General features: G+C 40.3%; 1 protein-coding gene and 1 non-coding gene across 4 annotated transcripts; one reads left to right on the top strand and one right to left on the bottom strand.

Annotated features, from left to right (window-relative positions):
- Positions 1 to 15,955: 15,955 nt before the first annotated feature.
- Positions 15,956 to 45,259, bottom strand: RNF138 (ring finger protein 138). Of its 3 annotated transcripts, XM_036245674.1 has the most exons (8): positions 45,235 to 45,259; positions 44,539 to 44,712; positions 27,716 to 27,881; positions 26,435 to 26,550; positions 20,538 to 20,594; positions 19,594 to 19,705; positions 17,962 to 18,069; positions 15,956 to 16,141 (listed from the first exon to the last, which is right to left on the bottom strand). In XM_036245674.1, exons 2-8 carry the CDS (start codon positions 44,646 to 44,648, stop codon positions 16,073 to 16,075), a joined length of 738 nt encoding a protein of 245 aa, XP_036101567.1. In that variant the 5' UTR covers positions 44,649 to 44,712; positions 45,235 to 45,259; the 3' UTR covers positions 15,956 to 16,072. The 3 variants fall into 3 exon arrangements, with proteins under 3 accessions (XP_036101567.1, XP_036101566.1, XP_036101568.1); XM_036245673.1 differs by lacking the exon at positions 45,235 to 45,259 and having other exon boundaries at positions 44,539 to 44,730; XM_036245675.1 differs by lacking the exons at positions 44,539 to 44,712; positions 45,235 to 45,259 and adding an exon at positions 43,753 to 43,900.
- Positions 45,260 to 65,900: 20,641 nt separating this feature from the next.
- On the top strand, positions 65,901 to 66,004 carry LOC118619430. Its single transcript, XR_004957207.1, has one exon. It is a non-coding gene; the product is annotated as a U6 spliceosomal RNA (small nuclear RNA).
- The last annotated feature ends 6,085 nt before the right edge of the window (positions 66,005 to 72,089 follow it).

The following is a 72,089-nucleotide window of genomic DNA, read 5'->3' as shown; positions in this document are numbered from 1 at the left end:
ATTAAAAAAATTTTTTTAAAAAAACAACATACAAGTTCTAAGATTGTCAAATATTTATCTTTATGGGTCTCCTTTCCTATAAACAAGATCACTATCTGCTTCCCTTTCTATAGTGAAAGTTCATGAGGTTAATCTTCCTGTTCAAAACCCCACTAATAATTTAACCAAAGAAGTAACCTGGCAGGTGCCTGGCTTTCATTATAGCAGCACATGATAAAGATTCAGCTAGAGATTTGATATTAGAAGATGGTGATAATATACAACATTGTAGGAAATAAGTATCTTCTAAAATAAAGCAGGTTATTAAATTATTAAGATACAGCTGAAAATAATTCGGAATTAAATGTCTTAATAGATTAGAAAAAAATCTTTGTAAGAAAATTTCCCTTGGAGGAAGACTCATAAATTAGTAGGAGAAAATCATATTTCAACAAGTTCAGATGAAGTCTCTGGACCAGAGACTTTTAAAAAATGTTACTAGAAAGGATATTCTAACAATGTTATCATAAACTGATCCCAATGAGAAAGGAAAGGGGGAATATTTAATAAAATCAAAGTAACTGCATGTTCAAATGACATCAAATTTTTAAAAATAGTATCAGTCTTATAAATGGGACATATATACAAGGCTGAAAAGCACTGGCTGGTGGCTCAGTTGGTTGGAGAATCTGCTGTACTCCAAAAGGTTGCAGGTTCGATCCCCAGTTGGGACGCATAAGGGAGGTAATTGATTAATATTTCTTTCTCTCTCTCTCCCTTCTTCTCTCTCTAAAATCAATCAAAATATATTTTTGGGTGAGGATTTTTTTAAAAAAAAAGATAGATAGCCATGATGGCCTAAATCTATTAAAAATCATTTCAAGAAGTAAAATGCCCAAAATATCTAAGACTCTTGGAAAATTCTGAAGGTTTTATTTTCTAACTTTTTAGAGATATATTTAGAACAAGAGGAAAAAGAGATAGGCTTTCTGTTTGGGGAAGAGGGATGATTTATTCCAGTGATTCTTAAACTTTGGGGTGCATCAGACTCACCTTGAGGCCTTGTTAAAACACAAATTACTGAATCCACCCCCCCAAATCCCCCACCCCCCAGATTTTCTGTATCAGAGGTCTGGAGCAGGGCTTAAGAATTTGTTTTTCTAACAGATTTCCAAGCTGATTTTGCTAGTCCGGGCACCACACTCAGAGACACAAGCTGAGATTTGTTGTATGTCTTGTTTGGGCTCCACAGGAAGTAGACCCTGAGACAAGGATTCGGATGTAAGTGGTTTATAAAGGAGGTACAGAAAACACCTGTAGGGGAGGCAGGAATGAGTGCTCTGGGAACATATAAGCAAGACCTGAGCAGTACGAGGTCATCAGGACTGTCTTGATCAAATGGGGTGAGCAGTGAGCTTTCAGACGAGTAGATCATACATAGCTGGATGGGGAAGGGCATGAGAGTGAGGGTGTCCTATGTTGAGGAAATAGCATGTGTGAAAACTCTGGTGGGAATGTGTATGACAATTTTGGTTTTTGTTTGTTTGTTTGTTTTATCTTCACCCAAGGATATTTTTTTTTTTTCATTTATCATCAGCTAAAGTGGGAGAGAGGGAGGGAGAGGGAGAGAGAGAGAGAAACATCGATGCAAGAGAGACACATCAACTGGTTGCCTCCCACACGACCCAACCAGGGCCGGGAACAAACCACAACTGAGGTATGTGCTCAACCAGAATCAAACCCATGACTCATTGGTCCGCAGGCCGACACTCTAACTGCTAAGCCAGACTGGCCAGGGCTGTGTGGCAATTTTGAAAGAATGGAATCTATGGCTATGATGCCTGGGTCTCTAGTAAGAGCAGTGGTGATAGATGAGGCTGGAAAGGTTAAGCAAGAAGCAAGCCATGTAGGTTTAGACCAACTTAAGAACTTTTGTTTCTTTTTTCATGAGAACAAAAAAAGTGATTGGATGATTTTAACCAGAAAATGATGATAAATTTGAGGATATATACTAAGAGGAGCAAAAGCAGATTCAGGAAGACTAAGAGCAGTCCCCAAAGGGGTGGTGGAATGACATAGTGGAATGACAGTGAACAGGAAGAAAAGCAAAAAGATTTAAGAGATACTTAAGAGATAAAATAAGCAAGTCTTGATAATGAATTAGATAAGTGGGGTAAGGCAAAGAAAAGTACCAAGGATGACTCCCTGGCTTTTTGGTCTTAAGCAAATGCTGGAAGGAACTATGATTCCAAGTTTTGGAACATGGAAAACTAGGTGTGAGGAAAAGATAAGTTTGGTCTTAGCTATCATGAGTTTGAGATGCCTGCAAGACAATGAGATGCTGAGCAAATAGTCGGATATACCGGTCTGGTGCTCAGAGGAGAGGTGCAGATGAAAACCTGGGATTGGTTAGCATAATGAGGGTACTTGAAGCCTGTATGAATATGGTCACTGGTGTGCAATGAAGGGTGAGAATCCTCGATAGGAGTAAAAGAGGAGGGGCAGGACTGAGCCCTGAAGAACTCTTAACATTTAAATGCCTGCTGGAAGAAAGTGAACCAGCAACGGAAGAGTAGGAGAGGAACCTAAGGAGAACCTAGAGTACCACATATGCCAAAAGAAGACAGTATTTCCACACAATAAAATAAAGCAAGTACTAGGTAGCTATGAGCCCTCCGTCGAGGAAATAAGGGACTTTTCAGCACTAAGGCTCTCAGGATACAAACCATAACTTCCATTTTTTCCCTCAAGATAACAATACTTAACTAGAAGGAGTGGCATAGACATAGTAAATACAGAATTGAAGCTCGAGATACAAGGAAAAAAGTAAAGAACTGCTTCAGGTGAGTTACTATCGCTAGGTTCAGATAAATTGCATCTCACTATGATAAGGATGAGTGACAACCCACGATAATTATGACGATGACACCTGTTTGCTGAGAGCCTCCCACAATCAAGCGTCACATTCATTCTGCAGGTAGCATGGAAAGAATGAAAGGGATGCCTGTGTCCCAGGGATCCACCTCTGCTAAGGTTTGCCTGAACTAAACTCATACTTAGTGTCTTTCCCTGCTCGGTGTCTACTTGTGATGACCAGCATCTCCATCCCCCAACCAGTTCACTGTAGTTCATCTCTTCCCTTGTGTCTCAGAGCTTTGAACTGGTCACACATTAACTGACCTCTGGATTCACCTTGGGATTTTGTTTTTGGATCTGGGCTCATAGATAACTCATGTCATTACCCTGCCCTGTCATATTCTCAAGGTGGGTTGAATATCAATCCATGAATTATGACAATAATCATTTTGGGGATGTTATCAAAGAACTAGTGCAGAGCCCAGCCAGTGTAGCTCAGTGGTTGGGCATCGAACCATGCACCAAGAGGTCACCAGTTTGATTCCACCAGTCAGGGCACATGCCCAGGTTGTGCCCAATCCCCAGTGGGGGCATGCAGGAGGCGGCCAGTCGATGTTCTCTCTCATCGATGTTTCTATCTCTTTGTTCCTCTACCTTTCTCTCTCTCTAAAAATTAATAAAGAAAAAAATAAAAATAAATGTCATGAAGACAATGTTATGAATCCCAGTATCCTATCTATACCTGGAATTTTGTATAGCTCAAATTTAGAAGGCATATGAAGAGGCAGTTAGCAAGGGAATATAGAGAATTAGTAGATTTTGAAGGGAAATTTATAGTTCTACAACTGAGTAAAATAGAATTGTCATAGGATTAGAAGTAAAATACTGTGTTCACTTTCTGCTTCTGCTAACTCACTGGCTATTGTGACCATGAGCAATTCATCTAAATTCTCTTTGAGCCTTTATAAACAAAAAGACTATGAACCACATGGGTCAGTGACTGTAACGCTACCTTTAAATGTCTTCTCCCCAATTTGACAAAATTCTTTCCTGGGCACACAGGTGCTCTCAGGAAGACATTAGAAATATATATATTTAAAATATAGGCAGCAAAGTCTCAGACATCACATGTAACAGAATTTTCACTAATACATGTCCTAGGGCAAGAGAAACAAAGGAAAAAAATAACAAATGGGACTACATCAAACTAAAAACTCTGCATGACAAAAGGAACCACCATCAAAATGAAAAGGGAACCCACTGTATGGGAGAACATATTTGCCAATGATAGATCAGATAAGTTGTTAATTTCCAAAATATATAAAGTACTCATACAGCTCAACAAAAAAAAGACAAGCAATCCATTTAAAAAATGGGCAAAGGACATGAATAGACACTTCTCCAATCAGGACATAGAAATGGCCAGGAGACAAAAGAAAAAATGCTCAACTTCACTGATCATCAGAGAGATGCAAATCAAAACGACTATGAAGTAACACCTCATACCTGCCAGATTGGCTGCCATCAACAAATCATCAAACAACAAGGACTGGTGAGGATATGGAGAAAAGGGTACTCAAGTACACTGCTGGTGGGAATTCAGACTGGTGCAGCCACAATGGGAAACAATATAGTGTTTCCTCAAAAATTTAAAATGGAACTGCCATTTGACCCAGTGATCCCACTTTTCGGAATATATGCTAAGAATCCTGAAACACCAATCAGAAAGAATATATGCACCTCTATGTTCATGGCAGTGCTATTTACAACAGCTAAAATCTGGAAACAGCCCAGTGCTCATCAGTAGATGAGTGGATAAAAAGCTGTGGTACATTTATTACTGTGCAGCTGTAAGGAAGAAAGATCTCTTACCCTTTGAGACAACATGGAGGGCCCTGGAGAGTATTATGCTGAGCAAAATAAGCCAGTCAGAGAAAGACAAGTATCACATGATCTCACTTATTTATGGAATATACTGAACAAAATAAGCTGACAATCAGATCCAGAAACATAGAAGTAGGGAACAGACTGACAAACCTCAGAGGGAAGGAGGATGGAAGTGGGTGGAAAGAGATAAACCAAAGAACTTATATGTATATATACATAACCAATAGACACAGACAATAGTGTGAGAAAGGCAGGAGGGGAGTGGGAACAAGGAGGAGGGGGTCAATGAAAGTAAAAGAGAGAACATCTGTAATACTTTCAACAGTAAAGATAAAAAAAATACTCTGGAAATGATAATAGGAAACTATAAAGAATGACAAAGCAAATTTGAAAAAGAAGCACATAATTTCTAGAAATAGAAAATATAATACCTGAAATTCAAAATTCAAAGGTCAGTTTAAAGAGATTAGTCTTTCATACTAATTCCTGATAGAGAATTCAGTAACGAAAGTCAAAGTAATAGAACAGAGAGGGTGAGAAATGTGTGTGTGTGTGTGTGTGTGTGTGTATCTTTATCAAGAGTTTAGGCTTCTTGGTCATTTAAATCAAGAGTTTAACCTTCTTGGTCTTGGGCTGGCGTCTCCCATTTAAAAGACCTAAAGGGATCATGAGAAAGATTTTCTAAAGTACACTTCAGGAGCTAAAGTAAAATTCTTTAGAGGAAAATGGTAGGTCCCTGTGAAGTTCATTGGGTTATAAGCCAAGAGAGTCATTCACTGAATACAAAACATAATTAGAAGAGATAATAATTGAATACAAAAGACATTAATCAAGTTTTCCTTTGAATTAAATTGTCATTAATTGCTTTAATATTTGGGAGGAGTGTCCTCCGCTTCCTCTACTCTGCTATTTAGACCTTCCAATGTGTTCTTTATTTCTGATATGTCATTCTTCATTTCTTCTTAGTGGTTTTTAATTTCCAACTGATTGATTTTCAACATTTCTATGTCTTTACTCATGGTGCTCATGTCCTTACACATGCTGTTGAGTTTCCTCAAGATCATGGCTCTGAATTCTAGTTCTGTTAACTTGCTTAACTGCCCCTCATTTATCTCATCTTCGGTAGAGATCTCTTGTTCTTTCATTTGGGATTTGTTTATTTGTTTCACCATTTTGGCTATCTCAGTGGGCTTTGGAGTCTGCCAAATTTTCCCTGTGGGTGTTGGTGTTCTGCTGTTTGTGGCTCCCTCTCCTGGGTTTGGATGAGCGTGGAAGGACCCACATTAAACACCACTCTCAAGTCTTACCTTCCTGGGCAGGGTTGCAAGCCGAGGAATGGTTTGGTTATTCTCTAGCTTTTTGCCTGGAGGCTATCAGTAGTGGTTACTTGAAGAGCCTTGGCTTCTCAGTTGAATAAAAAACTCCCTCAGGTGTTCAGTAGAAGGGGATTTCCTGAGGGTGGGGCAGATGCTGGTTGTTAATGGGCCTCAATTTGCATTTCAATGGCCACTGGGTGGGGTTGAGTCTCCGAGGGAGAGGCCTCCTCCTCTCCCCAGGGCCCTGTCAAGGAATAACATGACCACTGTCCTGCGTGGCCGCAACTCAGCAAAATCCCTGAGCGCCCTCCAAATCCTGAGTGTCCCCACACATTTCCAGTTCTCCCATTCCACACATTCCTCCAGTCCACACATTCCTTGCCCTCCCTCTGCCGGAGCCCAAGGTGAGTGGCTGTGGCTATTTTAGCATCTTTCCTGGCTTTGCACTGTAGAGCCGCTTGGGAGTTTAACCTGAGGGTGCTGCTCACAGCTAAGGCCGCTGCTGTCTGTGGGCTCCCAGCCCCCATCTCACGCATTCGCAGTCCTACCAGGATTGAGTCAGTGTCCCTAGTTATACGGTCCTCCAGGCTGCTTTTCTGTTGCTTTTTCCTGACGATTTGTCTTTATTTTCGTTGTAATTCCAGTTTGGTCCTGGGAGATGGTCTGTGTAGCTTCCATTCACTCTGCTGCCATTTTCCCATCTCTGTTTGGAGATTTTTCCATGGCACCACCATTTTTGCTTGAAAGAGCAACTGGTGAAGGTAACAGTGTTTATTCGGACTTGGGTATGTAAAGGAAATGAACCCATCACTTCAAGGAAACTACCATTTGTTGCAATGATACAATTTAAGGTTTGTTAAGCAAAAATTCGAATTTTGATAAAGCTGCGATCCTCTCAAGTTCCCTTTTTTTTTTAAAGTGTGATGAGATCAATGGTGACGTTTACAAAAATAATTTGATACAATATTTTTAGGTATCAACATTGGAATATCTATATAACTCAACTATCATCTTCCAACTGACTTTTATATGTTACAAAATCATACATGGGTAAAAAATTCATTCAAAGTGGAAGATAGACAATTGGATTTTACTGTTACCAATATACAGTTTGTTGTGGTTTCAGATAGCAACTAATTTTTAAGAAGTTATCATCTGTTGAGTTTTAGCATAGTATCAAAGAATTTCCACAGCCATCTAAAAAGAAAGATTATTAAAATATTCCTTTTTTCAACTGCATTATCTGTGTAAGACTAGATTGCCTTCATATCCTTTAACCAGAACGAACAACACAACAGATCCATGAAGATGTAGCTATAAAAATCCATCTGTCTTACATTAGCCAGATATTAGAGATCTGTAAAAATTCCAAACAACGCCACTATTGTCCCTGAAACATTTTTGAAGTTAATTCCCATTTAAAAGTGTTTAATGTAATAAATGTATTATCCTATCTAGAAATAAAAAAATAAAGTTGGTGTAATGTAATATTTTCAAAAGTCATAAACTTTCCAAAAGGGTCAGAGGAACTATTTTAAATCTAAAAGTTGTTAAAGAGACTATTGAATAATCTAGATAATCATAGCTATTCAAGTTATTTGCTAATCTTGAAAATATGGCAAGTTTTCTCCTAAACAGTGGTATCATCAGATTAATTGTTGGCTAAAGAAACAGTATTTAAAAAATAAAAGTGGAAGAGAGTGTCAATAAGGGAAAAGGAAGAAACATTTGTAACAAAAATTAATTAATTAAAAAATAAATAGCCCACAACCACATTAAAATTACAACTAAACTACAAAATAAACATTCTTCAGAACAGCCTGAAATCAAGCTGAATGGAAGCCCTACAACTACAAAATTAAAAGAAGCCACATCGAGACTGGTAGGAGGGGCAGAGGCGTGGACTGGCTGATCCCACACCCATGTGTGGCAGATAAAAATCAGGAGGGAGCCCTAGCCGCTTTGGCTCAGCAGTTAGAGCGCTGGCCCGCAGACTGGACAGTCCCGGGTTTGTTCCCCCTGAGGGCATGTACCTCGGTTGCGGTTTATCCCCGGCCCCAGTTGGGGTCATGTGGGTGGCAGCCACTCTATGTGTCCCTCTCACATCAATGTTTCTCTCTCTCCCTTCTTCCCTCTCTTCTTCCCATTCTATCTGAAGATAAATGCAAAAATGTCCTCGGGTGAGGATAAAAAAAAAAAAATCAAGAGGGATACCTCAGCTGGGAAAGTCTTCCCTGAGGAGTGAGGGGTCCCTGTCCCACAACAGGCACCCAGTTCAGGGTTCTAGTGCCAGGAAGAGACTCCCCATAACTTCTGGCTATAAAACCAGCAGGAATTGAGGCTGAGGAAGGCTGAGGCTGCTGGAGACCCAGGTAGTCCCTCTTAAAGGGCCTGCCCACAGGTTTACTCAGATCCCTTGCTTCTGAGCTCCAGTGTGGAGGAGAGGCAGCTTGAAAGTCACCAGAAACATTCGAGGAAGAACTGAGTTGTTTGGCATCGGGGCGAGAGCTGCAGGGGCAGTTTTCTCATGGACAGACATGCTGGTGGAAGCCGTTGTCCTTTGGGGAGCCCTTCCCCCACAGGGCAGGCAGACAGGGATGCCGTATCTGGGACTCCAGCAACCTGGCTCACATTGTTTGCTCCACCCTGGTGATTCTCTGAAGCCCTGCCCACCCAACTTTTTGGCCCACCCAAGCTGTTTTCAGTGGCTTTCCTATAGGATTGACCTGTTTTGGATCCTGCTTCAGATTTTCCTATTTTCTCTCAAACAAGCTGCATCTGGCCACAGCCAGCCCCATACCTCTCGCTAAGTGACCCCAGGCTTGGCACTAGAAGCAGCTAGCCTTGGTTCACAGCCTGGCTTTTCCTGGGAACCTACAAGCCTAGCACAAGAAGAAGACATTGGCAGATCACTTTGTAGCTTATGCCTGGTGGCCCTGGGTAGAACACAGGCAGTGACTGACCTTGCCCCAGAGCCAGCACACCCAGTGGACAGCTTATGACCATGTCAAAGCACCACCACACAACCACCTCCACAAGTGACACACTCAAGGAATGGACTCAGTTGGTACCAGAGACCTGCTGAAGTAAGTCTTGCTCTGTGTAGTGGACCCCTGCACAGCTGATCCTCCAAGGTAAGTCAGAGGTCAGTGGTTAGTGGGCACAGCCAGTCCTTGCAGCTGATTAGCCCAAGTAAAACCCTCCCATTGATGTGCCAACAGCAATCGAGACTCAATTACAACAGAAGGGTGTACAGTCCATACACAGGGTGCACCTTGAGGGCCCAGCTGGGTGACCAGGGAGTCTGTGCCACTGGACTCCACAGGGAGGCAGCCAAAATGAGGAGACAAAGGAACATGTCCCAAAGAAAAGAATAAAATCCCAGGAAAAGAACTAAACAAAATGGAGATAAGCAATCTAACAAATGCAGAGTTCAAAACACTGGTTATAAGGATGCTCAAGGAACTTAGTGAGAATGTCAAGGAACTTAGTGAGGACCTCAAGAGCATAATAAAGGACCAGTAAGAAATAAAGGATGCACTAACTGAAATAAAAATAATTTACAGGGAATCAGTAGTAGAGTAGGTGAAGCCAAGAAGCAAACAATCAATTTGAAATATAAGGAAGCAAAAAAACACACAATCAGAACAGCATAAAGAAAAAGGAATAAAAACAAATGAGGATAGTATAAGGAGCCTATGGGACAACTTCAAGCATATCAACATTCATATCATGGGGGTGCCAGAAGAAGAGAGCAAGAAATCAAAAACCTATTTGAAAACATAATGGCAGAAAACTTCCCTAACTTGGTGAAGGAAACAGACATACAAGTCCAGGAAGCACAGAGAGTCCCAAACAAGATGAACCCCAAGAGATCCACAACAAGACACATCATCATCAAAATTTAAAAGGTTCCGGACAAAGAAGGAATCTTAAAAGCAGCAAGAGAAAAGCAATTACCTACAATGGAGCTCCCATAAGGATGTCGGCTGATTTCTCAAAGAAACTATGCAGGCCAGAAGGCAGTGGCAAAAAGTAGTTTAAGTGATGAAAAGCAAGGGCCTACAACCAAAATTACTCTATCCTGCAAAGCTATCATTTAGAGTCAGTGACCATAATAAAGAGTTTCATAAACAAGAAAAAGCTAAAGGAGTTCATCACCACCAAACCAGCATTATATGAAATGTTGACGGATCTTCTTGAAGAAAATAAAAGAATATGAATAAAATGGCAGTAAATACATATCTATCATCAATTGAATTTAAAAACAAAAGGAGCAAGCAGAACAGAAACAGACTCATAGATACAGAGAACATTTTGTTGGTTGCCAGATGCGAGGGGGTTTGGGTGAAAAAGATAAAGGGATTAAGAAGTGCAAATTAGTTGTTAGATTGATGAACCTCAAAGGGGGAGGTGAGGCAGGAAGAAAGAAACCAAAGAATTTATATGCATAACAAATAGACACAGACAATAGTGTGGGGAAGGCAGGAGGGGAGTGGGAGTGGGGAGGACAGGACCAAGGAGGGGGTCATCTGTAATACATTCAATAATAAAGTAAGTTTAAAAAGAAAAAATAAGCAAATGAAATAAAAGTGGGTCATAATGTACATGACTATCATGAACAGTGCTGTATGGTATATTTCAAAGTCGGTCAGAGAGTACATCTTAACAGTTCTCATCAAAGGGGAAAATATTTTTTCCTTTTTTTTTTGTATCTGTATGAGACAGATAACTACACTTACTGTGGCAATCAATTCACAACATGTGTAAGTCAAATCATTATGCTATACACTTTAACGGTAGAGTGCAGTATATCAATTATATCTCAATAAAACTAAAAAAGGTGGGTCATTAAATAAATTTCTCATCATAAATCTTGGGCATACATTTGTTTAAGAAATATGATCACCAACTGATTGTTCTTTTTAGGGATTTTTCTTAATGTTCTTTATAAGAATTTTTCTAGAAGATATATTTTTCAGAATTTCTCATTGTCTGGAGTATTTGTACTTCTTGGAGACAAAGGCAATGACTCAGATCTTCCTACAAAAGTTGAGGCTAGCAAAGACTAATAACACTTTAGGTTCTATATTCTAAAAGAAAAAAAAAAAAAATTCCAGACTTCCTTGCAAGATTTATGAAGAGACTGGAGACCTGCCAGATATAAACATAATTAGTAGATTTGTAATGTATACACAGTAATAGTAAAGATAACAAGCTCTGTTTCAAGCACTTCCTGTATTAACTCAGTCAATCCTCATAATCCGAAGAGATGAGTGGCAGCATAATTTTTCCAAATCCACACAAGTGTCAACCTACAGAATCATCAAAATCAGGTCATTTGGCCAAAGGAATTAGGCTTAGTTGTCTCAAGTGATTTCAGTATTGCAGCAAAGATCCATTTACCCCCTTCTTTTGTATCTATTGCAACCTTTTTAGTTTCTATCAGTAAGCAGCTTATCACTCTCTTCCCAGGATATATCATCCTTACATACTTATTAAAATATTGTGCCTACAAAATGCCCTGAAGAGAGAACATCCTCTCCATAGCTTACAAGGTCAGGTGAGAGCAGTGGAAGGCCATTAGATTATACTCTTCACCTGTCTTTCCTTAATTATGAGAGGAAAACCACACAGTTTTCAATTTTTACCAAGATTTGGCAGCCCCCAGGTGCCAATATACATGAAAGAACCACTAGCAATACACTTAGCATAACTTTCACAAATAGTAAAAAGTAGCTTTAGCCCTGGCCTATGGGTCAAGGGTTCCATTCTTGGTCAAGGGTTGCAGGTTTGATACCAACAAGGTGGGGTCTCCATTGGGGCCCTGCAGGAGGCAACCAGTCAATGTGAGACACATCGATGTTTCTCTCTTCCTCTCCCTTCCTTCCACTCTATCTAAAAAGCAATGAAACACAATCAGAACAGCAAAGAGAAAAAGGAATCAAAACAAATGAAGATAGTATAAGGAACTTCGGGTGAGGATTAACAACAAAAAAGTAGCTTTAGAAGTTACTTTCTAGCTTTTTTGTTCTGAACAAAAGACACGTTTCTCTAGGTAAGTTGACTAAATTAAAATCTGACATAAGTCCGGCCAGTGTAGCTCAGTGGTTGAGCATTGACCCATGCACCAAGAGGTTACCGGTTTGATTCCAGGTTGGGACACATGCCTGGATTGTGGGCCAGATCGCCAGTGGAAGGCATGCAGGAGGCGGCCAATCGATGTTCTCTCTCATCAATGTTTTTAAAATCTCAAAACAATGTTGAGCAAAAGTCATCAGATATAATTTTTATTGGATGCTTCCATTTTATAAAGTATAAAAGCAGGCAAAAATCTGTGGTATTAGAAGTTAGTGGTGGCAACTTATGACTGGAAGTAGGAACAAGGGGACTTAAGAAATTCTGGTAATGTTTTTTCCTGATCTCAGCTGATTATAAAGGCTATTGCTATTGTTCACTTGGTGCACGTTCGGTATCAAGTACCAGTAATTTGCCCATTTAGATAAATATGAATTTTCCTCCCTCACATCTCAAGTATTTTATTCTCCATAATCTCCTCAGAATGGTTCTAATTCTCCTGATTATCAATTTCCTCAATATTTGCCCTGCTCATCTTAAATTCTGCAACAAGATCTCCTTCACCATCACACTCTGTTAAGAATCCTATTACAGCTCTGGCTGGTTTGGCTCAGTGATTAGAGCAGGTACCCTGGGTTGTAGGTTTGATCCCTGGGCCCAGTAGGGGTCATTTGGGAGGCAGCCAATTGGTGTCTCTCACATCAATGTTTCTTTCTCTCTCTCTCTCTCCCCCTTCCTTCTTCCCTCCACTTTATCTAAAAATCAATGGAAAAATATCAAGTGAGGATTAACAAAAATAAATTATTTTAAAAAAAGAATCCTATTATATAGGAAATTGTATGGTACAGTTTAATGCAAGTTTTTCAATCTGGTACATAATGGAATACATATTTATCTTCCTCATTTCAGGAAATGAGCAGCAATTGTCACCTCTCTCAGCCCCAGGATGAGATTCATTGCTGTTGGAGTGGGTAGATGCAGGCTGTAACATCCATTTTCTTGAGGTCCCCCTGTGTTCTTTTAACTTATTAATGTAACTCATTCCCATTTCTCATCTTTTTTTCAACTTTTACTGCATAATAAAATTACACTGCACACTAAGTTGTATCATGGAATGAGTATTTCATACTCCTGAGTTTTAAACTACACGTAATTACATGTTTTCCAGGTTACAACTGTTTTACAAAGGCTAAAATGTCACCACCTCCACAAAGGGTTTATTCTTCGAGTAGCAGCCCTAAGGAGTTGCTATAAAGATTATATGATTCACTAAAGAGCTTATTTATTGAGCAGCCCAACAAGTATATGACATTGTATTCGGTAATATATTCTTATAGCCCTGATATCTTCCTTAAGGGAAACTTCTCCATATAAAAGTATTCATTATTAACCAGTTAACTATCTGCCTGGTTGCTAACAGGGTTTGAAAATCTTGCTGCATGAATACTTAATAAAATAAAATACTTATAAGTTGATTAACATTTGAAATGAAGATAAAATAGGTTTATTAAGTTAAATCTAACATATAGCATCAGCATGTGGTAGTTTTCTCCTATCCACTTCTTAAGTGCAAAATAATAGGTTATCTCCTACATCTCCCAGAGTGAATTATGAGAATTAAATGTTATCATGTTTGCCTCTAGACAAAATTTTAATTAGACACACAAGTAGGAGAAAACCACTTTTAATTGAAAAATAAAGCAATACATCTCAAATAAAACTCTGTTTAACACAAACTGTAATTTGTTGAGGAAAATTACTTTCCTAAGTGGTATTGTGAAATTTAGGTCTCAGAGTATCAATACAGTTTCCCTCCTTTATCCTAACTCAGTTAAAAGCATATTAAAAATAAGGATTTTTTTCCATGAATTTAAACAGTAAATCTGTAAAGCCTATCCTTATTTCTAATACACTGACCAGAGGAGCAGAGATTTTAAACAAACATCTCCATACTGAGGAGTTCCCAAATAGCAAATAAAGTCAGTATTTTCTTTATGAAAAAGTTTATATATGAAGGACACAGAAGACTATTAATGATATTGAACTAATCCACAAAATTTCAAAACACAATTTTCATTAAGATGATCTCTACCACAATTTTCCTTTGAAGAGGTTCTCACATCCCAAAATGATTTAACTTGACAAACTGGGAAGTATTAAACTTTTGAAAGAAAGTACTAAATTATTGCTTTAAGTTGGAAAATCTATGGTCAGAAGTCTCTTTTTAAAGAGTTAAAACAGCTATTCTTACAATTACATTCATGTAACTGCTGAGAAAATATTCAAGCACATAGTAAACATCATTCTTTTGAATGCTAGAACAAAGGCATTAGTTCATTAAGATGTATGGCTTTTTGGTGACTGTTATTACTACCCATAAATAAAGTCATTACTGTTTGACTGAAAAAGGTTTTTACAAAATTCCACTTCCAAAATTAACATTTTTATTAAACCAAGGTAAAAAAATGTTCACTGTAGAAAAGTCAACGAGGGTTTTAACAAAACCAAAATATACCTCTTTATACAATATATGTATATATTAGCAGCAACTACTTCTGAAATTTTATGTTCTTTTAGTTATTTATTTTAAAGAAAGCATAAACAATGTATATTAGTATGGAATGTCAACTAATCCACTCTGCATCTTTTATTCTGTGATTTGGGACTTCTAGTACAAATTATTTTATGAGTCTCATTAATGAATAATTAAAACAAACAAACCCAGTCTGACTAAAAAGTCATGAAACACAGTGGCTGGCAAAATGTGTCTCACTACTTCATAGTCATGCATTATCTTTAAGAACAAATGAGCACCATTTAAACAGGTAACTGAGTGTGTGTATAAACTCAATTTTTAAGGTGTAATAGCAGCCAACTAGACCACTCAGCACTTAACTGTTACTTTTTAAAAATTTTGTGAAATACAAAATGTTAAATCAGATAAACACTTAAATTCCATATTGCTTGTCTATTTTAAAAATCTTAATAGAAATTCTGTATATAACCTGATAAACTGCATGCACATATGTGTGTATATTATACATATACATCTTTAGCTTTGCTTGAATTTCTCAACTGAGATAAATAAAGCCAAACTTCTCACTTAAATATATATGTACAACATACAACTGAATCACCAACAGATAGTTTCATCTTAGCTAATGAGAAATACTGGTTATTGAAAATTCTGAAGCCAAAGTGCTGTAATTCAAGTCAATACACTTTAGGCTTATAAATCAGTCAGCCAAACAAACAAGATTTGAAATTAGCAACAGCTCACCAAAGAAATAAATTTTTCTCTTGATAGTTCCTTCTAATGAGAAAAAAAAAAGGAAGTATCTTTATATTGAGCTTTCACTCTTTAAACAGTTAAAATTATTAAAGAAATCTCACTAGTTTTCAAAAATACTAAATGTTATGTAAATGTCATGGTCTTATAGTTGAATTCTTCAGCTAGAATCTGTATTAAAATTTTTTTCCTTTGGATTGTTTCATTTAGCACTTCAAGTCTCCATTTTGCAACTCTGATAACTGGCTCAGATTTGTTAGGTTTATATCAATCACATCTTTCAGCATTTGCTACTATGTGTTACCTGTGTACAATAACATCAATAGGAGAAACTGCACCAAATTTCAAAAGCAACATAAGGAAAATTCAAGAATATGTAATCCAAAAAAGATAAAGTACAATAAGAATTCCCTTCTCGCCATTACATTAATGAAATATAATCCTTTTAATGCTTTTCAAGATAATGTTCTAACATTCACTTTTAACTTATTAATAAGAGAATGAAAATTTTAGATGGCCCACCTTTATTTTTCAATTAAAAACTAAAACAATAGACTGAATTACTTTTATTAATATACACATCAAGTTATTGAAATGGTGACTGCATGTAGTTTTCTCCTTAAAGATGGCACCTGCAGATACAAAGATGCACAGATGTCTACGGCCTTCAGATGTTTACTTGAAACGACTCTTCAACAGCAGTTTGATACTGGGTTTCCTCATCTAGCTGAAGATTCTAAAAACAAACAAACAAAAAACATTAACATATCAATACAAAAACATATTCCATTATTCAATACTTTGCCCAATATACTACACATCTTGGCAGTTTACAAGTGAAACAGTTTACATTACAACATATATCCTTTAAAATATAAGATTTAAAAATAGGAACTTCAATAAAAATTAAGTTTAATTGTAATTATTTAGGAATAATTGATAAACAACAGAGAGGCTCAGCAGAGAAAGTTGAGAGTTAAAAGTGCGTTATGATAAGTTATTAATTCAAAGTATAGTTAAGAGTAACCTATAATCATAAATATTGTGTGATCTCTAGAAAAGAAAAACAATGTCTGAAGGTAAATTCATTTTAAAGAAAATAGGCATTTATTGAATCAAAAGAGTTAAATAACAGTTTCTTAACCATCACATGAAACTAAAAACTATAGCTTAATCTTAGTTATACTACTACTATTCTTTAACTTTAAAAATTCTATTTGCTATCAATTATGGCCTACAGGTTTACTTTAGAATAAGCTTCCATTCGACAACCTCAAATCATTAAAATTACATATTTTTCTGTGCAAAGGTAAAATAATCTGCCAATTAGGTCAAAAGTGGTTTACCAAATATGTTTTTATTTTTCCAAATACAAAGTTCTTCAGACACCATAACCTTTCTTACCATGAGAATTTAAGAATAATCTACAATTACTTCATAAAATGCTAAAATTGTAAGAGTACACCTGAATTTTATATTATACATTTGAATTATTTTGAAACAATATGATTAAAATGCAAATTCCACAACACAAACATTTATCAAGAATAACTTATTTTTCCCTGGCTAGTATGGCTCAGTTGGTTGAAGTGTCGTCCTTTACAGCAAAAGGTGGTGGATTCAATTCCCAATTAGGGCACATACCCAGGTTGCAGATACAATTCCCAGTCTGGGTGGGAACAGAGGCAACTGATCAATGTTTCTCTTTCGCATCAGATCTCTCTCTCTCTCCTCTCTCTCTCTCCCCCTCCTTCTCCCTCCCTCTTTCCCTCTCCCCCTTCCTTTATCAAAATCAATTAAAAAAATAACGTAATTTCAACACTGAGGCAGAGAAAAATGTAAATTCTGTTCATGCCATTGTCAGAATTGCACATGCCTGTGTTTACCTAATCTTGAAAATAAGTATTAGCTATCCTTTGTCAGAATTAATTTTAAATTAGATAATGTTTTAATTCACTAAAATGAATAAGATGCAAAGTCACATCTAATATATTTTTTAAATTATCATGACACATTTGGGAGGCAAAAATTAACCCCATGTTTTGCTTTGGGGATCCATTTGCACATTATGAAACTTTCCTCACTCACCCTGTGAAAGCAGTCAACTAAGGCCAAAATCTACCATTCAACCTTGCTTTACTTGTTAATTAAGCTCCCCCATTTTTAAAAATGTGTCTCACATGCTAGATATATCTATTATAATGGGTTTAACAAGCAACTCACGCTACATGAAAAATACATCCTCCTTTATCTAGTGTACCAATTCTACTTTAGCAATTTTTCCTTACACAGTTTCATATAAATCACTTTGTTGATCTGAGGATTCACTCTTCCTCAACTGTTTCTCTAGTACAGGAGGTGGACAGTATATTGAACTTTTTACCACTTCCACAAACAAATATTCACCTATATTATTATAAAAACAATAGAACTTGCTCTGTAACCATCCAATATGATACAAAATAGCTTGCCTCAAAACTCAAGTCTAGATTTTTAAAAATTAATTTAACTTGAATACTTAAACAGTATTTTCTTAGTCTTAAAGAATTCACTTACCACAAATTCACCATAATCAAACTGATGTCTTTGATTTAGATGACTAACGAAATTTCTAGTAATCTGGCTAGGATCTCCCCAAGGAAGAGACACACAAATAGGACATGTCTATGAAAAACAATATTTTAAATAAAAAAAACAATGAAAATAAAACGTTATAATTATTGAAGGTATTAAAACACAGGCTTATATAACCAAAAAATTCTACATTAAAAGCATTTCTAAGAGCCAAATTCCATGACTAGATTATCTGTCTACCAAATAACCTTAAATAAATTACACTAATCTAACACAACACAATAAAAAGATTTTATACAATCCTATTACTTAAATCTCCAATTGCACAACTGTTTCAAGAGAAACACCACATTCAGCTTTTAACAATACTAATTGTAATGTTAGTTATCATTAACCAGTATGTATTCTCATTTGAGCCACACAATAACTGTGATATAATTATTATAAGTTTTATTTCATTTATAAGTAAAATGAAAGTGTAGTAAACTTTAAATTGTATCCTTAAGGTTTTAAATGAAGTACGTCTTAAAAAATGAATGTATGACATACTGAAATGAAATTTTAAAAACTTTAGTAATTGAGCTCTAGCCAAAGTCGATGCTCTACTGAACATAACATAAAAACAAATAAAAATTTGCTAATACAATATAAAACAAATAAAATCTCTTAAATATAAGGTTTTTCCTAGAGACAGCTTTGGCATATATCTGTTTATTTAACAGTAACTGACCCTGACCTAATGAGCACAGTTGGTGCTGTCTCCCTTAGTGCTATGAGTGAGTTTAAGGGCATCCTGAACAGTTACTGAGGCATATTCACTCACATTTTTTCCTAGTACCTCCACTAAGATTGCTTAGAAATATCTACAATCCTTATTTTATTTATAACATTTCCTTCTATTCTTACTTCTGAAGAACATATTTATATATCAAAATGCACAGATAAAAGGGAAGTATCTTCTAGCTCAGTTTCTCCTATTTCACCCACAACTAAAATCACTTACAGGTGAAACTCAAGCTCCAAATGAGGAGTTGTAAGATCATTAACACAATGTTGGACTCCTGCACTCTGCACTATCTCCTTCATTTATCAAAAAGATCTCACCACTTTCTTACATACCCTAAAAATGGTATAAAAAATATATATATACATCAAAAAGAAAGTAGGATTCCTTTCCTTCCTTGCTGTATGAATTCATATACTAGACTCTACAAAGATACAAATTTAAAATACCTAGTAACTTTATTCTTACTTATAGTTTTCACCTATCCACCTGACCAGATCAAAGTGACTACATCTGATGGATCAAGAAATTGAGAAGCCCCAATGGAGCTAGGTCTTGCCATTCCTCAGTAATGAGTCCCCCGTTCACCTTTCATTACTTCATTTTTCTCTAGACTATTTTCCTATATTACCTTCAAAATAATCATCTCCCTTTTATAAGTTACTGAAATCTCATTTTGCTTAAAATCTTTCATCTTTTGTTGACAAAAATCTACCTTATTGATAACGCCCCTATCACATTTAACACTAACTTATCTGTTGTACACATGAAATGAAATAAATGGAACAGCATACTTTAAGCAGAAGATTGTCTTAAACATATGTACTTACCACAGGAACTATCTGAAATAGGTGATTACTGTTACAGTGATCCAGTAAACGCTGTCTGGTAAAATTTGATTCTTGACACAAGGGACACTTAAAGGTGGGATGCCCAGAGGAACTATAAAGCAAGTTTAAAAGAAGTATACTTAATTTGAAATCACAGCATAGAAATAATGTTCTCCTGTTTTTTAACCAATTACTTTAAGGTTCTTTTTTAAAAAGCTGTAGTATTAGACTATTCAAAGATTCTCTAATTTTCAAATAAAACAATGTTTTCAATAAATAATCTACAACAGATGTTCCTAATCTCAGTCTGTATTATTGGTAATATCTTAGTAAATTTTCCATGGTGCCTCTAGGCCAAAACAAAAACAAACCTATAGCTGTTCCAAAGATTAAGTGATTAGGTTCAAACAACTTAATTTAGTCATTTGTGTGAGGCCAAAGGATGTCACTGTATGTACCTTAAAAATTTTAAATAGAAATCTCTATCTAGGAACTTAATTTTGAAAAGATTTTCGTCAGTATCTTTCATTTGTCCAAGTCTCTGGGAATCTAACATACAAAATTCCTAGGGAAAAAAATGAAAAACAAAAAGACACTGATGACCAGAATGATGAGTATTTCAAAAAATTTTAAGGATCATGCTTCACTGTGTTTTAATACCTCTGAATTTCAGCAAGGGACAGTTCAATATTGACAACTCTGTCTAAATTATGCATGGAAGAAACCTAACCACAGTGAAAGAGGATAGCTAAAAACTCTTCTAATTTAATGTAATCTTTAATCTGTAAAATGTGATCTGTAAAAGCAACAACTGCATCATTTATTTCTAAACTACTAAGTTCCAGCATAATGTCTGGTGATTTAACTAAATAAAAATTTTTATTTAAAAATCTATTATAAAGAAATAGATATTATTTAATAAAGTAGAATTTTCAAAAGCTTACCTTGTATTCTCTTGATAAGTTTCTATGTTATCAGATGTGGATGTTTCACTTCTATTACTTAAGAAAAATAGGGGGGGCTAAAGTTAAAACCTCAAGTAATAAAGCACATTACAGATTCATTAACTTGCATTGCTAATGAAGAAAAGTAGTCCGATTTTGTTTTAAAGGGCTGAACTTCAAATTGTTCTAAACACCAGAAAATTCAGAAAAGACTGCTTGTGTATTTATTTATGTCATTAAAAATTAATTTATGTAGTTACAAAAGAATAGAGAATACAGAATTTTGCAAAATTACCTTAAATCTCTACAACATGAAAGAAAACATTACCCCAGGTCCTTTAGACTTTTTTTTTTAATCCTCACCCAAGGATACTTTTTTCTATTTTATCTTCAGATAGAGTGGGTGAGAGAGACAGAGAGAGAGAGAGTGCATAACATCGATGTGAGAAAGATACAGCAATTGGTTGCCTCCCGCATGACCCCCTACCAGGGCCAGGGACTGATCCACAACCAAAGTACATGCCCTTGACCAGAATCAAACCTGCAACTCCTTGGTCCGTGGTCCGATGCTCTACTGCTGAGCCAAACCAGCCAGGGCTAGACTTTAAAATTAGGACCACCTCTACCACTATACAAGTTGAAAGCTGGGGTAGACTCAAGAATTCATGAACTTTTTGATTTGTAATTAGGATATGGTCTAAGGTTGTGGCCTCCAAACTAGAGTAGGTTTAAAAAAATATCTGAACTTGGCCAGTGGGGCTCAGTGGTTGAGCGTCCGACCCATGCACCAAGGGGTTCTGGTTCGATTCCTGGGCAGAGTACATGCCCAGGTTGTGGGCCCAATCCCTAGCGGGAGGCATGTATGAGGCAGCCAACTGATGTTCTCTCTCATTGATGTTTCTCTCTCTCTCTCCCTCCTTCCTTCTTCTCTCTCTAAAATCAATAAAGGAAAAAAAATTTTTTAAGAAAATATTTAAATGTTCATTTTCTAAAAATAAACTAGGCTCTCCAACATTTAATACATAGAAAAACTGTACATCCTCATTGAGATCCCATGCTAAAGACATGTGTCATATGCAGTATTAGAGAAATCCTGAGGGAAGAGTGGGAATTCCATAAAGGGACATGACAGAATTTCATCAGTATGATCAATTCTATAAAAACAAGATCTTTCAGTAGCAGAAATGTTAAAATAGTAATGAGATAGCTAGTGAACAAAAACAAAACAAAACTGTACTACAAAGGTTTAAAGAGTTGTTAAACTGCCCCGCCACTGTGGCTCAGTGGTTGAGCATCAACCCATGCCAATAGGTCTCCGATTTAACTTCCCATCAGGGCACAGGACTGGGTTGCAGGTTCGATCCCCAGCAGAGGGAGTGCAGGAGGCAGCTGGCTGATGTCTCTTCCATAGATGTTTCTATCTCTCTCTGTCCCCCTCTCCCTTCCTCTATTTCTAAAAAAATCAATGGAAAAAAATCCTTGGGTGAAGATTAACAATCAATCAATCAATCAATGTTACAACAGCTTTTACTACTGAGATAGGTATACATAAATATCACTTTAAAAATTTGCCTAACCATGCCTTAGCAGTTTGGCTCAGCACTTAGAGCGTCCAGGGACCAAAGGGTCATAGTTTTGATTCCCCATCAAGGGCATGTTCCTGGGTTGCAGGTTTGATCCCCAGTCCTGGCCGGGGTCTAGCAAGAAGCAACCAATCAATGTGTTTCTCTACTCACATGGATGCTTCCCTCCCTCTCTCTCCCTCTCTTCCTTCATTTTTACTTAGGAGAGAATACTGCAAACTGTATTCTAAGAAAACACAGGCTCTACTTTGAGGTGGTCCTTTGAATTTGCTACGGAGATCTTTATGAAAGTAATGAATCTTCATATGATGCCACCAAACTCTGCTCAACTACAGCTTATGGACCTGCCCTTAATCAACAATAAAAAATATATCTGCTTTCCAGTTACTTAACAAAGAGTAGAAACTTTAAATTCTTCAAAATAAAGTTTATCAAAATTTTAGCTTCTAGAAATAACCTTCCAGAGAATCGCCTGATTATATACATCTTGTCCATTTTACCACCACACCTAGATTAAGCCAGAATATCACAGAAAAGCCCCTGTGATATTTATTAAAAGCTTAATAAACTGCAATAAGGCATATGATAGCCACACTGAAGGTCTTTCAAGTACCCATCTATAACAAGAGGAAAGTTAGGAGATACTTATTTCCCAGACTCCTTTCCAGAAAACTTGCCTTGACCATCTGAATCCCTCTCCAACTGCTCTCTCCATACATACAGCTTTCTTTCTCCAAGTTCTGGTATCTACTTCCTTGTCTCCCATTTTCTGTAGACCCAGAATATATAACTATTCTTTGTGATTTCCTATAACCTTCTCACATAGTGTACCTGGTACCCTACTCTGTGAAAACAGTCCCTTTACCAAATTTTCCTAAATGACCTAATTTGAACATACTGTTTCCTCCCAAGCTCCTCAATATATTCTAGCTTCTTATATTTCCTACCATTAGAAAAAAATTTTTGATTGATTTTTAAAAAGAGAGGAAGGGAGAAAAGGGCGGAGCCAGAGATAGAAAGAGAAACATCGATTTGTTGTTCCACTTATTTATGCATTCATTGGTTGATTATTGTATGAGCCCTGACCCCAGTGATCAAACCCACAACCTTGATATATCAGGATGATGCTCTAACCAACTGAGCTACCTGGCCAGGGCCCCTACCATTTAAAAAAAAAAAAACTTCTTTTCCTTCCTTCACCAATATCCTTACAAAAAATTCAAATACAAGCGAAATTTTTCCATTGCAATTAGAATTTTGCATAGGATATAAATATGAATAACCACTTTCCAGATTTAAAAAAAAAGACATACATAAACATATAAAATAAATGTAAACATATAAATATAAAGTATTAAAGGGTCTAGTTGGAGCATAAGAACAGTTCTATGAACAGCAAGAAATTCTAGAGGCCAGGAAAGACTTCAGAGTAGCTAACACTTGGTCTAAGTCTTCAAATAGAAGAAAAAGTCTACCAGCTGGCAAAGGGTGGACTGAGGTGGTGGGGAAAGGGAGCACTACTGGTAAAAGTATAGAGGTAAGAGAGTGATTATGATGATAATGATGACGATTAAAAACTAACATTTACCAAAGAAGGTACTATTCAATATGCTTTACATGTATTAACCTATTTATTGACTCCTAACCCATGAGGTGCTATAGTATCTTCACTTCCATCCACTTTTTAAAAAACAAATGAGAAAGAAGAGGTGCAATTTCTTGCCAAAGTCATATAATTAGTAAGTGACAGAGCCTGGGACCTAAGCAGTCTGGCGCCAAAGCCTTCTTTTTTTAAAAAATATTTTTTTAATCATCACCTGAGGATATGTTTTTGTTTTGTTTTGTTTTGTTTTTTTGGTTTTTTTTAGAGGGAGAGGGGAAGGGAGAGAGAGAGGGGGTAAAGGAGAGAGAAAGAGAAAGAGAAAGAAACATCAATTGGTTACTTCCCATAGTAACCCCGACCAGGGATCGAACCTACAAACTTTCAGTGTACAGGACCACACTCCAACCAACTGAGCCACATGGGTTAGGGCCAAAGCCTTCATTTTTAACCACTAAATTATATTGCTCCTTGAGGATAGTAAGAGTAGAATGCAAATAACTCAGCATGTGTTACAAAGATGGGAAGCCAAGAAAGGTAAAGGCTAAAAAGAAATGCAAGTGTCAAATCAGAAAGGGCTTTAGAATAAGAAAGTTTGTCTTACAAGCCAAGTTGTTGGATTTAGATCATGGAACACCTTGAAAATCTTGACATCTCTCTCTAGGAAAATGCATATTTTTGTTTATAAACAAAAATTTAGCAGCTCAGGTAATTTAGAGCTCTTAATGACCCATGGGACTTTGGATGAGAAACAATGTTATGGGGCCATGGGAAGTCATTGACAAGGATTAGGGAGAAAGGTACAAAGACAGGGAGAAAAAGATCAGAACTGCACTTCTGAAATATCACTTTAGCAAGAGTATATAGGATAGATTACAGGAGGTCCACTACCGAAATGATTATTGCAATAAATAGTTTAAGTGAGAGATGATGAGGGCTTCAGCTAGAGAAGTGACAATAAAAATAGAAAGAAAAAGAACAGATGTGGAATACTACTATTAGGAATCAACAGTACCTATAACCAATTAGATCTGAGGAATAAGAAGGAAGAAGGCAAGTCTCCTGGAAGGAAAATTCATATAAATAAGTGGAACAACAATATCATGTTTCTCTCTCTCTCTCATCAATCAATAAATTTTTTTTAAGTAAAAAAAAAAAAAAAAATTTGGTCATTTAGCATGCAGTAATTACACAAATCATATGTATTAGGAACTTTGCTAAGAACTGGAGATACAATGTTGAACAAGACAAATACTACCCCTGAACTTAAGAATAATCTATTGAGTTAATAATAAATGGTTGAGTAATTTCAATACAGGAGTACAATAATAAAGCAAGCAATAAGGGATGAAGGAATCAAAGGGGATTTTTAAAAAATCACAAAATCACCCTGGTCAGTATTGCTCAGTGGTTAGAGTGTTGGCCCTCGGACCAAAGGGTCTTGGGTTCAAATCTGGTCAAGGACACATATCTGGGTTGCGGGTTCAATCCCCAGTCCCGGTCAGGGTTGTGTAGGAGGCAACTAATGAATGTGTCTTTCTCACCCCCCCTCCCCCCCACTCCCCTGTTCCCTTCCACTCTGTCTAAAAATCAATGAAGAAAGAGGATTAACCACAACAAAAAAATCAAAGACAGAAGTGACCAATTTCCAATTTCATCCAATGACACTAAGTCAAATAAAATGAGAATGTAAAAGGATTTTGCAGACTGGGCAGTAAGAAAATTACTAAAGACCTTTATCAGAACTGAGAAGGGAAAAAGCCTGACTGCAGTGTCAGTGATTAAATTACCAAAAATTAGCAACATATGAAATGAATTGCTACTAAAATAAAATCTTAAGGGTCTCCGCTTAACATACTATTTCCTGGGGCCTTTCTATAATACTTCCTCTTCTCCCTTTCTTTACATAATTGTATGTGTGCTTGCTATTGAGTTTTTACAAATTAAACACTTCGTTGTTGAAAATACCTGCAGGGGTGGTAATACTATAAAGAAAAGGGAATGACCTGAAAGAGAGGATAATGGTTACCTCTGGGTATATGGGATTCAGATGGTCATGGGTTCAAAAGGAGATTCTAAGGTCCTAAAAATTGTTCTATTTTTTGACCTGGGTTCGTGGGCAACCAGGTATTTATCACTATTTTATAAACCACACAGGCATTCTGGCCATTCTTCTACATGAAATAAATTTCATAAAATGTCTAATGTACAGAAATCTGAGTCAAGCCAAAACCTAGTTTTTAAAAAACAGGGACTAAAATAGAACTAAGAATTTACTTTTACCATGTCTTACTTTTACATGACATTTTATTATCAGAGTAAAAATCTCAAACAACTCTATTTCTTTGGTAGCAAAAAAGAAGATTCCAGTTTGTAAATACATTACTGAAACAATTTTTTTTCTAGTTTTTAAATAATTTCAGTTGGAAAAAAAATAGCCTTCAACTCTGGTCTATTTTTTATTCCAAAAATCTCAATTTTCCTAAAATTATTTTTAAATAACATAAGCTTAAGTATATCATAAAGTTGATCTCCCAGATGTAATTTTACATGTATCAGACAAACTTCTGAATATACAAATGATATAATTCTCATATCATTTTACTTTAAAAACATAGACACACAAACAAAACACACCTTCCCTATTAATATAGTTCCCAAAACAATTTCCATTTCAACTATAAAAATTATTTTTAAGAATAAATATTGCTTACCTGTTCCCTACTGAATCTTGAGAAATCTGAAAGTTTGGAATGATAGCAGAAACACCATACTCATCTTGATACTTCTTACAAGATTTGTAATGATGTCTCATACGATAGAATTTAATCTGTAAATTATTGATTAAAATGTAATGTGACTTTTAATTTAAAATAGAACTCACAAGGTTTGAGACATTGTTGAAAGATAAAAATAGATAACTAAATATCCCATTTAAACAAGAGGTTTTTTTTGAGTAAATGATTTAATTCTCAATACACTTCTGTCCATTAGACACAGAGACAATGGAGGAGTCCATCTATCTGTAAACTCACTGCAAAAAATATTAACAAATAATTTTACACTTGAAACAATACTGCTAATAATAATAGATAAATAAAAGTACTACAAGGTTGCCTCACGGTATTGAGCATTTCTTTATTCTTTAACTACTACAACTTGGCAGAGTTAGCACTTTTAAAACATCACATTTCTCGATTAACACTTGGAAAATGTTTCAGTTTCTCAGTGAGGTACAGAGCCAAAAATCTCTCACGTGCATTTTCCAGCTTTACTTCATTGCCCTGTCAGTTAAGGCCTTCCTCAAAGAGATGGAAACACAGACCTGACTTGTGTGAATGCATGAAATAGCAACTTGTTTTACTGACTATATTAGCTGTTTGAAAAAGTGGCAGTAATAAATCCATAAACACTTGGGTATACTCAAAGCCTAACCACACTTCACCATTTCAATCCCTCTCCAAATGACAGAACAAGAAAATCCAGATTGGAGAATTAATGCCAGTTATTTGTTAATACCTGATTTTCCCACTTGTTCCATAAAACTTAAGCAAAGTCTTCTGTCAGACATTTTGTGATTTCTTAGATAAAACACATAAGTAAAGTGGGCAGCTAATGAATTTCTTAACTACAAAAATCCATTTGGACATTTCTATGTGCAAAATGCAATGATGATACTACCATCAGAAAAACTATTTAATGGTTGAATCTATACCAGAATGGGGTTTAAATGAGTTAAATGCCAGTTTGCTCATTTAGTAGATAATAAATGAGTAATTTGAGGGGAAAAAAAAAACATGATAAAAACTATGGCAAATTCAGAGATTGTATCTTTCAGTCTCTGTTCTCAATAAGTTTATAATCTATTGTCACAGCTTTTTTGGATTTGTACCCCAATTCCCAATCTAAATAATTTATTTCCCTTCAAAACAGCATCTACCAAGAATATTCAGACAGGAACTTGACTTTCAAGAGCTAAGTCACAGTTACTATACCTGTTTTGCACAGCATCTGCAGCTACCAGACAACTTCCTCATGATATTTTCAAGATCTAAGGCCCGTTCAGGACATGCTCTTTCTCTTCTTGTCACATTTCCACGACAGAGGGGACAATGTATTCCGCTTTCTCTCATTGCAGTCAGGAAACATTTTCTACAAAAACTAAATCAAACATTTGTTACATGTTAACTACAAAAAAAAAGTAGTCTTTTCATTGCTATGACTAAACACAAACAAGCGGTTAGAGATATGCATTCAGGCTAAATGAGTTAGGCTATACACATGTACATAAATCTCAGAATTTTAAAAACTGTAACTGTATGTGTATTTTTCAGAGTTTAAGACTAATCACTGGACTAGATGGGAATATAAAAGAAACTACATTCAAGTCTGCTTTATAATTTTTAACATATAATATATACAAAAATAAATATCATTTAGTAGCTATGTTATCCCACACTAGCTCTCCATTCCCTCCCCTTATAAAATGAAAGAATGGACCATAACAGCTTTTGTCTCAAATGGATGTACATCAAGATGTTGTCCAACAGGATATGAACAGATCTACTACACAACAGCACACAAATTAATCTGAAAAATTCTAGGATAAACAAAGTTAATAAGGTATCTTCTGCTAAGGAAAATATAACTGTTACCCAAACTTATGCAGTCAGGAAATAGAAAAATGTCCCACAAAAGTGTGCAATGGAAAATAATTTGAGAAATATTAAAGGACACATCTAGCTCTAACCATCTACAACCAAAATTCTAGTAATCAAAACAAATTACTAAAATTTTAATTTCACCCTGGCCGGTTTGGCTCAGCAGTTAGAGCATTGGCCTGTGGTCTGGAGAGACACAGGTTCGGTTCCTGCTAAGGGCACATACCTCGGTTGCAGTTTGTCCCCGGCCCTGGTTGGGTCATGTGGGTAGCAACCACTCGATGTGTCCCTTTCACGTCGATGTTTCTCTCTCTCCCTCCCACTCTATCTGAACAAAATATCCAAAAATGTTCTCGGGTGAGGATAACAAAAAATTTTTTTAATTTCTTCTCCCTTAATCCAACTAAATCACCAAAATCTTTACATCTCCTCTAACCCACCAAATATCAAATTTGCTTTTAGAAAAAAACAGATAGGCTTCTGGTCAAGATGACGGTGTAGGTAAATGGAGTATCGGGTCCTCCCACAACTACATCAAAGTTACAACTAAACTACAGAACAACCACCATTCAAAACTGCCTGAAATCAAGCTGAATAGAAGTCCTACAACTATGGAATTAAAGAAGCAGCCACACAGAGACTAGTAGGAGGGGTAGAGGGGCAGAGGTGCCACAGGCTGGTCCCACACCCACGTGTGGTGGAAAAAATTAGAAGGATACCTTGGCTGGGAAGGTCCTCCCCGAGGACTGAGGGGTCCCCATCCCACATCAGGCATCCAACTTAGGGTTCCAGTGCCAGGAAGAGAAGTCCCCATAACTTCTGGCTGGAAAAACCAGTGGGAACTGAGGCTGAGGGAGGCTGCAGCTTCTGGAGCCCCAGGCAGCTCCTCTTAAAGGGCCTGCCCACGGACTTACTTAGACTCCCACCCTCTAGGCTCCAGCTTGGGGAGGCAGCTTGAAAGACATCAGAGACATATGGGGAAGAACTGAGTTGTTTGGCATTGGAGCTAGGGCTGGAGAGGCAGCTTTCTCCTGGACAGATGTGCTGTCAGAGGCCTTTGTTCCTTTGGTGAGCCCTTCCCTGGGACGGCAGACAGCCGCCATATCTGGGACTCCAGCAACCTGGCTCACACTGGTAGCCCCGCCCCACCCAACTTTCATGCCCACCCAAGCTGTTGCCAGTTGCTTTACCATAGGATTGGCCTGTCTTGGATCCTGCTTCAGGTTTTCCTAAATTCTTTTAAACAAGCAGCATCTGGTCTCAGCTAGCCCCATACCTCTCATTAAGTAATACACAAAAACAAACACAGGAGGCGACCAAAATGAGGAGACAAAGAAACAGCTTCCAAATGAAAGAAGAGAAAAAAACTCCAAGAATAACTAAGCTAAAAGGAGATAAGCAACCTAACAGATGAAGAGTTCAAAACACTGCTTATAAGGATGCTCAATGAACTTAGTGAGGGCCTCAAGAGCATAAAAAAGAAGCAGTCAGAAATGAAGGATGCACAGTTAAATGAAGGAGGCACTAACTGAAATAAAGAACAATTTACACAGATTCAATAGTAGAGTAGGTAAAGCCAAGAAGCAAACCATCGATTTGTAATATAAGGAAGCAAAAAACACCCAATCAGAACAGCAAAAAGAAAAAAGAATCCCAAAAAAATGAGGATAGCATAAGGAGCCTCTGGGACAACTTCAAGAGTGCCAACATTCACATCTTGGGTGTGCCAGAAGGAGAAGAGAGAGAACAAGAAATTGAAAACCTATTTGAAACAATAATGGCAGAAAACTTCCCTAACTTGGTGAAGGAAACAGACATACAAGTCCAGGAAGCAGAGAGAGTCCCAAACAACATGAACCCCAAGAGGCCCACACTAAGACACATCATCATCAAAATGCAAAAGGTTCAAGACAAAGAGAGAATCTTAAAAGCAGCAAGAGAAAAGCAGTTAAAGTTACCTACAAGGGAGTTCCTTTAAGACTATCAGCTGATTTCTCAAAAGAAACTATGCAATCCAGAAGGGAGTGGCAAGAAATATTCAGAGTGATGAAAAGAAAGAGCCTACAACCAAGATTACTCTATCCTGCAAAGCTGTCATTTAGAATCGATGGCCATTGAAAGAGCTTCCCAGATAAGAAAAAGCTAAAGGAGTTCATCACCACCAAACCATTATTATAGGAAACGTTGAAGGGTCTTCTTGAAGAAAAAGATAAAAAATATGAACAAACAAAATGGCAATGAGTACATATCTATCGACAATTGAATCTACAAACAAAATAAGGCAGAACAGAAGCATTCTCATAGATACAGAGAACATTTTGTTGGTTGCCAGATGAAAGGGGGTTTGGGGGAATGGGTGAAAAAGATGAAGAGATTAAGAAGTACAAATTGGCCCTGGCCGGTTTGGCTCAGCGGTTAGAGCGTCGGCCTGCGGTCCGGAGAGACCCGGGTTCGGTTCTCGCTAAGGGCACGTACTTCGGTTGCAGTTTGTCCCTGGCCCTGGTTGGTCATGCGGGTGGCAGCCACTCAATGTGTCCCTTTCACATCGATGTTTCTCTCTCCCTCTCTCTCCCTCCCACTCTATCTGTAAAAAATAAAATAAAATAAAAAATAAAAAAGAAGTACAAATTGGTTGTTAGACTGACAAACCTCAAAGGGAAGGTGGGGTGGGGGTGGGAAGAGATAAACCAAAGAATTTATATGTATATAAGCATAACAGTGTGGGGACACAGACAACAGTGTGGGGAAAGGCAGGAGGGAGGCAGGAGTGGGTAGAAGGGGTCAATAGGGGAAAAACGAGGAACATTTGTAACACATTCAACAATAAAAAAATTAAAAAGAAAAAAACACCAGATAAATCACTGTCAACTATATCTGGATCTAGAGTCAACTGTATCTGGATCTAGAGTAAGTACACAATTAATCCAACCCCCTATAAATACAAATATACCGATTTCCCTCAACTATACTAACTAAATTTGAGAGGTAATAGTATAATAAAAGATCACAGAATCTGAGTTTTCTAACTATGCAGCATTGAATAAGACACGTTTCCCCTCTAAAATCAATTTCCCACCCATAACATAATGAAGTATCTATACTTGATAGCCTTTATTCAGAGAATTTAAAAAAGTAATGCAGCCCAGCCAGTGTGGCTCTGGTTGAGCGTCGACACATGCACCAAGAGTTCGCCAGTTCGATTCTTGGTCAGGGCACATGCCCAGGTCCTAGGCCAAATCCCCAGTGGGGGGCATGCAGCAGGCGGCCAATCAATGTTTTCTCTCATCAATGTTTGTATCTCTCTCTCCCTCTCCCTTCCTCTCTCTCTAAAATCAATAAAGAAAAAAAAAATTTTTTTTTAAAGTAATGAAGTAAAATGCTTATCACAGTATTTTTGACATTTAGGAAAGTACTCAATAAATGGCAATATCTCTAAAGTAGTATTAGAAGTGACTACCAATTAAAACCATAAATTAAAACATTAAAAATATTCACCAAGCCTGGCCGGTGTAACTCAGTGAATTGAGCACCCACAAACTGAGAGGCCCCGGTTCCATTCCCAGTCAGGGCACATGCCCAGGTTTTGAGCTTGATCCCCAGTGGGGGACATGCAGGAGGCAGCCGATCTATGTATCTTTCTCACTGATGTTTCTATCTCTCTCTCCCTTCCTCTCTCTCTAAAAAATAAAAAAATAAAAATAAAAAACATATTTAAAAAGGAAATTCTACACATGTATAAAAAAAAAATTCACAAAAACCAGGAGTCAAAAAACAAAACAAAACAAAACAAAAAACCTGCAGAGTGGGGAGGAGGGTGTCAATGGGGGGTAAAAGGGAGGAAATCTATAATATTTACAACAAAGATTTTTTTTTAAACCCACAAATACTGAGATACCATTTTTCAGTTGTCAAACTAAAAACTAGTTCTAAAAATAATAATAACTGGTGTTAGAGTGCTCCACATATTTGGATAGCAATTTGCCAAACTTTAAAGAAAAGGTGTCCCAAAAGTCTGAGTGCTATTTTAAGCTTTAATAACTCCAAAGGCACCCTAGCCAGTTTGACTCAACAGTTAGAGCATTGGCCATGGACCAGTGGATCTTGGGTTCAATCCCCGGTCAAGGGTACGTACCTTGGTTGCAGGCTTGATCCCCGGCCCCAGTGGGGGTCATGTGGGAGGCAACCAATCAAAGTATCTCTCTCACATCGATGTTTCTCTCTCTCCTCCCTCCCTTGTACTCCATCTAAAAAATCAATGGAAAAATATCCTTGGGTGAAGATTAACAACAACAACAAAAAAAAACTCCAAAGGTATAAATACTACAAAGTTACAAAACCATCATTTATAAGTTTAGTTCTTTAAATTAAAACTTAAAAGTTTAATTGTCAATGTTTTGTAAACTTTGAATAATAAATTTTTAATTTAAATTATTTGTTTCAGTCAGTGTTTGCATTCTCTAATCAGAGGAGTTAGAACAAAAAAACAAAACAAAACACTAACTGGAACAATAGTCTAGACAAGCAATTTCAACCTTTTTCATCTCATAGCACACGTAATTATTAAAATTCTGTGGCACAGCAAAAAATGTATTTTTTCCTGACAAGACAAAAAATATAGGAATAATTATGATTCATTCACACTGATGGCTACTGTTGTGTTGGCTGTTGTCATTTTTTTATTTGACAATCTAAAGGAAAAGAGGTCAGTACCCCTGACAAGTTTTGCATGTTTTAAAAATTCTTGTGGAGCACTGGCCCGGTAGCTCAATGGGTTAGAGCATCACCTTAGGTCTTGGTCCCATACAAGACGCAAACAACGAATGCGTAAGTCTCAGTCTCTCTCTCTCTCAATCTCTCCCCCCATCACCTTCTACTCTCTCTAAAAATCAACAGAAAAAATAACAATTAGAAATATGGATCTGGAAATTAGAGGGAAAAATATAGAGTAGATAAGATGAGAAGAGTGCTAAAGAAACAATCTAGATAAATATAAACATTTCAAGGGGTGTTCAGAGAAGAAAGAGGCAGAGAAAGAGAAGAAATAAGATTATGTATTGTTATAGAAGTCAAACCCTAATAAGCTACCAAAGAGAAATAATAGTTAAGAGATGAAGATAAAACTATATCACCAGGCCTGGCTAGTTTGGCTCAGTAATTAGAGCATCAGTCAGCCCACGGACCGAAGGGCCAGTAGTTAGCTTCTTGGGAATGTACCTGGGTTGCAGGTTTGATCCCTGCCCTCGGTGGGAGTTGTGCAGGAGGCAACCAATAGATGTGTCTTTCTACCTTGATCTTTCGATATGAGACTGGATCTTTCTCTCTTTCTTTCTTTCTCTCTCTCTCTCTACCCCTCCCTCCCTTCCACTCTAACTAAAAATTAATGGAAAAATATCCTCAGGTGAGGACTAACAAAAAAAATAAATAAATATAAATATTAAATAAAATAAAGAGGCTAAAGGTTAAAAGATGTTCCTTCATTAAAATATAAGGCCCTGCATGTTCCCTCTACCTCAGGGTCTTAGTCTAGAATGTTCCTTCTCCTTCAGAATATTTTATATACAAACACAGCTGTCTACAAATTAACAACTACACATCACTTAAATCTCAGCAACAATATCACTTCTTCAAGAAATGGTCTCTGACTACCTACCCATCCACCCCCAACCCACCCTAGATCTCATCTCCTTATATTCTCTCAGAACCTATGAATTTGTACATGTTTATCTGAGTATTTATTTCAAATAAAATATGTCTCTTGCCCTGGCCAATTTGGCTCAGCAGTTAGAGCATCAGACCATAGACTGAAGGGTCGTGGGTTTAATTCCCGGTCAAGTGCACCAAAAAAGAAAAGAAAATAATATATGTCTCACCAACAACTACTCCAAGAGAGCAGGGATCATATCTATCCATTCACCCCTGTATGAATAGATAGAGCTGGCCACCTAATAGGCATTCATTAATATTTGCTAAAGCAATGAATGCCAATTTACTTTAATCCAATCAAAAAGCTATTAAAATCTCTTAACCCAAAGATATCATCCATAGTCCTCAAATCAAAACCATGAGCACCTTCCATGCAAATACACTTCGTTAAAGCTGTAATCATTCCTGTATGACATAGCTGACAAATTCTATTGTATTTTATCCATCGATCCAGCAATTCAACTTGTGAAAATTTATCTTACAGGGAAAATCCCCACCTGTGAAATGGTATTTATACAAATTTAATCATTGAGGCATATCTGTAACAGCAAGAAATTAGAAACAACCTAAATGTTTATGAATCTGAGACTGAATAAGTAATGATACATCAAACAATACAATACTAGAAGAACACTAAATATGGTCCATGAGGTCAGGGATTTGTATTTGGTTTGTTGAACATTACAGCCCTAGTATCTACAATAGTATTAGCACATAATGATTAGCAGACATTTGATCCTGTCCAAAACATCCATTGCAGATATTTGGTTCACATCAAAAGGTCCTTGAAATTTTGTCTTATCAAAAATGTCCATGAGCATATTTAGCCATGCCAAATCATCCTTGATATTGGTCCTGTCCAAAAGGTCTATAGGTTCAAAACCCACAATGTTTATTTATACTCCGTTTACAGGATTAATGCATAAAAAATACTATCGTGTTTTCTTGATAGAATAATTGTGTTGTGTCTGTGTTGCTAATAATAACCCTTCAATTCTACAGCCTAGCTGATAGTGGCACATGGGGTTAGGTCGATGGGCTGGCACTGGCATCTCCATAGATGTTTTGGACAGGACCAAACGTCCTGCAAGGTACATAATGTACAGGCAATGTTGGATGAATGAATGAAAACTCTACAATCAATAAAGAAACAATAAGAAGGCCCTCTATGTACTGACATAGAATGATCTCCAAGATAGTAACATGAAAATAACAAGGTACAAAAGAATTCATACAGTATGTTGTCCTTTGTATGAACAACAAGAAAATAATATTAACAACCTTATTTATATAGGTATCACTAGAAGGATATATAAGGTAACAGTGATTGTTGGAAACAGTCATATTCCCTTTATAATTAAGAATTACATCCCAGCCAGTGTGGCTCAGTGGTTAAGTGTTGACCCATGCACCAAGAGGTCACTGGTTCAATTCCCAGTCAGGGCACATGCCCAGGTTGTGGGCCAAAACCCCAATAGGGGACATGCAGGAGGTGGTCAATTGATGTTCTCTCTCATCGATGTTTCTCTCTCTCTCTCTCTCTCCCTTCTTCTCACTCTAAAATCAATTAAAAAAAAAATTTAAAAAAAAAGAATTACAATACTCTCCATTCACCACAATTCCTTTGGTATTCATTACCTGGACCAAAAAAAAGTTGAAATAGATGCCTTTCTATTTATAATAATAATCTAGCTTTTTGTGAATGTGCTCCCCACCTATTGGTCACTTAGTACCCATCTTGGTGTCCAGATCAACTGGCCCAGTATAGCAGTGCTTATATTCAAGAAACTCTTATTTTACTTACTAATGGCCCCAAAGTCATTCACATACTTTTATCACAGTATATTTATTGTTGTTAATCTCTTACTAAGCCTAACTTATAAATGAAACGTCATATATATATATATATATAATATATATATAAAATATATATATATATTATATATATAACATTGTATATATAGGGTTCAATTCTATCTACAATTACAAGAATCCATGGGAATCTTGACATTTATCCCCCCGTGATAAAGGGAGACAACTATACCGAGACTGCCAGACACCATAGGGTAACATTCACTAAGGCAGAAATTAGGAAAAGGCTGTGTTAAGTCACTTAGTGTGCTAGTTAGAACACTGTTCACCAAGGATTTATTTGCCACCCCTTCCATCATAAAAGTAACTAACATACTTCCCCCTTGCGATTGCTATTGGGCATGGCCATGTGACTTATTTCAGTCAATGGAATATGAGCAGAGACTGGAAATACGCTTCCCCACTTCTTGCACTTCTGCATGATAAGACCATGCCCCAGGTGGTTTACTGACTCCAAAAGAATTACAGACATATGGAGCAGGCCTAAAAGCAACCTGGAACCTAAGGCCAAGCCCAGATGAGCCAGCCTACATCACTCAAATCACAGCTGATCTGTAGACTTATGAGCAATAAATAAATGCCAGTGTTGTATGTCAAAAAAATTTAAAATTAGCCCGGCTAGTGTGACCTCAGTAGTTGAGCACTGACCCATACACCAAGAGGTCGCTGGTTCAATTCCCGGGTCAGAGCACATGCCCAGGTTGTGGGCCCAATCCCCAGTGGGGGGCATGCAGGAGGCAGCCAATTGGTGTTCTCTTTCATTGATGTTTCTATCTCTCTCTCCCTCTCCCTTCCTCTCTCTCTAAAATCAATAAAAAAAATTTTTAATTAAAAATTAAGAAATATCTAGCTTTTTGTGTGAGATGTTATGGTTATTAAATTAGTAAAATAATTCTACTATTTTTATGGATTTTGAAAACTGTAAAACACATATTATTATTCACAAACATTACCTCGTATGTTCCTTCCAAAAACCTATGGAATAAGTAACATGTTTCTAACCTTGTTTTATGGACCAAAAAAAAAAGATAAAAGTAGCTAAATGACTCTGATGAAGTGATACAGCTATAAGCTGTGCTCTCTCAATACAACCCATTCATTCCTTTACTCAATACTGAATGCACATAATAGGCTCAGGTAAGTAAAAGTAGACCTGGGGTACTGACTTTATACAGCTTACAGTCTAGCCAATGAGAATGACATTAGTCAATCATCTGATTCTAAAATGTTAATTATAAGCTGTGATAAGAGGTACAAAGGAAAGTTATTCAGGTCTTCTATCTGCAACTGGACTATTTTTTCCTCTGTAGAACCAAATATATATCTATAAAACTGCTTACTCCTCATCTCCTTTTGGCTACACCATCTGAATCTGCCTCAACAGAGCTTATTTCAAAACAAAGTAGAAGGGGTAGGGTAAAGGGTACAAATCAAGATTACTAAAACTATTTTCACATATCGAAGGATTCTATGTGTTTAGGATAGTACATTACTCTGAAACAACTTAAAGGGTTATTCTTTAAGGTTCTTTCAACTTTAAACTAGCAGATGCTAGAAGAATTTCTATTCTTACCCATTCTCTTCTAACAAAAGGCTGATCAACAGATGTTGAGAGAGTAAAACTTCCCCACCCATCATGCTGCTGATTTTAGTAAAATCTGGCACCTTTTATCCTCCTAAGTCTATAATCAAAGTCTATCCCCAAAACCTTGAACTTAAAAAAAAAAAAAAATCAGACATTTTAAGTTGGTCTTCAGGACTTAAAATTAAGTCAATTTTCTGTTACATAATTAAATAGCATAGTTTTAAAAAAAATTATGTCAAAGTCTTAAAAACCTTAAGCCCTGGTCAGGTGGCTCGGTTAGTTGGAGAGTCATCCCTTACACCAAAAAGGTTGTAGGTTTGATCCCTGGTCAGGGCGCATATGGAAAGCAACTAACCAATATTTCTCTCTTACATCAGTGTTGCTCTCTCTCTCTAAAATCAATAAACACATCCTTGGTGAGAATTTAAAAACCAACCAAACAAAAAAAAACTTAAAAAAAAACCCTCTGATCAGAAATATCCATTTATTTATTTATTTATTTAGTCCTATGTGCCCCTAGCGGGAACTGAACCAAGGACTCTCTGGTCCGCAGGTGGACGCGCAACCGCTGAGCCAGGGCAATATCCATTCATTAAAAGGAAAAAAAGGCTCTGCCTGGCCAGGTAGGTCAGTTGGTTAGCGCGCAGTCTCCATATGCCAAAGTTGCAGACTCCATTCCAGGTCAGGGCACATACAAGAAACAACCAATGAATGCATAAATAAGTGAATAACAAATCTCTCTCTCTCTCTCTCTCTCCTCTCTCTCTCTCTCTCCCCCTCCCTCCCTCCCCACTTCCTCTCACTCTCTAAAAAATCAATAAATAGCCCTGGTTGTTTTGGCTCAGGGCCAATGGAGGGAAGGATCTCAGGTTTGATTCCCAGTCAAGGGCATGTAACTTGGTTGCAGGTTCATTCCCCACCATGGTTGGGGTCCTGGTAACCAAACAATGTCTGTCTGTCTGTCTGTCTGTCTGTCTGTCTCTCCCCCTCCCCCCCTCCCCCCCCCTCCCTTCGACTCTCTAAAAATCAATGGTAAAATACCCTTGGGTGAGGATTAACAAAAAGATAAATAAATATTAGGAAAAAAAAGAAAAATGATGGTCTAGAGCAGCCATTTCTTTTTGTTGTTGTTGTTCACATAGAGTGGGGAGGGAGAGAGAGAGAGAGAGAGAGAGAGAGAGAGAGACAGAAACATTGATGTGAAAGGGACATCGAGTGGCTGCCACCCACACAACCCAACCAGGGCCGGGGACAAACCGCAACCGAGGCACGTGCCCTTAGCAGGAACCGAACCCGGGTCTCTCTGGACCGCAGGCCGATGCTCTACCACTGAGCCAAACCAGCCAGGGCTAGAGCAGCCATTTCTTAAATTAGCAAGAACCCATATAAACCTGGCTTTCAGAATTATAATAAATCTGTAGAAAAAGAATTTTTAAAAGTTGTATGCTCAAACAAGATACCAATAAATTTGTTAAAATTTTAAGAACTATAAACTGAAAATTCAGGGATTGGATAATCCAAGGCAGGTTAATAGAGAATTATATAAATCTGTGCTTAATGAGAAGCAAAAGCAGATTTACATTAGCTTATTATTATTATTATTATTTTGGTTAATCCTTACCCAAGGGTATTTTTCCCATTGATTATTTTTAGAGAGTGGAAAGGAGGGAGGGAGGCGAGGTAGCAGAGAGAGAGAGAGAAACATTGATGTGAGAGAGACACATCAATCGTTGCCTCCCACATGACCCCGAATGGCACCGGGGATTGAACCTAGAACCTAGGTACTTGACCTTGACCAGGAACTGAACCCGAGAACTTTTGGTCGATGCTCTAACTGCTGAGCCAAACCGGCCAGGACTATATTAGCTTTTTTTAAAAGATGCCTCCTTACAGAGATGCCTAAAAGCAAACAGATTAGATTTCCATTTTTAAGTCTGGCAAGGCATCACCTTGTTATTATATGTGAATTTCATTGTAATGGAACTTACATCTAACAGTATACAAGAGTTATTTATTTCCTTGACTATTCACAAAAGGGAAGAAAGGAGGTTTGGTTCAAAGAATCTTTGAAGATTACAAAGGAAGACACTAAAGATAAATACCTTACTACTCTGCCAGTCTATATCTTCTTCTGAAAGCTTACTTTGAATACCTACCTGCTCAACCTCAGCATTCTTAATTCAACTTTACATGCTTTTCAAAATATTACATCTGACTTAAGCATGTGACACAGCTGACTACTGTTTCCTGACAATTTTTCTGTTTCCACTGTCCCACTCTATCCTGAGTTTTCTTCCTATCCTGTCCATTCCTTCTCTGGCTGTACTTTTTTTCACTCCATAATACTTATTTATTTTAAAATATGTTTTTATTTATGTTAGAGAGAAAGGAAGGGAGAGGGAAAGAGTGTTACATCGGTGAGTAAGAAACATCAATTGGCTGCCTACTGCACGCCCCCTATTGGGGATGGAGCCTGAAACCCAGGCATGTGCCCTGACTAGGAATCAAACCAGCGATGACACTCAATCCATTGGCCCACAACAACCAGGCCTTCACTCCATATTTAAAAATGTATTCTCTGCCTGGCCGGTGTAGCTCAGTAGTTGAGCAGGTGTGGCTCAGTGGTGGAGCATCAACCCATGCACCAAGAGGTCACCAGTTCGATTCCCAGTCAGGGTACATGCCCAGGTTGTGGGCCAAATCCCCAGTGAGGGGGCATACAGGAGGTGGCCAACTGATGTTCTCTCTCATTGATGTTTCTATCTCTCTCTCTCCCCCACCCCCTTCCTTTCTCTCTAAAATAAAGGAAAAAAATTGTTTTTTGTTTGTTTTTTTTTTTTATCCTCACCTGAGGATATTTTTCCATTTTTTGTACAGATAGAGTGGGAGGGAGAGAGAGGAAAGGAGAGAGAGAGAGAAACATCGACGTGAAGGGACACATCGCGTGGCTGCCACCCGCACGACCAACCAGGGCCGGGGACAAACTGCAACCGAAGTACGTGCCCTTAGCGGGAACCAAACCCGGGTCTCTCCGGACCGCAGGCCGACGCTCTAACCGCTGAGCCAAACTGGCCAGGGCAAAAAAAAATGTATTCTCCAGTGCTTTGTTCTATCTAGGCCCTAGCTGTCTTTCAATTTATACACTTCTTTCTGTGGCTACGTCCATATTCACAGTTTTAGCTCCATGTATCCTAGCCCTACCCTACATACACTCACCTAATTAAACATTCATCAGATCTTACACGATATCCTTAAAATGTCAGAAATCTCTTCTCTCCAGTCCCAGTATCATTACCTTCATTCAGGTTCTAATCATTTCTCTCTCTGATACAGCAATGGATGACCTCTTAACTAGCCTCACCACTAACAAGCTGGACCCTGTACTAAAGAGAACTTTCTAGCCCTGGCCATGTAGCTCAGTTGGTTAGAGTGTCGTCCCAATATGCCAAGGTTGTGGGTTCAATCCCCAGTCAGAGCACATACAAGAATCAACCAATGAATGCATAAACAAGTGGAACAACAAATCAGTGTTTCTCTTTCTCTAAAAAAGCAATCAATAAAAAAATAATAATAATAAGTGGAACAAATTGATGTTTCTCTCTTCTTACCTCTCTCTTAAATCAGTCAATTAATCAATCAATAATAAAGAGAACTTTTTAAAACTGAAATGTGACCATTCTACTCCCCTGCCAAAAATTATTGAATTGGTCTCTATGGCTTTCAGGAAGTTTTGGCTTACACAGTAAATTCCTGCCAGTATCTCTCAGCTCTATCTCCATTACACTTATCTTTGGCTTCAGCCAAACTCTGTAGTCCAGATGTAGTCATGTTCTGTAATCCCTGATTGCCTCTGCATATGTTATAAACCTAATCTGGGTATTAACCCAACAAACCCTGAATACCAATTCTGACCTAAAAGTATTACTTCATCCAGGAAATCTCCCCCAGGCTGATTTAGATACCTGTTCTCAATGCTCACATAAAATTTTCTACCTAAATCTCTTTCATATTAATCACATTCATGTATAGGACTTCTCCATTAGACTATTAAATAGTCTCCAGGGAAAAAGCACTTTTTATTACCTGTACCTGACATACAGAAAGCATTCAACAATTGCTGTTTGAAGGAATAAACGGGGATTAAATGGGGATTTATATTTTGGTAAAGTTATTCTAACAATAAGGAACTTGTTCCTTTGACTAGAAAACTAGTGGGCAAATCCTTTGCTGTCATTGAAATGGTAGTGAAAACTTTTATTTTCTAACAGACCCACAGTGTCACGGTAACTCAAAGCCATAGTTATCACTTCATCTCTCACTACCCATCAACCAGAAACTGACTTTGGAGCTACCTATAAATTTGTTTAAAGGCACAGGTTTGTCTTTTGTGAAAAGGGAAGAGCAAATGACATTTTATTTTATTTTATTTTTCTTTATTGATTTTAGAGAGGAGAGAGAGATAGAAACATCAATAAGAGAGAACATCGACTGGCCGCCTCCTGCATGCCCCTGACTGGGGATTTGGCCCACAACCTGGGCATGTGCCCTGACCGGGAATTGAACCAGCAACCTCTTGGTGAATGGGTCAATGCTCAACCACTGAGCCACACCGGCCGGGCAGCAAATGACATTTTAAACTAGATTATTTAAAACAGAATTCTAGCTCTGGTTAATTTGGCTCAGCAGTTATAGAGCATCGGCCCACGGACCAGAGAGCCCTAGGTTCGATTCCTGCTAAGGGCACGTACCTAGGTTGCAGTTCAACCCTGGCCCCGGTTGGGGTCGTGCAGGTGGCAACCAATCAATGTGTCTCTCTCACATTGATGTCTCTCCCTCTCTCCCTCCCACTCAATCTGAAGATAAATGCAAAAATGTCCTCGGTTGAGGATAATAAAAAAATTAAAAATACATAAAATAAAACAAAACAGAATTCTATTTCCCCACCACACTCCTTCCAAGTAAAACTACATAAAATAAAACAAAACAGAATTCTATTACCCCACCACGCTCTTTCCAATCAGGCCCTGTTCCACCATTACCACCCCTTCCAAATAAAATTTCTTCCCCTTTGCTTTCTTGAATTCTTTGTTCAACCATAACCTAGAGTAATCTAGTGTATACTGGAGGTTTATAAGGGACAGGGGCAAAAGAGAGGGGATGGAGGAGGGTATTAGAGCAGTGTTCACTCCCCTTATCAACAAAGTCTGCTCTATATTTATTTCATTTCCATATCTAATCTGATCACATCCAAGCCCAATGTGTTGATTTGAGAAAGGTCAACAATCATCCCTACTCTCTTTTTCATAGCCTTGAGGTCAAGCATAATTTCAGTATGATTTTAAATGTCCCATAGGGAAGTGCTTCAACAAACTGCTTGGAATTCTGGGGGGAGCTAGAGATTACAACGCATTCTATAAGGTTAGTGACCCAGAGGGTAATCGAAATAATTTCGTCCAGAAAAAATCTACTTCCTCTCACTTTGTCCTTCATTCCCTCCCTTCCTTCCGCCCACTGCCAGCACAAGCATGGGAAAGGCATCAAGTTATGATAATGAATGCTGACAGATTAAAGGCTAAAAACCTACACTGTGCCCTAGACATCTAAAAATATTTTTCTAACAATCTGCATTTGCTGCTCCAAATAAAAGGAATTTCACACTGTCATTCACTTCCCTTAAACAACAAAAACATACGTGGCATAACTTCTACCATGAAAAGCCACACAACCACCACAGAAGAGGAATAAGACAGGCAGTACAGTAAAGACTGAAGAGTGGAGTGAGCGGAATGGGACAATTGTAATGATTACCCCAAAATAAAATCTATTCTTTACAAACTATAAACCTCCCCTCATTAAAAAAAAAAAAAAAAAAAAAAAGAGAGAGGAGAGAGAAATAAAGAAAGGTATTTAGAAACTTGTTTGATTCTTCTCAGCTCCTTGCAAGCACAGAGAACTTTCAGGCCTGGGTGTATTCTTTTCAAATAAAGATTTCCAGACCTCACCTGCCAGAAATTCTTTTGTAAGTTTGGAATGGAGCCTGGGAATTGGTATGTTTACTGAAAAGCTCCCCAGGGACTATGATCAGCAGCCAGGTTTGTCAGAAGGGCCTTTACAAGAAGGGCTCCGTCCAGCCCTTACTGAAACTGCCAGTCTATAAAATCATCGAAGTTCTCCCTATAAATATGCCAAATCCAACAGCGTGACACCTCACCCAGGCCCTGTTACCCCTCCTCTTCCCTGGAGTCACTGCCTGATTTATTTTCAGTTCGTTCGGAGCGGCAGTCTTCCTTTCTCCTCTCCACCCTCGTAATAACCAACTAATAAGCAGAAGGGTAAAACAAAGGGAAACTATCGCTTCAATACCCGGAAATCCTGTCACTTCTAGCATAGGAGGGAAGAAAACCCCCGAGGGCGGTCTCACAGGCACTACATGTAAAAGGCAACAACGCACTTCATAGGGTGGTCTGGGAAGCAGGGCTCGTGGGTTTGGAAAGGAGGGGCTCGGACACTGGAAGGAGAAGGCACAACTTGCAAGGAGGGCGGCTGACGGGCGGGCGAGCGGGCCGCGCCGCGGCGGGTTTTGACACTCGACACCCAGCCTGCACTCGGGTTGCTAGGAAACAAAAAGGCTCCACGTTCCCTGCCAGTCCTCCGGCCTGGAGGAGAGGAGAGCGGCCGCGGGGCCTGGAGGCTCCCCAGGGAGGCCTGGGCACCGCCGCGGGGCGCCCAAACCAGGGATACCCGGGACCCCGAGCTCGGGCTGAGGGGCCGGCCGCTGAGGGGCCGGGCGCGGCCAGAGGGCCCCGAGGTCGGAGGGAGGGCCGACCCGGCTCAGGCGGATCGAGACCGGGCCCTCCGCGCAGAGCGGCGCTGGGGCAGGCAGGCCTCGGCGAGCTGGGCTCCTGTCAGGTCGCAGCGGAGGGTCGAGGGCCGGATGCGGGGCCTAAACGACGCCCCCCCCCCCCCAGCATCCCGCGAAGAGGGGGAGTCCACTCACACGTGCTGACAGGCCGCAGTCCGCACCGGCGTTTTGAGCACCTCCTGACAGACCGGGCAGTAGAAATCATCTTCAGTGTAGGAAGTGGCCGCGGAGAGGTCCTCGGCCATGGCGGGGGTAGGGAATCAAGGCGGCGGCAGCGGCCGAGGTGGCACAGGCAGTCCAGGCCGACTCCTTGCGCGAACCCAGAGGGGGATGGGAATCGTGTGAGGAAGCGGCTCGCGCCAGGAAGGGGGCGGAGCCCGGGTGGGGCGGGGCCGAACGCGAGACACCTCGGCTGCCCGGAGAGGGTCGGCCCCAGGGATGCTCCTCCCACCGGGGCGGGCCGGGAGGCGGGGCCTGGCGGGAGGCCGCAGTAGGAAAACCAGCGATTGGTTTCACTTTCACTTCTACTGCGTCCCGGAGCACGCAAGGAGCGGCCCCTTTCGCCCGGATAGGCGGCCAGAGGCCACGCCTGTGCTGGTACCTAGGACGCGGCCTCGGCTCCACCCCTGGCCCTCTGTCTACTTCGCTCCCGTCTCCCTTTCCCCCCAGCTTATCGGTTCTTTTCCCTACTCCTAGTCCCCGGCCGTCTGGCTCCCCGCCGCCACCCAGTCTTTCCCTAGGCTCCCCGCCCTGCCCAACACCGCCTGCGCCCCGCCCCTCTCGCGTGGACGCTCACTTGGGAGCAGCGGCGCCGCTGGTGGAGCCACCTACCTGCAGGTGCTGATGGAGTGTGCCCCCGCGCCGGTCTCGGGCTGATCCCTCCGCTGCTCCCTTCACAGCCGAGGCCGGGAGGGGAGTGGCGGGTGCTGTGCGCTTTGCTCATCGGCCCGAAACGGGGCCGGGCCCGAGGCTCACGGTGCACCGGAATCCCACCGCCCCCTCCGGCAGCTCTCCCGTGGCATTGCGCTGCCTGCGACCTGCCCAGCAGGTCACCGAACCCTAGAAGGCGACGAACACGGGCGTAGGAGTGGGGAGAGGGCAGCCTCCGTAACAACGGCGCGTGGCGCATTCAGCAGGTTGTGACGCAAACAGCTGAGTGCCCACCTGTACCTCCCCCTGCCTGCCAACACCCGCGACCTCATTTCTCAAAGCTCCTATCAATTATAGTGGGCTTTTTCAGGATTTTTTTCCTCAAAAAAGATCATTCCCGAATGTTAAAGATTTGGTCCTTACTATCTGCCCTTGTCATAATGTTTTGATGGTGTCAAGATGTGTTATGAAGCAAGTAATATCCGTTATGGGATTTTAAGCCTTAGGGAGAGAAAAAAAGAAGAGCTCCCTTAAGAAGGTTTCGGCCTAACACTGTGACTGATTAGTCACAGCTGCAGATGCACTGTTGCACCCACAACTTTGTTTCCTTTTCTTTTTTTTTGTACGTGCCCCTATCAGGAACCGAAACGGGACTTTCTGGTCCGCAGGCCCAGGTTCCAACCGCTGAGCCAAACCAGCCAGGGCTTTTTCTTTTGGTTTTTGATAGCTTTGAAGAAAAATGACATGGAAGCATGGATCAAGACATTTCGCCGTTATTCACTACATGCTTTTTTTAAATTGAATTTCTTTTTCTCTTTTTTTCTCTTTTAGAGAGAGAGAGGGAGAGAGAAACATCAATTTGTTGTTCAATTTATGTATGTATTCATTAGTTGATTCTTGTATGTACCCTGACTGGGGATGGAACCATGGGGAGGACTTGGACCAACCAAGCTACTCTGCCAGAGCATGTTTTTATTTTGTAATGGGCCCATAATTTGCAGATATATTCACATAATTGATAGATCTCTAAGATGGAATCACAGCCACATAAAAGGAGCTAAAGAGAATCTGGAACGTCATAAAGCATCTTCAGTTAGCTTCCAGAAAAAACAGGTTTCATTACCATGCTGTGTTAAAACTCTCCACTATAGTCTAATTAAATCATAAATAGAAGCCATTGAAGGGAGATGTTAGTTCAATTCTGTCATGTATTGTCCAACACTGTCCTTGGCACTATGTTAGATGTTATGAAGGTGTTAAGAACTTTGTTCCAAGCTAGTTCACACCCTTTTTTTTTTTTTTTATCCTCACCCGAGGATATTTTTCCATTTTTTGTACAGATAGAGTGGGAGGGAGAGAGAGGAAGGGAGAGAGAGTGAGAAACATCCATGTGAAGGGACACATCGAGTGGCTGCCACCCACATGACCAGCCAGGGCCAGGGACAAACTGCAACCGAAGTACGTGCCCTTAGCGGGAACCGAACCCGGGTCTCTCCGGACCGTAGGCCGACGCTCTAACCGCTGAGCCAAACTGGCCAGGGCTAGTTCACACTCTTGAATGTCTATGAAAATGAAAGGGGGAGAGGGATATTTGCCAAAATATTAAATTTTTCATTAACCCTTAATATAGTATTGAAGATAGGAAGTGGAATGATTGGATTTGTGTGGACTTAGAGAAAACCTTATGGATGACATGGGTCTTAATGTGCTTGTTAAAATTCCTGCAATAACTCAGCTGGTGTGGCTCAATGGTTGAGCCTTGACCTATGTAGCAAGAGGTCACCAGTTCAATTCTTGGTCAGGGCACATGCCCAGGTTGTGGGCCTGATCCCCAGTGGAGGGCATGTAGGAGGTGGCCAGTTGATGTTCTCTCTTATCCATGTTTCTATTTCTCTCTCCCTCTCCCTTCCTTTCTCTCTAAAATCAGTAAAGAAAAAAAATTTTTTTTTAATTCCTGGAATAATACTCATTGAATTATTTGTCCAATAAACAGCTAAATCCCTCTACCAGGCTGCAACATTTTGTAGTTTTGTTCCCTTTCCTTCCTAACAAGAACAGTGGAAGCAAAGCAGGAAAGTCAATTTTAGCTTCAGATTTCCTGGAAGAAGGATGAGCACTTGATGGGAGAGGCAGCTGACAGTAGTCCAGGTGCTTTTCAAATTCATTTATAAAATGGTTCTTGAATTCCAAATTTCACCTTTTTAATAATATATTTCCAATCATATTTTACTCATTTTGACCACTTTAGGAAGTAAAGTGTATATTCTACCTGATAGAGTTTCCCTTTACTCACTGGGAATCCTTAACCAGAATATTCATTTTGTAACTTTAATTTTATTTGCTTCATTCCTTCAATGTAATGGTAGCCTTACTAATGCCCTCACCCAAACATGTTTGTGTTACTTCCTGGAATATTCTAAGAAGTCATTTGGCATATGTGTAAGCATAAAGTCAGTATATGGAAAACCATAAAAAACGTGGGCAAAAGGAAAATGTAGTTACCCTCTAAGAGTTAAGCTTAGAAAAATATACCATAATTGCCAAACAACACAATCTTCTGTCCTGGTAGCAATTCATATGAAAAACTACTTGATATTTTTATGGCAGTGTCAGATTTACTGAAAATACATTCATCAGTGTAAGTAAAATGTCCTTAGCTTCTGGACAGTAGGAGAAAAACCCTAAAGGTTAGACCAATTTGATAAACTTAGCTTGTTGCAATAATTTAAATAGTTCCTTTAAGTTTAGGTAAAAGCACTCAGTCGCTTAATATTCCATCTTTCTCAATGTGCTCCCATCAAAATGGCATCCTGGAGGATAGGAGGAAGGACAAGGGTAGCTAACATTAACTTGAGACACTACTGGGGATTCTGGGAATCTGAAATCTGCAAGGTCTCCTTTCAATTTTTGCTAGACTTTTCTGAAGCAAGGCAGATGTTAGCTGCTCCCTGAGGTGCAATGAACCCTGGGCATTCTGCTGCTGGTACCTTACTAGTGAAGACTGCTTTGGCCTATCTCAGCTGGCTCAAGGCTTTATGGTGTACCCTGGTTGATTTAGCCTCACAAACACTATAGAACCTTCTGAATCTCTGTCACAATCTTCTAGTTCCTTGACCTTCAACATGGCAGGTGCCTTAGCAGACCCTCATACTCTCAAGGCAGCTAATGTCCATGGCATCCCTTGGGGTCCTTGCCTCTGCCACTCTGGGAGGGAGACTTATTCTGCCTAAATATCCTATGTCACTGGATTTACATGAAGTGATGACCCCTATGTTGGTTCTGAATAGCCTATAAGGCCACGTGTTTCCAGCTCCTCATTTCTCAGTACTCCCCTCAGCCTATCTAACACACCTTTCCCCTACTCTGTCTCTCTTTTCTAACCACATTCCTTTTCACTGGAAAGAGTGGACTTTTCCCCTTGCCACATACTGATGATTGGGCCCTCCCATATACAAAACTCTCTAATCTAATCCACTAGGTCAGATAATTAGCACCCTAAATTTAGAAGGCTAATTATTTCCTTGCAAAGCCTGGCTTTGTCTTACTACAGAGCATGAAAAGCCTGTTTTGCTGGTAAAAGTGGTTGTCTTTGAAGAAGTGTACTGGGAAGCTGGGGGATGGGATGGGAGGGAGGCTCATGTTCATTCTCACTGGAGGATATTTTTTCCATTTATCTTCAGATAATTTGGGAGGAAGGGAGGAAGGAAGAGAGAGAGAGAGAGAAACATTGATGTGAGTGTGAGAGAGACTCATTGATTGGCTGCCTCCCACCTGACCCTGAGCAGGGGCAGGGACCCAAACGCAACCAAGGTACGTGCCTTAGATGAGAATCAAACCTGAGACTCTTTGGTCCAGGGACTGAAGCTCCAACCGCTGAGTCAAACTGGCCAAGGTTTCCAGTGGTTTTTAGAGAGAGTGGAAGGGAGGGAAGGAGAGGGAGGGAGAGAGAGAGAGACATTGAAGAGAAAGACATCAATTGGTTGTCTCCCAAACACACCCTGACAATGGCAGGGATTGAACCTGCCATCCAGGTACCAGCCTTTGACTGGGAATCTAAACGGAAACCCTTTAGTGCACAGGCCAAAGCTATAACCACTGAGACACATGGGCCAAGGTAACCCTTTGGTATCTTTTAAATTGGTACCATGTGCAGTGTTGACATTCAGCTAGTTTGCACAAGTACTACTCTGCTAGTCCTTTCCAGGCGGTCAATAGTCAATCCTGAATGGCCAGTTGTTCATTTGATTCCAGTTGTTAAATATTTTAAACATTACTCTTGACTGTAAGATACCTTGCCAAGGAAGAAAGAGAAACAGAGCCACAAAAGCAAGCAAGAAAGTTTTATTGAAGCGTTCCGTGGCAAGGTTTACTGGTCCACGTGGCGGGGGCCAGGGAAGGTGCACTGTTATGGCTCCCCAGGGAAGTTTTATAGTGGAGGTTGAGGAACAAAGAGAGGAGGTACTTGATTCTGAATAAAAAAAGAGGGAAGGTATTTGGTGGTTTCAATTTCTCCTCTGGCTGTCTATTTCCTGGTCATGTGACTCCCTGGAGCCCGCCTACCTTACATTCCGACCTTTTATGTTAGATAGGGGTGCCACTTTCTGTCTAGCTGCTTCCTGCTGAGTAGGGGCATCATGGGTTGGGGAGGTCAGTGGCCAGCGGCTCAGTTGGGAGTCGCATGTAGGGGTAAAGCAACATCTGGTTCACAGCCACTCAAGAAACCTCACGGATGCGGTTCTGCAAAAATCTGAGGAAAAGAGGGGCAAACATCACTAACAGGCAGATAACTGGGAGAGGCTGTGGTGTTGAATTCCTGTCCACAAAGAGGACAAGGTCTGGGTCCTCTAGAGGGGAATCTGACAGTCCCTCATGAGGCCTATTGAGAAAGTCTATTAGTTCTGTACAGGAGTGAGAAGGTTCTGGTAGCACAGCCGGAATTGGAAGTAAGGTGGCTGGGTTGAGCCAGGGGGAAGGTGACAGAGTGATTGAAGGGTTTTCTATGAATAGGAGATGAAATTCCTGTATCCGGGAAGGACCTAGTAGGGAGAGAATTATGTGAGAGAAGGTCAGGGAGTCTATGTGACGAGAAACCAGGTTGGCATAGGGTCAGTTTAGTTGCTTCTTTTGCAAGTTCAGCAGCGGCGCCTAACGCTTGAAGGCAGGGCTGCCATCCCGGACAGTGGTGTCCAGCTGTTTGGACAGGTATGCCATCGGGTGGTAAGTAGGCCCTATCGGTTGGGCCAGGACTCCTACCATATTTCCGTGTTTCTTGTTGGTGAAAAGGGCATCTGGGATCAGGCAGAGCGAGAGAAAGGGAAGAGATTAAAGTGTCCCGAAGGGTGGAGAAGGCCCTTTTTATGGCGCTGGGTGAAGTGAGAGGTCCTGCAGGAGCCTCTCTGTGTAGGGGGCTTGGATAGGAGGGCAAAATTAGGTATCCAGTACCTACAGAAACCAATTAAATCAAGGAAGGAGATCTGTTCCACAGTCTCAGGTGGCTGGAGGTTGCCGAGGGCTTGGGTCCGGTCTTGGGTCCGGTCTAGAGTAAGGCTTCTTGTGGTACGGGTTAGAGAAACACCTAGGTAAGTGACAGACTTAGTGTGAAGTTGGGCTTTAGCAGAGGAGACACAGTATCCCCTGGAGCCAAGGAAGTTAAGGAGAGGAGCAGTATGCTGTTTCGAGGTGGACAGCAAAGGGCTGCCTAGGAGGAGGTTATCTACATATTGAAGGAGGGTACTGGGCTTGAGTGAACAGGAAGATCTCATGCCAGAGCCTGTCCAAATAGGAGTGGGCTGTCTCAAAACCCCTTTGGCAAGACAGTCCAGGTGAGTTGCTGAGCTATGTTGGTGTCCGGGTCGGTCCAGTTAAAGGCAATAGGAAGTAAGAGCCCAGGTAAAGAGGAACAGTAAAGAAAGTGTCTTTAAGTTCGAGGACAGTAAAGTGGATGGTACCAGGGGGAATGTGTGAAAGTGAGGTGTAAGGGTTGGGGACTACCGGATAGAGGGGGACAATTGCCTCGTTTATCAAACGTAGGTCCTGGACGAGGCAGTAAGCCCCTGAGGGTTTTCGAACAGGAAGGATAGGGGTGTTGCAAGGTGAGTTGGTGGGGATCAGCAGACCCTGACTTAAGAGATAGGTAATTACAAGGAGAAAAATGGCGGCAGAGTGAATGGAAGCTACATAGACCATCTCCCAGGACCAAACTGGAATTACAACAAAAATAAAGACAAATCGTCAGGAAGAGGTAACTGAAAGGCAGCCTGGAGGACCACATAACCAGGGACACTGACTCAATCCTGGTAGGCTTGCGAGGACACGAGAGGGGGCCGGGAGAGCACGGTCCACAGTGGCCTAAGCAGGGGCCAGCAGACTCGGCTGGGACCAGGGGACTCGGCTGGAAGTTGCACCCTCAGCTGGGGCCAGCAGCCTTGGCTGGAAGCTGAGCCCTCGGCTGGGTCCTGCGGCCGCCTTAGCTGGGTCCTGTGGCTGCCTCGGCTGGGTGCTACGCCCTCAGCTGGTGCCGCAGCCTCGGCCGCCCTTAGCTGGGAGCAGCGCCCTAGGGTTAAAGTCCCAGGTGGCTCCAAGGCGCAAAGCCCGGACAAAGGCTAAATTGGCAGCAGCCACTCACCTTGGGCTCCAGCAGAGGAAAGGCAGACTAGACTGGAACTGTGTGGGGTCACTCGGGATTTGGAGGGTGCTCAGAGCTTTTACTGAGTGCAGTCATGCAGGACTCTGGTCATCTTACTCCTTCCCAGGGCCCTGGGGAGAGGCAGAGGCCCCTCCCGTGAGATTCAACCCCACCTGGTGGCCATTGAAATGCTAAATGAGGCCCATTAACAACCAGCATCTGCCCCACCCTCCAGAAATCCTCTTACATGGAGCACCTGAGGGAGTTTTTCAGTCAACTGAGAAGCCAAGGTTCTTCAGGTGACCTCTACTAATTGCCTCCAGGCAAAAAAGCTAGAGGATAACTACCATTCCCTGGGCTAGCAACTCTAACCAGGAAAGTTAAGACTTGACAGTGCTGTTTAAAGTGGGTCCACCCTGCCTCATCCAAACCCAGGAGAGGGAGCCACAAACAGCAGAACACCAACACCCACAGGGAAAATTTGGCAGACTCCAAAGCCCACTGTGATAGCCAAAATGGTGAAACACAGAAACAAAAGCCAAATGAAAGAACAAGAGACCTCTACTGAAGATGAGATAAATGAGGTGCAGTTAAGCAAGTTAACAGAACTAGAATTCAGAGCCATGATCTTGAGGAAGCTCAACAGCATGTGTAAGGACATGAGCACCATGAGTAAAGACATAGAAATGTTGAAAATCAGCCAGTTAGAAATTAAAAACCACCAAGAAGAAATGAAGAATGACAAATCAGAAATGAAAAACACATTGGAAGGTCTAAAAATCAGAGTAGAGGAAGCTGAGGACTGGATCAGTGAATTAGAAGACAGGGTAGAAAAAATCAACCAATCAGAAAATCAAAAGGGAAAAAACAATAAAAAAACAGGAAGACAGCTTAAGAGAACTGTGGGACAACTGGAAACGTAATAATATTCACATCAAAAGAGTCCCCGAAGAAGAAAATGAGCTAGAGGATATATTCAAAGAAATAGTGAGAAAAAACTTCCCTAATTTGGTGTAGGAAGAAGGCATTCAAGTTCAAGAAGCACAGAGAGCCCCAAGTAAGAAGAACCCAAATAGGCCCACACCAAGACACATAGTAATCAAACTGCCAAAAATTAAAGACAAAGAGAGAATCCTAAAAGCAGCTAGAGATAAGCAACAGGTTACCTACAAAGAAAACCCCATAAGGCTCTCAGCTTACTTCTCACAAGAAACAAATACTACAGGCCAGAAGGGAATGGCATGAAGTAATCAAGGTCATGAAAAACAAGGATCTGAATCTAAGACTACTCGACCCAGTAAAGCTATCATTCAAAATAGAAGGTCAAATAAAGAGCTTCCCAGACAAAAAAAAAGGCTAAGGGAATACATTAGCACCAAACCAGCATTGCAAGAAATGTTAAAAGGACTGCTGTAATTAGCAGGAGCAATGGGAAGAAAAATAGAACCAAACTAAACAAAAATGGCAATAAATAAGTACATATCAATAATCACCTTAAATGTAAATGGATTGAATGCTCCCATAAAAAGACAAAGAGTAGCTGATTGGATAAGAAAGCGTGACTCATCTATATGTTGTTTACAAGAGACCCCCCCTCACAACAAAAGACTCACATAGATTGAAAGTGAAGGGATGGAAAAAATTCTTCCAAGCAAATGGAAAGGGAAAAAAAGCTGGGGTAGAAATATCATATCTGATAAAATAGATTTCAAAATGAAGGCCATAACTAGAGACAAAGAAGGCCACTACATAATATTACAAGGATCTATCCAACAGGAAGATATAACCTTGATAAACATATATGTACCTAATATAGGAGCACCAAAATATATTAAAAATCTTCTGGAGGACTTTAAAGGAGAAATCAATAGCAATACAAGCATAGCAGGGGACTTTAACACCTCGCTGACATCATTGGATAGATCCTCTAGACAAAAAATTAGCAAGGAAACAGAGACTCTAAATGAAGCACTAGACCAAATGGATTTCATAGATATCTACAGAGAATTACACCCCAAAACTACAGAATTCACATTCTTCTCAAGTGCACATGGGACATTCTCAAAGACAGACCACATGTTAGGGCACAAACTAAGTCTCTACACGTTCAAGAAGACTGAAATCATATCAAGCATCTCAGATCACAATGGCATGAAACTAGAAATCAACTGCAAGAAGAACATACAAAGACATTTGAACACATGGAAGCTAAATAGCATGTTATTAAACAATGAATGGGTTACCGAGGAGATCAAGAAAGAAATAAAAAACTTACTGGAACCAATGAAAATGAAGACACAACAACACAAAATCTATGGGATGCAGCGAAAGCAGTTCTGAGAGGGAAGTTCATAGCACTACAGGCCTACCTCAAGAAACAGAGAAAAATCTCTAATAGACTCTCTAACCTCACAACTTAAAGAACTAGAGAGCAAACAAAAAGAAAACCCCAGAGCAAGTAGAAGGAAGGAAATAGTAAAGATCAGAGCAGAAATAAATGACATAGAGACCAAAAAAACAATTCAAAGGATCAATGAAACAAAGAGCTGGTTTTTTGAAAAGATAAACAAGATTGATGGATCCTTAGCTAGACTCACCAGAAAACAAAGAGAGAGAACCCAAATACACAAAATCAGAAATGAAAGAGGAGAAGTAACAACTGACACCACAGAAATACAAAAGATCGTTAACAGCTACTATGAACAATTATATGGCAACAAATAGGACAATCTAAGTGAAATGCACAAATTTCTAGAAACACATAGTCTCCCAAAACTGGACCAGGAAGAGATAGAAAACTTGAACAGACCAATAACAACTAAGGAAATTGAAGATGTAATCAAGACTCTCCCAGCAAACAAAAGCCTAGGACCAGATGGCTTCACGGGGGAGTCTTACCAAACATTCAAAGAACTAACACCCATTCTCCTCTATTTCAAAAAACTCAAGAAGAAAGAAGACTTCCAAACTCGTGTTATGAAGCCAGCATAATTCTAATTCCAAAACCAGAAAAAGACACTACAAAGAAAGAAAACTACAGGCCAATATACCTGATGAACATAGACGCCAAAATCCTGAACAAAATACTAGCAAATCGAATCCAGCAATACACCTAAAAAAATTATCCACCATGACCAAGTGGGATTCATCCCAGGGATGCAAGGCTGGTACAATATTCACAAATCAATAAACGTGATACACCACATAAATAAAATGAAGAATAAAAACCACATGATCATATCAATAGATGCTGAAAAAGCCTTCGACAAAATCCAGCATCCATTTCTGATAAAAACGCTCAGCAATGTGGGAATAGAGGGATCATATCTAGACATAATAAAGGCCATATATGAAAGACCTACACCCAACATCATACTCAGTGGGCAAAAACTAAAAGCATTTTTTGCCCTGGCCGGTTTGGCTCAGCGGTTAGAGCATTGGCCTGCGGTCCGGAGAGACCTGGGTTCAGTTCCCGCTAAGGGCACGTACCTCGGTTGCAGTTTGTCCCCGGCCCTGAATGGGTTGTGCGGGTGGCAGCCACTCAATGTGTCCCTTTCACGTCGATGTTTCGCTCTCTCCCTCTCTCTCCTTCACACTCTATCGGACTAAAAAATGGAAAAATGTCCTCGAGTGAGGATCAAAAAACAACAACAACAACAAAACTGAAAGCGTTTTTCTTAAGAACAGGAACAAGGCAAGGATGCCCACTTTCGCCACTCTTATTTAACATAGTACTGGAAGTCTTAGCCACAGCAATCAGACAGGAAGAAAAAATAAAAGGGATCCAAATTGGGAAGGAGGAAGTGAAACTGTCATTATTTGCAGATGACATGATACTATACATAGAAAACCCCAAAGACTCCATCAAAAATTTACTAGACTTAATAAATTAATTTGGAAAAGTAGCAGGATACAAAATTAACATCAAGAAATTGATGGCATTCTTATACACCAATGATGAACTCACAGAAAGAGAAACTAAGAAAACAATCCCATTTACCATTGTGGAAAAAAAAATTAAGATACCTAGGAATAAACTTAACCAAAGAAATAAAGGACCTATTCGCAGAAAACTACAGGTCATTGAAAAAAGAAATAAAGGAAGATATAAAAACGTGGAAGCACATACCCTGTTCATGGATTGGAAGAATTAACATCATTAAAATGTCCATATTACCCAAAGCAATCTATAGATTCAATGCAATCCCCATCAAAATACCAACGGCCTACTTCACAGAATTAGAACAAGTACTTCAAAAGTTCATATGGAACCAAAAAAGACCTCGAATAGCCACAGCAATCTTGAAAAAGAAGAACAAAGTCGGAGGGATCACATTACCAGATTTCAGGTTATACTACAAAGCCACCGTAGTCAAAACAGCCTGGTACTGGCACAAGAACAGGCATATAGACTAGTGGAACAGAAGAGAGAACCCAGAAATAAACCCAAGGCAATAATATTTGACAAAGGTGGCAAGAGCATACAGTGGAGTAAGGACAGCCTCTTTAATAAATGGTGGTGGGAAAATTGGACAGCTACATGCAGAAAAATGAAACTAGAACATCAACTTACACCCTACACATGAATAAACTCAAAATGGATGAAAGACTTAAATGTGACTCATGAATCCATAAAAATCCTAAAAGAAACTGTAGGCAACAAAATTTCAGACATCATACGCAGCAGAATTTTCACTGATACATCAGCTGAGGCAACAGAAACAAAGGAGAAAATGAACACATGGGACTACATCAAACTCAAAAGCTTGTGCACAGTGAAAGATACAATCATCAAAACAGAAAGGCTACCCACTGTATGGGAGAGCATAATTGCCAATGATATATCGGATAAGGGGTTAATTTCCAATATATATAGAGTGCTCATACAACTCAACAAAAGGAAGACAAATAACCCAATTAAAAAATGGGCAGAGTAACTAAATAGACACCTCTCCAAACAGGACATACAAATGGCTAAGAGACATATGAAGAAATGCTCAACATCACTAATCATCAGACAGATGCAAATTAAAACAACAATGAGGTATCACCTCACACTTGTCAGAATGGCCACCATCAACAAATCATCAAACAAGTGTTGGCGAGGGTGTGGAGAAAAGGGGACTCTAGTACACTGCTGGTGGGAATGCAGACTGGTGCAGCCACAATGGAAAACAATATGGTGTTACCTCAAAAAATTAAAAATTGAACTTCCATTTGACCCAGTGATCCCACTTCTAGGAATATACCCTAAGAAGCCTGAAACACCAATCAGAAAGAATATTTGTACTCCCATGTTTGTAGCAGCACTATTTACAATTGCTAAGATCTGGAAACAGCCCAAGTGTCCATCACTAGACGAATGGATACAAAAGCAGTGGTACATATACACAATGGAGTACTACGCAGCTGTAAGAAAGAAAGATCTCTTATCCTTTGAGACTACATGGAGGGACCTGGAAAGTATCATCCTAAGTGAAACAAGCCAAACAGAGAAAGATAAGTATCATATGATCTCACTTATTGGTGGAATATAATGAACATAACAGTCTGAGGAATGAAGTAGCCCCTTAGACATGGAAGTGGGGTACAGACTGACAATCCCTAGAAGAGGGGTTGGTGGGGGAGAGATAACCACAGAACTTAAATGCATGTGTGCATGAACAATGGACACGGACAACAAAGCTGGGGACAGGGCAGGGAGGGAGGGGGAGGGGGGAATCATTGGGGGAGGGGAAAGGAGAAACATCTGTAACAAAAATTAATTTAAAAAAAAAAGAAAAAAAGAGATGGGTAATTATAATTTTGAGGCCCCAGCGGTGAGTTGCCAAAATGGGGAACTGAGGCCTTGATGGGTATTGTGAAGGGTCCTTTAGTTGAATTTGAATGGGAGTGCGGTGGGTGGCTATATCGGGGTAGAGGTGTCCCAGACTTGAGGGTTGACAATATCTGGGGAGGTAGGGGGTTCGAGAGAAGGAGGATGGTCGGTGGTGGTGGGAGAGTCTTCAGTGAGGAGGGGTAAGAGAAGATGAGAGGAAGCTGTCTGGAGTGATGTCATTTGGATAGTAGCCCCAAGACTTTGTAATATGTCTTGGCCCAGGAAGGGCACCGGGCAAGAGGGCATAACTAGGATGGAGTGTGAAAAGGGGTATCCGTCTAGACTACATGACAGAGGTTGTGGGCGAAGGGGAAAGGAGGGTGTCCCATCAATTCCCATAACCGAGACCTGAGAAGGGACTAGAGGCCCGGAGTGAGATGGCCGAACAGAGAAGGTAGCCCCTGTGTCCACCAGGAATGAGATGGACTTACCTGTTACCTGCAGTTTTACCCTGGGCTTGGCAAGCGTGATTGGGATCCTCGAGTCCAGGCTACATCAGTAGTCCATGAGGCCAAGGAGCTCAAGCGATGAGCCTGTTTGGCCGGCCTGTCCTCCATGTGGAGGTGCTGAGGATGAGCCCATCGCCTGGAGAGGCAATCGCTCCGCCCGTGACCAGGCTGTTTACAGTCTGAGCATGGTTTTGTAGGTGCCTGTGGACATGGGCATTGACAGGCCCAGTGGCCTTCGTTGCCACATTTGAAGCAGGCCCCCAGTGGGGTTCCCTTCAGCGGCCCAGAGATGTTACGTTCCTTAGATTGGGCGCCCCTTGTACCGTGCCCATGTTGGGCTGTTGGCCTCAGGGTTGCCACTAGAGCCTGGGTTTGGAGGTTTAGCTTCTGCTGCATTCAGGCCTGATGAACGGCCTCAGCCTTGTCCTCCCAGGCGCTAAAGACTTTAAATGCCATGCTCAACAGGTCTCGGATAGGGGTCTGAGGGCTCTCTTCTGCCTTTTTAAGTTTCTTTCTAATATCTGGAGCTGACTGGGAGATAAAATGAGTAGCTAAGACTATGGCCCCTGCTACTGAGGCAGGGTCCAGTCGGGTGTGAAGAACCGTAGTCACAATCAGGATGTTTAGCAATAGAGCTGGGTTCTCATCAGGTTCCTGAGTGAGTTAACTACCTTTTGGGCTGCATTCGGCATGCCTGCCAAGAGGCATTGGACCGTCTGGTCTTGCCTCCATCTACCGTCCTGTCCCTCTTGATAAACCCAATTGAGTTCTGCCTCGGAGACTGCCTGAATCCCAATGGGCATCTGATTTTCTGTAAAATGTACCTGATCGGCATGGGCGCGTGCCGCTGTTCGGATCCAATCACATTCGTCTGGGGTGAGGGTAGAGGACGTAATTACATGGAGATCATGCCACGTAAGGTCATAAGCCTGAGTGAGATATCTGAACTCGTTGATAAAGGCTGTGGGATTGGTAGAATAAGATCCTAAATGCTTTTCGATAGTGGATAGATCAGAGAAAGAAAAGGGGACATGGACCCACAAAAGTCCCTGTGCTCCTGCTACCTCACGGAGAGGACAGAGGAGGTCAGCTCCTTCCTGTGGATCATGATGTGACCGAGCGTGAGCGCTGAAGGGAGGAGAGAGGGGGAGTAGAGATCAAGGGTGGAGAATGCTTAGAGACAGATGGGTCAGGGTAAGGTGGAGGAGAGTTAGGAGTGGGGTCAGGCCGGATGGGAGCCAGGGACAGTTCCTCTCGGGGGTTGGCAAATGAGGAGAGGTCAGAAGTGGAGGGTCTGGAGGGGGTGTCTTTAGCTAGGAGGACCTGTGCCATGGAACAGGAGGCACAGAGATTAGGACGGGATCGCAAATACCAAAAAACCTGAATATATATAGGATTTCCAACCATTTCCCATTTCTTTGGCAAAAGTTTCCTAAGTCAGTGAGTATGGTAAAATCGAAAGTCCCTTCAGGAGGCCATCTGGACTGGTTGTCCAGTGGGTATTGTGGCCAGGCCACAGTGGAGAAGAATAGTTTCTTCTTCTTTAGAAAGGGATCTATTTTTGAGAGATTTGAAATGAGACACCCTAGAGGTGTTTTTAAATCCGGTCAAGATTCCTGATTGCCCATGGTCAGCCTCAGTCCCAGAGTGATCAGAGATGAGAATTGGTGTCCCGAAACTCAATCTCCAGTTACTGGACGGACGATAGAGTGGGGGGCGTCCGGGAATTATCTGCAGAACCCCATGCACTCAGAATGGATAGGAGGTCCCTGACGCAGCTGTGATTACGGACAGGGAGCCCTGGAGGTGGAGAGAACTGAGGAGAGGCCAGAGGCAGGGGAACTTACCATACCGTGCACTGGGTGGAAGGTCGGTGGTCCCTGGTCTTCCTCAGGAGGGAGGGAGAGGAGCCGCCTAGGCAGGCTCAAGCTCCTCCGGGGTTTCAGCACCAAATGTAAGGTATTTCACCAAGGAAGAAAGAGAAACGGAGCCACAAAAGCGATCATGAAAGTTTTATTGAAGCGTTCCTGGGCGAGGTTCACTGGTCCACTTGGGGGGGTGCGGGCAGGCCAGGGAAGTCACACTGTTATGGCTGGTTGAGAAACAAAGAGGGGAGGTACTTGAGTCTGCATAACACAGAGGTGAGGTATTTGATTGGTGGTTTTAATTTCTCCCTTGTCCATCCATTTCCCTGGTCATGTGACTTCCCAGTCATGTGACTCCCGCCGGTCATGTGGAGCCCACCGTCTTTACATTGACCATGTGCATAAATACACCTGTTCATTTAAGGCATATAACTGTTCATTGAAGGCATATAATTTAATTGTTCAAGCTTGTTTCGGAAATGTTGTTTTTAAAAAATGAGCAACATTCTTTTTATTCCTGTGGAGTCAATCCTAATTTCTTATTTTCCCCACCTCACCCCACCCAACACAAACACAGACAGATGGATGCCTCAGGCTGAGTAGGAAGGAGATCAGGGAATAAGAATGTGAATGGGGAAATTATAACAGGTACCATGTTTCTATCAATAAACATTCATAAACCCCACTTCCATCCTTCACTCTAACATATGACCATTGCTCAGGTATCTTCTCTCTTTTTCCCAGCTATGTACTTTAGGAGGCAACACTCATTCACAGCTCAAGGGTAAAAAACCATAATTGAGTTGGGCCAATCTGGACGGGTCATTTCTATTTCTCACCAATGATTTAGGCATGGGCATGTAACTCTATTATGACCAAGGCATTTGGGAGGAATTCTTCTGAGGGGCTTTAGGAAGAACTTCACTGATCAAAAACCAGACAAATAGAAATAAACAATTTCATGCTATGTCTAACTGTTTTCCTTTCTATCTGTGCTGCCTGGAACTTTGCAACCATCATGAAACCAGCCCTGGCCAGTTTGGCTCAGCGGTAGAGCATCAGCTCACTGACCAGAGAGTCCCAGGTTTGGTTCCTGCTAAAGGCACGTACCTCGGTTGTAGTTTGTCCCCAGCCCTGGTTGGGGTTGTGTGGGTAGCAGCCACTCAATGTGTCTCTCTCACATAGATGTTTCTCTCTCTCTCTTCCCCTCTGTCTCCCTCCTGCTCTATCTGAAGATAGATGCAAAAATGTCCTCAGGTGAGGATAAAAAACAAACAAAACAGAAACAACCATCATGAAACCATGAAAATAGTATGCCAAAGTACTGAAAGATGGAAAGAATGTAGGTCCTTGTAGTTGAGCCATTTAATTAACACTGAAATTGCCCTGCCTCCTATCTGTTAAGCCTAGTTTAAGCCATTTTCAGTTGGTTCTTCTGTTATTTGTAGCTCAAAATGTCTGAGGTAGGCATTTGCTTCTTAACTCTCAGATCCATTTTCCCGATAGTCCCCTGTTCTACCATATTGCTGGAGCTCATCCTTACAAACTGTTTCTCATTTTTCTTTGCCAACTGATTTCTTGCTGCATTCAGCCAATGGAAGGTACTGATGAGAGACTGGGAGGAAAAAGGTGGGAAGAAGCCCAGGTATTTCTCCTTCTCTGATATTGTGACATAAGAAATATATATTGGGTCTTTGTCCCCGTTTCTGGCACAGAGTTCCTAAAACCTTTGGAATTTCCTAAGTGATGAGAGCAGTAAAGGTATCTTTTGTTATGTTAATGAGATGACTTTTGGAAAGCCTCCAGGTCACCTGAGCCTGGGGGTGGTCACAAGAAGAAGCAACCTTGCCATTAAAGAATTGGAATTTTAAGCCCCACATTCAGACCTCCAGGGAAGAGAGGAGCTGGAGATTAAGTTCAATTAAAAATGGCCAATGATGTAATCAATGATGCTTGTGTAATGAAGCCTCCACAAAAAATTAAAGGACAGGTTCATAGAGCTTCCAGGTTTGAGATAGAAAAGAGTGGTAGGCTGCTCAGGGAGCAAAAAAGTTCTGCACACTTTTCCCCATACCTGGCCCTGCTCATCTCTATCTTGCTGTTCCTGAGTAATATCTTTTTGTAGTAATCTAGTGAGTAAATTGCTTTCCTGAGTTTTGTAAGCTTCCCAAGGAGGGGGTAGTGGGAACATCTGATCTGTAGTCAATCAGTCAGAAGCACAGGTGACAGCCTGGACTTCCTGTTGAAGTTGGCATTTGAAGGGGTGAGGGGCAGTCTTGTAGGACTGGCCCCTAAACCTGTGAGATCTGACACTGTCTTTAGGTAGATAGTGTTAGAATTGAGTTGAATTGAAGGACACTCAGATGGTATCTGAGAATTGTTTGGTGTGTGGGATGCACCCCTTCACCCACACAATGGAATTGGGTGACAGGATTGTACCCTCTCTCCTCTCTCTGCTTCTAGCAGTGGCTTCATTTCTTTAATGGTTTCATTCCTGGGAGACTGCCCTGCCCTTCCCTCAATGGTCCCAGCCTCTCCCAGGCAGTCCCTGCCTTTTCTCTGTGGCTTCTGTTTGCCTCACTGTCACTCTTGGTCTTTCAGCAATTCCAACGTCTTTATAATTCGTTTTTCATATTAAGTGTTCTCTTTTAAACTACTTATTGAGAGTTTTACTTTTCTGATTGGACCTTGAACTGTTTTCCTAACTGAATCAGCACTTTAAGAGAGGGGAAGGCAAAGGAGAAACTGCAGAAATGTTTCTTCCTTCAAAAGAGAAGGAACGGGAGTTACTTTCCATGGCAAAGTTTAGATGCTCTCTTCACAATTCTGCAAATTAGCACAAATGGACACTTAAAAGTGAGTTTAAGTATAGAACATAAAGGAATTTATCCTCTTTTAGTCTACCCCAGTTTAGGACAGTTAAATTTCAACTCTTTCATGAAAGTCATTATGAATATGCATTCTCATGCTATTGACATTTAATTTCATATCAGCTGTATGTATATATATACATATACATATGTATATATTTATATATGTGTATATATATATTTTTATATATTATATATATATTTTTTTTAATCCTCATCTGAGGACATTTTTATTTATTTATTTTTTTATTCTCACCTGAGGACATTTTTCTATTTTTTTTGTTCAGATTAAGTGGGAGGGAGAGAGAGGGAGAGAGTGAGAGAGAGAAACATCGATGTGAAAGGGACACATCGAGTGACTGCCACCCGCACGACCCAAGCAGGACTGGGGACAAACTGCAACCGAAGTACATGCCCTTAGCGGGAACCGAACCCAGGTCTCTCGGGACCGCAGGCCAACACTCTAACCACTGAGCCAAACCGGCCAGGACTGAGGACATTTTTAGATAGACTGGAAGGGAAGGAGGGAGAGAGAAACACATTGATTGTTGCCTCCCGCATGACCCGGCTGGGGATCAAACCTGCAACCCTGGTTTGTAACCTTGACCAGGAATGGAACCCTCAACCCTTCAGTCTGAGGGCTGAAGCTCTAACCACTGAGAAAACTGGTCAGGGCAGCTGTATTTTTATATACTATTGCAGAACTGTCATTTTAAATAATATGCCTGTTAGTAGCCCAGTGGCCCTATTTATCCTGTGGAATCCAGCCTCCATGTTACAATTGATTAGAATAGAGGTTGTCTATAGTCCCAATTTATGCCAGTCCTTCTCCCAAGAATGTGGAATTCAGATCCCTATATTCTAGTCAGTCTCTATTCAATGCCTCAATTTGGAAGGTGTGTTAACATAAGCTGTAGGGCACCTGCCTTCTCCCTTGCCCAAGCAGAGAAGGTCAAATCTGTAGAGAGAGAGGGCAAACAAGGAAACGTTCTGAATGCAGCAAAGTTGTTTCACTGAGTAAGATATGGTGCTGTCCGAAGAAGCAGAACAGAACCATAGACTGGACCAGAAATGGCAACAAATTTCAGCAAATCAACTCAGGTTCCAACTTTTCTTTGATAAGTATAAGAGTGGAGGCAGAAGTCTGACACCAGTTTTAAAAAGCAAACAAAGTCACCCTGGCCAGTTTGGCTCAGCGGTTAGAGCGTCGGTCTGCGGTCCGGAGAGACCCGGGTTCGGTTCCCACTAAGGGCACGTACTTCGGTTGCAGTTTGTCCCCGGCCCTGGTTGGTCGTGCAGGTGGCAGCCACTCGATGTCTCCCTTCACGTCGATGTTTCTCTCTCTCTCCCTTCCTCTCTCTCCCTCCCACTCTATCTGTACAAAAAATGGAAGAATATCCTTGGGTGAGGATAAAAAAAAAGCAAAAAAAAAAAAGCAAACAAAGTCTAATTTTTAGGGAAATGGAACCCTCCAGCACACATACAGCCTACTCTCTGTATGAAGTTTAGTTATTTCAACCATTCCCCTTTCAATACATATGCATTTACTTCTTCCTCAAAAGGAGACAATCTAATTTCCTCCTAGCTATGCTTCTAGAGGCAATGTCATGAGACCACTATTTTTCCAATCCAATGTCTCTTCCTTTTACCTTTAATTGAGTCTTAATATGGTCCTGTTTTAACATCTCATAATCCTGCATCCTTAAACTAAATAATAAATGTGACTCCTATCAACTACCTCTATGTACCACAATGTAGAACACATACAACTACAATGAAAACTTCCATTTAGAACATGCAGAAAGGAAGAAGAAACCATCTGATATGTACCATCTGTTGCTGGACAGAGTTAATGAAGCAAACTACTGAGTCTCATGGGCATTATTTGGTTGACTTGGTAATGGTGAAAATTCTATTGTCAACCAATCTGGGACTCTGATATTGCCTGCTGGGATCATTTCTATTGCCAGGGGAACATAGAAAAGGACCTTAGAGCAACTGACCCTGTTTGCGGAGAGAGGAGTAATATATCTCATTTGCAACTCACTTTTTGTTGAAAGTATTGGGATACAAAAATGGCCTGAGGCTTTCTAAGATACTAGGACATTCTGCTCTATGGATTTTAATAGATCCCAGGCCTGTTATATGGGTTGGGGTTTTATTGGGCCTACAATTCTAATAAATTCTAATAGTCACCTATCAGTTTTATTTTAGGAGAACTTCCTAAAAGTAAACACCCAAAATTTTGTTATGTGAGTAAGGCTGTTAAATTGAAAAGACAAGAATAGGGCTACCCTCATAGATTTTCTGTTTGTCAGTAATAACTCTGGGGGCAACACATACCTATTTTACTCTGTTTGACAAACTTTGTCTCAGGAGAGTATGAATGAGGAAAGTTGGCTGGGCTGGCAGAGAGTTCTTCTCTGCCTTCTTAAATATCAGCCATCCCCAAACTGGATTCCAGTTCAGTGTATATTGCAATGGCAGTGTCATCCTGTTTGTCAGGGAGGAAGGCACACGGTAGGGGGCCTCAGGGCGTCAGTGTTCTCCAAAAGCTCCCTTAATTCCTTCCCATTCTAGTTGCCAGGATCTCATCTTTTCTCTCAGCATTTCGATTTTACACACAAAAAGGGGAGTGAATCAGAGAACGAGCTTCTGCACCTCAGTCTAACAAACGATTACTTACGTAATTTGGACCTCAGCATGCTCAGTCCCCAACTCTTCTTTTTCTCTACCCACATCCAGAAAAAACTTGATGGGAGCTTTCAAAATTTCTTGTTAGTCAGTACTCAGGAAAAATCAACATAATCTGATTTATTAGTCTAGGTCAAATCCGGAAAGAGAAATTTGAACAGACACAGTCACTTGAACTGATAAAGTTTAATATAAATAAAATTAAATTCTAATAGAGTGGCATAAGTAGAGAAATCTGAAGACTATAGGGTTGAGTGCTCACTCTCTATACTAAAATGATAACAATATAGAGATTAGTATTGCCCCTATGCAAGGATGATGCACAAATTCATGAAGTGTTTTATACTTAAAAGAAAGGAACATAGGGTTCAAATACAGTACCCAAAGAAGGGCTGTACTACCACCACCACTAGGGCTAAGATCCAAGCCTTGATGGATAGGTCCCTGCTGTGGCTCACTGGATGGCAGAGAAGTCACTGTGATGCCATGCTGTCAGAACTTGCTGGAAATCTGTTCTCTAGGGTCCAAGGGAAAACTATTCACAGAGAAGTATCTCATGGGAGGTATTCTGCTATGATACCATCCAGAGGGATGTTGTAGGAAGCTCCTGTCTGCAGGGTGCTGCTTACCACAGGGCACTGCAGAAGCTGGGGCTGGACCTGTGAGCTCCAGGAAGAAAACACACCAGAACTAGGAAACAAAGCCCTTTTCCTCCTGAAATTTCTCTCTAGTGCCCCCTACTGGCAAGTCTTACTATTGTGCCAGCTGGCAAAGGAAAACTACTTAAAGGGCCCAGATGCATTTTCACACAGCAGGCAAAAAAAGGAGTAAATTTATAGCTGAGAATGAATAGATTAAAAACTGACATACTGCAGGATTTCTGGCCAAGATGGTGGCGTAGGTATCGGGTCCTCCCACAACCACATCAAAGTTACAACTGAACTACAGAACAACCATCATTCAAAATTGCCTGAAATCAAGCTGAATGGAAGTCCTACAACTACAGAATTAAAGCAGAGGCCACATCGAGACTGGCGGAGGTGCCACGGGCTGGTCCCACACCCACGTGTGGTGGAAAAAAATTAGAAGGATACCTCGGCTGGGAAGGTCCTCCCCGAGGACTGAGGGGGTCCCCGCCCCACACCAGGCATCCAGCTTAGGGTTCCAGTGCCAGGAAGAGAAGTCCCCATAACTTCTGGCTGGAAAAACCAGTGGGAACTGAGATTGAAGGAGGCGGAGTCGGCTGGAGCCCCAGGAGGCTCTTCTTAAAGGACCCATGCACGGATTTACTTGGACTCGCACCCTCCAGACTCCAGTGTGGGGGAGGCAGCTTGAAAGGCACCAGAGACATATGGGGAAGAACTGAGCTGTTTGGCATTGGAGCGAGGGCTGGAGAGGCAGCTTTCTCCTGGATAGACGTGCTGTCAGAGGCCTTTGTTCCTTTGGTGAGTCCTCCCCTGTGGCGGCAGACAACCGCAATATCTGGGACTCCAGCAACCTGGCTCACACTGCCCCATCCTGGTGACTCCCTGAGAACCCGTCTCACCCAAATTTCAGGCCCACCCAAGCTGTTGCCACTTGCTTTACCATAGGATTGGCCTGTTTTGGATCCTGCTGCAGGTTTTCCTAAATTCTTTCAAACAAGCAGCATCTGGTCTCAGCTAGCCCCATATCTCTCATTAAGTAATACATAGAAACAAACACAGGAGGCAACCAAAATGAGGAGACAAAAAAAAAAACAGGTTCCAAATGAAAGAAAAGAAAAAAAAAAAAAACTCCAGGAAAATAACTAAGCATAATGGAGATAAGCAACCTAACAGATGCAGAGTTCAAAACACTGCTTATAAGGATACTCAGTGAACTTAGTGAGGGCCTCAAGAGCATGAAAAAGGACCAGTCAGAAATGAAAGATGCACAGTCAGAAATGAAGGAGGCACTAACTGCAATAAAGAACAATTTACACAGATTCAATAGTAGAGTAGGTAAAGCCAAGAAGCAGACCATCAATTTGGATCATAAGAAAGCAAAAAACACCCAATGAGAACAGCAAAAAGAAAAAAGAATTAAAAAAAAATGAGGATAGCATAAGGAGCTTCTGGGACAACTTCAAGCATACCAACATTCACATCTTGGGGGTGCCAGAAGGAGAAGAGAGAGGACAAGAAAACAAAAACCTTTTTGAAACAATAATGGCAGAAAACTTCCCTAACTTGGTGAAGGAAACAGACATACAAGTTCAGGAAGCACAGAGAGTCCCAAACAACATGAACCCCAAGAGGCCCACACCAAGACACATCATCATCAAAATGCAAAAGGTTTAAGACAAAGAAAGAATCTTAAAAGCAGCAAGAGAAAGGCAGCTAGTCCTACTAGGGAGTTCCCATAAGACTGTCAGCTGATTTCTCCAAAGAGACTTTGCAGGTTATAAGGGAGTGGCAAGAAATATTCAGAGTAATAAAAGCAAGAACCTACAACCAAGATTACTCTATCATGCAAAGCTGTCATTTAGATTTGATGGCCATTGAAAGAGTTTCCCAGACAAGAAAAAGCTAAAGGAGTTCATCACTACCAAACCATTATTATATGAAATGTCAAAGGGCCTTCTTGAAGAAAAATATAAAAACTATGAACAAACAAAATGCCAATGAATACATATCTATCAACAATTGAATCTACAACCAAAATGAATAGGCAGAACAGAAACATTCTCGTAGATACAGAGAACATTTTGTTGGTTGCCAGATGGAAGGGGAGTTGGGGGAATGGGTGAAGGGATTAAGAAGTACAAATTGGTTGTTAGACTGACAAACCTCAAAGAGAAGGGGGTTGGGGAATGGGAAGAGATAAACCAAAGAACTTATATATATATATACATAACCAATGAACACAGATAACAGTGTTGGGAAAGGCAAGAGAGGGGCAGGAGTGAGGAGGAGGGGGTCAATAGGGGAAAAATTAGGAACATCTGTAATACATTCAACAATAAAGATTAAAAAAAAACAAAAAACTGACATACTGGTACTAACCCACTGTTGATATTTTGCTCTTAAGTCCTCTAAAGCCTCTATGGCCATATGTTATGAGCCCAAGGGACTAAATAAAACAACATAGACAATCGTTTTACATCTACATACAAAATCTTAAGTTCTCACTCCACAATGCAGGAATCTTTACTGCCCCACACTCCCAATCTAGCCACAGCTCAGTTAGTCTCCATTTTCTCTTTTTTTTTTTTTTTTTATCCTCACCCGAGGACATTTTTCCATTTTTTGTTCAGGTAGAGTGGGAGGGAGAGAGAGGAACAGAGAGAGAGAGAAAAAAACATCGATGTGAAAGGAACACATCGAGTGGCTGCCACCCGCACAACAGACCAGGGCCGGGGACAAACTGCAACCGAAGTACGTGCCCTTAGCGGGAACCGAACCCGGGTCTCTCAGGACCGCAGGCCGACGCTCTAACCGCTGAACCAAACCGGCCAGGGCAGTCTCCACTTTCTCTTAAGGATGCAGAGATATTCCATGGAACCCACATTAGTCAAGTTTTTTTGGGCTGCAAGTGATAGAAATACAAGTTAAAATGGTGTAAGCAATAAATAGATTTCTCCAGCTCACATCATTCCAGTGGGAAAGCTGAGATAATGCATATTTGACCTCAGAGGCTCAAAAATATATATCATCAGGATTTAGTTTCTCACTTTCTCTTGGTCTGCTTTGCTTGGACTGACCTTAGTCTCAGGCAGACTCATCTTCCCTAGGGTCCCCAAATGCTAAATTATTTGAGCTCAAAGTATTCAGTATGACAAACAACAGCACCACCAAGAACTGCCTTCTCTTTCTAGGAGTATGTACAACCACTGCATTTGTAGGGAAAAACAAACAGACAAAGTTATGTGCCTTAAATTTCATGAGAAGTCTTCAGAGAGACCAGTGGGCAGGGAAAAAAAAAAAAAGGCAACAAGGAGGAGAGTTTTTCAATCTCTATATTTAAATAATTTATTTTTGAAACCTTAAGGGTTTGCCAGTGAGATAATACTTCTTTCCTAAATTTCACCAAAAATTATAATTTCCCAAAGTAAGTGGCATAGAAATATATATACACCATAGTATTTGGTTTACCCACATACCAATTTTGTTGGTTTGTTTATTGTGGTAAAAAACTATAAATTTTACCATTTTAACTATTTTTAAGAGTGCAGTACAGCAGTGTTAACTCTGAACCTTGTTGTGCAACATGCCTCTAGAACTCTGTCATCTTGCAGAACTGAAACTCTATGTCTGTTGAACAACTAACTCCCCTTTCTCCCCTCCCACTGGCTCCTGGCAACCACCATTCTATTTTCTGTTCCTAAGAATTTGGCTACTTTATTTAATTTTTTTTTTTAGTTAGAAAATTGTTTTTCTCTTTAAGGTAATTTTAAAATTAGAATGCCTCAAGGGTGAAATTTCTGTAGGACACACCCTTGAAATATTGTCAAAGAACAGTATGATTTTACATGCAAGACTTTGACCTTCTTGCATACATTAATTACTATGAATATGTCAAAAGGATAAAGTGAAATATACTCAGAGATACATCAAAATACAGTGGAAATAAGAACTCAACATTCGCCCTGGCCGGTTTGGCTCAGCGGTTAGAGCGTCGGCCTGTGGTCCTGAGAGACCTGGGTTCGGTTCCCACTAAGGGCACGTGTCCCTGGTTGTGCGGGTGGCAGCCACTCGATGTGTCCCTTTCACATCGATGTTTCTCTCTCTCTCTCTGTTCTTCTCTCTCCCTCCCACTCTACCTGAACAAAAAATGGAAAAAATGTCCTCCGGTGAGGATTAAAAAAAGAAAAAAAAGAACTCAACATTCTCTTTATTGTATCTGTTTACCAGGGTTAGCTAAGTTTATTTGGCTACCCAAGTTAATTAACTATGGAGCAGATTACTACACTATATAATCTGGAGTAAATTAAGCTCAGCAATTATAATATACAATGTACAGTTATCCTTCAGAATTAGTACCATACCTCCAATATTAAATGAAGGCAAATCAATACTGCTTTTCCTATAAGAGTTATACCACTGGACTGAATCTTTACTTTAGAGCTGTAAGAAGTTGACTGGTAGTTTGGTTCACTTCACAGGTATATCTCTAAAGAGAAGAGATGCATCTGGCTTGAAGACCTTATTCATTAAGAACATCTTGTCTATGCTCTTCAAACTACAATTTATTCACTAATTTATTCATCAGGTATTTATTGAGTGCCTATATAGGTGCATAGCACTGTGCTAAGTTCTAAGGAAACAAAAATTAATAAATCCAGACATAGTGCTGCTCTCTTTATTATAATTTTGCTCCCCTTATGACTTTGCAAGTGAGAAAAGAATATGCAGAGGAGCTAACATGAGTAGTCTGATCCATTTGTCAGACATTCAATTTTCTGTTCAACAAACATGTTGTTATGGACTGAATGTTTGTGTCCCTCCAAAGTTCATGTTGAAACCCTAATCCCCAATATGATGGTATCTGGAAACAGGGCCTGTGTTACCTCTAATTAACCTTTTCTCCAGCCTGTTGTGATGAGGGGTGTCTGGGAAAGCACATGGTGACATACAAATGCCATGAGATCCAAGAAACCTTTAATTCTGAGGTTAGAGAACAGCAGCCTGGGGAATAGCCAGGATCCACAGTATACCTTAGCTGAGTGCTGAGATTTGGTGGTTTATAACTGCATCATGACCTAATCTATCTTGATCAATCTCTCTGTGTGGTTCCCCTTTATTGAGCTTCTTATATGGCTACTTTGGGGGCAATGATTAGCCTTAATCAAGACCCACGTGTTCTCTAAACCTGCAGGATTAAAATACCAGCTGATTTTCCAGTAATAAGATACAAACGTAAGTATTTCTTATCCTCAAGGATTTCAGATATATGCGTCCCTCTGTAACATTTTGTCTTATTTACGTCAATAAAGATAGCCTAGATGACAACGGTAAGTCTTCCCAACTCACTCTGGGTTCCCTCTATCTTTCAGGACGTCACTCAACGTCACTCATCATAGGTCATGTCAATAACACCTATGTTCTGGCTTGTACCTCTAGTGAAAAATCTAAAAAGCTTTCATATGTTTGAGCGTATCCTGAACTGGGGTACAAATGACCGTTTCAGTCACCTAAAACTTAGTACATATTTACCACAGAATAAGATATAGAGTTCATCTACACTTTACCTTTTCAATTTCAATGAAGCTTTTGGAAGCAAAACCAATAACTCCATGGTGATCGACATTACTTTGCCTAAATCAGGGTTACTAAACCTTGGTACTGTTGATATTTGGGGCATGGTAATGCTTTCTTTTGAGGGGCTGTCTTGTGCACTGTAGAATATTGAGCAGCAACCTTGGCCTCTGCCCAAGTACCTGGCCAATAGCAACCCCAGATATGACAAAAAATG

The sequence above is a fragment of the Molossus molossus genome, unplaced genomic scaffold (genome assembly GCF_014108415.1).
Source record: "Molossus molossus isolate mMolMol1 unplaced genomic scaffold, mMolMol1.p scaffold_m16_p_6, whole genome shotgun sequence".
Lineage (NCBI taxonomy): Eukaryota > Metazoa > Chordata > Mammalia > Chiroptera > Molossidae > Molossus > Molossus molossus.
Note: the sequence above shows the minus strand (reverse complement) of the source record. Positions and strands in the feature narration are given on the sequence as shown.

Coding starts and splice junctions, on each gene's coding strand:
- RNF138 (XM_036245674.1), bottom strand. CDS start 44,648: ATGGCCGAGGACCTCTCCGCGGCCACTTCCTACACTGAAGATGATTTC. Junction 26,551..27,715: donor GCAGATGCTGTGCAAAACAG/GTATAGTAACTG, acceptor AATAATTTACAG/ATTAAATTCTATCGTATGAG. Junction 19,706..20,537: donor ACTTATCAAGAGAATACAAG/GTAAGCTTTTGA, acceptor CTTGCTTTATAG/TTCCTCTGGGCATCCCACCT.